Source organism: Physcomitrium patens, chromosome 10, assembly GCF_059467195.1.
Source record: "Physcomitrium patens ecotype Gransden chromosome 10, ASM5946719v1, whole genome shotgun sequence".
NCBI classification, from domain to species: domain Eukaryota; kingdom Viridiplantae; phylum Streptophyta; class Bryopsida; order Funariales; family Funariaceae; genus Physcomitrium; species Physcomitrium patens.
In genome coordinates this window covers 2,526-74,614 of record NC_143419.1, presented here as the reverse complement: position 1 = coordinate 74,614, position 72,089 = coordinate 2,526, and the positions used below count along the sequence as shown (strand labels likewise).

General features: G+C 32.2%; 4 protein-coding genes and 1 long non-coding RNA gene across 11 annotated transcripts; 3 read left to right on the top strand and 2 right to left on the bottom strand.

The window, feature by feature from the left end:
• Positions 1-9,018: 9,018 nt before the first annotated feature.
• LOC149988180 (uncharacterized) lies at positions 9,019-12,089 on the top strand. 2 transcript variants are annotated; one of them, XR_016505277.1, is made up of 3 exons: positions 9,019-9,559; positions 10,605-10,849; positions 11,739-12,089. It is a non-coding gene; the product is annotated as an uncharacterized LOC149988180 (long non-coding RNA). The 2 variants fall into 2 exon arrangements; XR_016505276.1 differs by lacking the exon at positions 11,739-12,089 and having other exon boundaries at positions 10,605-11,371.
• Positions 12,090-51,994: 39,905 nt separating this feature from the next.
• Positions 51,995-54,554, bottom strand: LOC112287986 (syntaxin-61-like). The gene is made up of 4 exons (XM_024531699.3): positions 53,110-54,554; positions 52,833-52,923; positions 52,598-52,663; positions 51,995-52,302 (listed from the first exon to the last, which is right to left on the bottom strand). Exons 1-4 carry the CDS (start codon positions 53,235-53,237, stop codon positions 52,192-52,194), a joined length of 396 nt encoding a protein of 131 aa, XP_024387467.1. The 5' UTR covers positions 53,238-54,554; the 3' UTR covers positions 51,995-52,191.
• Positions 54,555-60,200: 5,646 nt separating this feature from the next.
• Positions 60,201-65,642, top strand: LOC112287770 (uncharacterized). 6 transcript variants are annotated; one of them, XR_016505304.1, is made up of 5 exons: positions 60,201-60,466; positions 60,705-61,302; positions 61,440-61,562; positions 61,787-61,893; positions 62,152-65,642. XR_016505304.1 is itself a non-coding variant. In XM_090253955.1 (2 exons), exon 2 carries the CDS (start codon positions 63,492-63,494, stop codon positions 65,424-65,426), a length of 1,935 nt encoding a protein of 644 aa, XP_090110081.1. In that variant the 5' UTR covers positions 61,787-61,923; positions 62,152-63,491; the 3' UTR covers positions 65,427-65,642. The 6 variants fall into 6 exon arrangements, 2 of the variants coding, with proteins under 2 accessions (XP_090110081.1, XP_090110082.1); XR_016505303.1 differs by having other exon boundaries at positions 61,787-61,923; XR_016505301.1 differs by having other exon boundaries at positions 61,781-61,923.
• On the top strand, positions 62,169-63,308 carry LOC149988179 (putative disease resistance protein At4g33300). The gene has a single exon (XM_090253952.1). It carries the CDS (start codon positions 62,169-62,171, stop codon positions 63,306-63,308), a length of 1,140 nt encoding a protein of 379 aa, XP_090110078.1.
• A 3,353-nt stretch (positions 65,643-68,995) lies between the features above and the next one.
• Positions 68,996-70,342, bottom strand: LOC149988178 (uncharacterized). Its single transcript, XM_090253950.1, has 2 exons — positions 69,971-70,342; positions 68,996-69,821 (listed from the first exon to the last, which is right to left on the bottom strand). Exons 1-2 carry the CDS (start codon positions 70,325-70,327, stop codon positions 69,450-69,452), a joined length of 729 nt encoding a protein of 242 aa, XP_090110076.1. The 5' UTR covers positions 70,328-70,342; the 3' UTR covers positions 68,996-69,449.
• Between the last annotated feature and the right edge of the window lie 1,747 nt (positions 70,343-72,089).

Genomic DNA, 72,089 nt, shown 5'->3' with positions numbered 1-72,089 from the left:
CTATATCTCCTACTTTCACCAATACCTCAATAGCTGCCTTTGCCCAATGCTTTCGAGTATAATGGCTCAAGGTTTTCATTTCCTTATCACTATAATCTTCAAAATGTACTCGTTGATTATACCCATTTTTTTCATTTATTAGTTGCTTATAACCAATATCAACCTCTTCTTCATCTTTATATATTCTTGCATCAATAGCATGACTCATTCTAGTTTCGCCCATTAATTGCCTCTTTCGCTTAATGCTATCAATGATAACATCATGAAACTCCTTCTTTGCAATTCCTAAAACTTCTTTCAATGTGAATTCCACCTTAACGTTTGATATACGTTCTTCCAACACCCCTTTCAAATTTGTTGCCGCTTCAATGTCAGAAAGTAGCTTATAAGCAATTGATTTGCCCTTATCTTTTGTCTCCCTTGTTTTTTCTTCCAATGATGCTGAGGTATCTTTTATAGGCAATTCTTGTGAAGCTGCCTCCCGAGTCTTGTCTCCTCGAATTTGCCTCTTAGAAGAATTTCCTTCTCTCGTATCATCAAAATTTCCTCGTCTCTTCTCTTCCATCATAGCTTCATATTCGCTCTTAGCAATATATGCATGAACTGAAAGAGACTCAACAGGATCCTTCCAACCTATTGCACCTCGTATTGTAGCTGTAGTCCTCAATAATGCTTCTCGAGGTAATTTCCCTTCTTGCATTGTAGAAATGGCAAAAGTCCAAAACTCACTAGTTTCTGTTCTTCCACCAAGGTCATCATCTACTCTAGCACCATAACTTGCACTTTCTCGTGCTGCTGTTTCATGCTCTTTTAAGTAATCTTGAACCAATGCTCTCATTCCTCCATTGCCAAAATTGGTTTGAAGAAGATCCTCCCTATCTTTTAATGCTATCTTCCCATCTTTCCAGCAAATAATTCTTTGCCATATCATATTATTAAATTCACTGCAATCTTTTCTAGTGTGTGAAGCGTCATCACACCAAATACATCTTTCTATATATCCTTGTTTTGAAACATTCTTCGAATTGTTTGTAGAAGTATTCTCTTCAAGTCTTGCCAATTTGATTTGAAGATCTCGCATTCCTTGTATAATTTCTTCCATCCCCATATCTGCTTTCTTTGATAAGGATGTCGAAGGTTGAATTGTAGGCATTGTTGGTGGTGTTGTAAGTACTGGAGCTTTGGGTGCTTGTACTGTTTTTAGAATATTACTCCTATCCTTCCTCCTTTCTCTTTTTATAAGCAACCCTATCGCATCTTCAACGTTCTTCCACTTTGTTTTCAATCCTTCATCTTCTTCTTTGTCTTCAAGAAGGAGTTCTAATTTTCCTTGCAATTCTCTATCAGCAGCTTGGAGAAATAGATCAACTTTGTTCGGCTCCAATGTCAATTTTTCTACCTTCGATAATTGAGAGTACTGCCTCTCAAATTCCCTTAGTAGCTCTGTTGCTTACAAATTCTTATTAGGCCGTTCAATCCATTACAGAAACAGCTTCTTAGTAACGCAATCAACATCTTCCAAGAAATATTTGTCTTTCAATGCATGTGAAAAAACCTCCCATGAATTCCCATAATGATCCGTAATCGATATAATATGGTTTCTTATCTCCGGTATCATGGCAAGTCCAAATAATTCAACCATTTTCTTCTCAGAAATCCGATTTAATTCTATTTTACGAACATAACATCCTAAATACCTTGAAATATTCCTTCCATCAAATTGATCAATTTGATTGACCACTGCTTGCAATGCTTTGGTTGCCAAAGCTTCTTTTCGATCATTGCTTTGCTGTTGCTGCATTGATAATGAGAAGGCTTGAAACATACTAGCAATAGACGGATCCATATGCATATCTTGTCCTTTAAAAGAATCCCCACCAGAAACTCCTCCCAAAGATCCTTCAAAGTTTCTATTTTCATTTTTCATAAAAATAAAAATAAAATCAAATGAAATCCAATACCTTCCACCTCAAGCTTTCATGTCGGGTTCACCACTTTTGTTGTATTACGTGCTTTACTGCTCGAGAACGCGCCAGGCGTTTGGCTGTAGAAGGTAGTATGAAGATTTGCTAATATTCAAGCAGTCTATCAGTTTTTGACTGTCGAAATATAAACAACTACAAGAATATACCGTAAATCTATACGAATGTCCTTCGACTGCTCGCCAAAGTCCTTTTTGCCCCGGGCGGTAGGTCTCTAGACGTTACAGAGAATCCCAAACAACCCAAACTGCTAATCTTCGATACCGCTTTATACTCACGACCTTGTATCGATTGACTGTCTTGTTAGATTAACCCAATAATTTTCATTCACTCCGCATACTCAATCCTACAGACACCCTTTTAATTCTTCAATCATAGGCGTAACTTCGATTTCACAAAACAGTCAAGAATAATCACACCCACTTCATTAAAATCCCGATTCACCAGTACAACACTTCGACTATTCAGCAACAATTGCCTTAGTCTTCCCAAAATCCTATGAAGAAAAAAAAATCCCAATTCTCTGTCATTTTTCTCCGTCCCAAAGCATGAAGCTAGCTCTTTGACCCTCCAACAAAAACTTATTCTCCCCCCTTTCATTTCTTAACCTATCCTCTCCTTTTACTCTAATTCTCTCTTCTTTCAAACCTTAGCCTCTGGATTTCTTCAATCTTCCATCTTAGATCCGGAATTGGCTCTCGTCATCAGAGCTTTCTCCTCCGTTTTTACCTTTAAGAGATCCTTTTACCGAAAGGACGTTCTTGGAATGGCACAAAGGATGGAACAGCCTGAAACGGAATCGGAGCCCCGTAATCGGAACAACATTGAGTCCTTCGACCAATTCAGGTCTCATATTAGCTAAGAGGCCCATAGTAAGACCTGGATGTTCCCGTAATTGGTCCACATTGGGTTGCTCGACCAAGTCAGGTCTCATATTGGATAAGAGGACCCAGATTGGATGTCTTGAAATTGGATCCAATTGGCTCTTCAAACCAGGCTCACCCATCGTTGAATTAGTCCTTTCCCTTCCTACTGACTCCCGTTATTGGAATCGAATGGAGCATTTCAGTATGCCCCTACTGACTGTAACAGGGTGACTGAACTTGGCCTCTCAGTATTTGTACTGGAATTGATCGTTGCTCCCAATATTCGAGGTAACTGAATATTAATAAAAGTCCCCTTTCTTTATATTTTCATGGTATACTCGTGTTACAACATGACACCGTCCTAATTGCAAGTTGGATTACCATAGGCTTGGACTTTTTTCTATTAGTGAATAAGTCAATCTTGTTGCTTATCAATTATATCTATTAGAGTCAAGATAAGTTTTTTATTTTATATCTTAGTATATTACATTAAATTTTTGAAAAAGACATAATAATAAAAAGGTAATAATATTAGATGAGATTAATTTATTTAATTTTTTATCTCAATATATCCACCTTTTAAGTATTAACATTGTTTGAAAATTCTTTAAAATAATATAACCTGATTTTTAGAAATTTTTTTGAGATACATTAATATAATTAATATTTCTAAAATGACTTCTTTATTGAATGTAGAATAGATATATTAACATATAATCAAATAATAAAATAGAAACTACTAATTTTAAGTAAAATACATACAAGTAAATTTTTATATAAAGATTATAAGGATTTGACTTAATTTATTAGTTTATATAGTAGAAGAGATAAAAATATAATTTAAAAAGTATTCTATTTTTATAATTTTTTTAAAAAAATTCTAAAATTAACAATGATATAAATAATAATCTATCCTATATAATATTTATTTTGGTGGTTATACACATTACTTCCAATAAAAATTATTTAATAATTATTGATATAATTTTTTATATTTTCTCTAATTGGTACCAACAATACAAACAGAGGCATTTTAAAAATGTAACCTAAGAGATTCCTTAAAAAACAACATAGTCTTTAATAAGCCTTATTTTGGTGAGATTTGAGGCGAAATCATAGTATACAAAGTGTAGGGTCATTTTGTGTCTTTTGGAGAATTCTACAAGTTGCTTTAGGATACTACTAAGTATTTACAACTATATGCTTAGCGGCACAATCCTACTAGAGTTAATTACAAATTATTGGAATAAAATGATATTATTATAATTTTTTATTGGATAATAAGATTCAAAGTTTTAGTATTTAAGATTGTGTAATTTTTCAAAATATCTATGATTTTTGTAAAGTTTCAATTATATTATTTTTTTTACTTTTTTTTCTTTGGCTTTTTAAATTTAAATGTTATTATAAATTATAAAAAAATCTTGTGATATAATAAGGTTTAATAAGTTAATTATTAGCTTGTAATTTTTTATCATAATCCTACTTATTTTTAAGTTATATTGCATAATTTCAATACAAACCACTTTGAATGTAGGCCACTTTGAGCAATTGATTCTATATAGAAGGAGATTCATTAAGGCTATTAAAGATTTTGGTGAAATAGAAGAGGACAATATATAAGTTAATATGATAGAAATTATGTAATAAATAATCATTGTACTTACATGCTTGATATAATATGGAATTTATTTCTAGAATAATTTTTATTTTCTAATAAATCAAATTTATATCTAGTTCTTCTTCTCTGATTAAGTATTGGCTTAATGGCCATAATTAAATGTCTGGAGATCATGAATTCATGCATCAAAAATTATTTGACAATTATTTGAGGCTGTACAAACCAATGGAGATAGATATAAAAATTCAATTACTAAAGAAGATAGAAGCCATTAAAAATCAGCTTTTATGAACTTAAAAATGAAGATCATTAGAAGGAATAAGTAACAATAGCTAGCAAGGATTCAAAAGGAGCAAACTTAGTTATATTTTCCATTAATTCTTTTATCTTCAATCCTTAAGACTTGTTTAATTTTCTTGATAGAAAATCAGTTGATATGGATGCAAATGGTCATATACAAATGATAAATCTTTTGGGAGGCACCTTTACAATTAAGATTATTAAGTAAAAAAATACATCATCATTTGATTAGGAATTGAAAAAAATCCAAAAACTGTGGCATCACCCTAATATTGTGTATCTTTTTTATTATTCTATGAAAAAAAAGAAGTGCTTTCTTATCATAGAAATATTGGACATGAATCTCTTTCAATTTTTAAAGGATAAGAAAGACAAGGCCAAAAAACTTTCATATGTTGAAGCAATTGTATTGATGCTCAACATTGTTAAAGGCATCAGATATCTTCATAGCAAGCAAATGACACATTTTAATTTAAATCCAAGGGTTCTCCCACTGAATGTTAACGTTGATTCCTATAGCAAATTATTAAGAGCTTGTTTAATAAAGATTACTAATTTCAGTTTGATCAAAACAAAAAATATTGGTAAAACAAACAAAGATCAAATTTGGAACATTGATACTTCAAGGTTCATGGTTCCAAAGGTTGTAAGTAGAAAAGATACAACTACTAAAAAATTGAAGTTTGATGTAATGCAAGCTGATATCTATAGCTTTGGTATTCTGTATTATGAGATTTTGTTTGAGGAGAATATATTTAGAGACCTAGGTGGTATTGACTTTAAGAAGAAATTGAAGGTGAATGATAGTTGTTAAAATAAATAAATAAATGTGAAAAGAAAATAAGTTACATTGTAGAAGATATTACATTAGGTAAGTTGCTATTGATTAAAAGATTGACTCTTGGTATGTAAGAAGGTGAAGATATAAAGTAGATGAATCAAAAAATGATCTTAAGGATATACAAAATATGCTAAAGATATATTTTTATAATAGATAAAATAGTAATGAATAATCTCAGTAGAATATTGAATAGATATATTTATCAAAAGATAGAAGTTTTCCATTAAGGTAATAGCCACCACTTATAAGTAATGGATGTTGGAAGTGAGAGATATCTTATTTTATACTCTCTTTGTAAGCAACCTTATTGATGGTATATATTAGTGACTTCAAATTTCTTTTTCTTTAATAATAGTTTAGAATTCAGACCAAATCTTTGAAAGGGATCATATCCTCGACTATTAGAGTCTCTAATTTGGAGATTTTGGGCTAGAAATTTCCATGCCTTGCCAAAGTTTGACAAAATATATGAAGAATTAAGGTTCATCACAAGGCTACTTATACAAGGTGGGTTGCTTATATGCAGGTCTTTTTTATACATCACTAGAGCTAATATAATTTGATTGTATTACTTAAGATCTTGTTTTGAATATTTCATTTTTGATTGCTTGACCCTAATTTTACTTGCATTTTGTTGGTATTATTTTTGTAGGTGATCACAAAATATTAGAGAATGTAGATATTTAGGAAGAATTTGGATCCAATACCAAGAAGATAAAGATATGTAAATTTTTGAGTCATAGATGTCAACACCTTGTTTATTTTTAAATTACATATCCTTCATTTTCAACACACTTTATGGTATACAAATCCAACCAACATTTGCACATCTGAAACTTTTGTTTCACAAGTTGCCATGAAGATGAGTGATTTGTCTTTCTTCTGATTGCATTATGTAAGGTCAAATTAATCAAGTTTTTGAGTTTTTGCAACTTTGCAACTTGCTAGAGGTGGAATATATTGATACTGGTGGAGGTGCATGTGGAGAGATACTCTAATAATACCATTGTTACCACCTACTACAAGGTAACTTTCCTTTAACCCATCATTTTGTAGTATTTTCAAGTGTAAACGCTGCCATTTAGACTGCCATATGGACACACTGTTTTTTCTCTTGATTCAATATGGTTTTCTTAAATATTGCAATTACTATTTGTTTTACTATTCCAGATTGGCTTGGAGTCTGTTGAATACATAAAACAAGTCAGTGCATCAGTGGCTCCACTCGAGGTTGCAGTAAGGGATGGTAAAGTTGGCCTTATCTGTACAGTATCACTAAGTATACATACAAACCTCAAAGCTTATGGTCCATTTGGTGATGAGAGCATCCATATCCAATTCGTAAGTGGTGTTGGAGAAGTGATTGGGTTTTTTGGAGCAAGAGGTGTTCTTCTTGATAAAATATGTGTTCGGATGATTCCTACTGATCAAGAGGACGGTGATCCCAGTGATCTCATAGAGCAATCGTAGATTACTAGATCAAGCTTGGTTTCTTCGAATGAACGTGAATTTGATTCAATCACTTGGTTCTACTTGTATCATTGCAGCAAAGACAATCTGACATGAGGCTGTAATACGAAAGCCTAAAGAATGCCCTGTATGAACTTCCCAATTGCTTCACTTTTGCTTGTCACTTGTTGTTCTAAAAATTACTTTTTATAAACTAAAGTGAGAAACGATTTAGTATATTGTGTTAAATTATTTTTTAGCTTTAACAAGTTAAAATCGTTTGAGAGCACCCTGTCTGTACCAAATTTACACCTTATTCGAGATTGGAATAAATTTCTTTTTCATAAGATCGCATGAAAAAGTTTCTTTCTCTGTAGTCATTGCCGATATAGAATACATTGGATGGAACTATCGGTATTCGTGATGTCTATGACGATGTTCAAGAAGGATACGTGGAGGCAATGCATAGATTTGAGGCAACTGCCGACAATCTTCTCAGCTCCGCTGAATTGCAAGTCGACAAGGTTCGAGGGATTGTTCATCTAGCAGCTCACAATCATATTGATATATATATATATATATATGTGTGTGTGTGTGTGTATGTTCACGGCAATGTGCTCAGCGGATGAGCGGGGTTCCCAAGAGCCTAAGATGCGCAACTCATAGCGAGCTCAATTGCAAAAATATGTGCCGTTCTTCACAGTGCAGCAAGTCCTAGGAGCACATCACGAAAAGTTTATCTATCCCTCGTAACGCATCTTGTAAAAAGCGCTTGTTATGAATTTCATTGCATCAGATTACAGATCGGAAAACCAGCCACTGACCTATCCTACCATATTAAATCTCAAAGAATAATGGAAATAAATCAAATGGATTGAATGGCCATGACAATACTTGCGCTGAAAATGTGCGTGATCCAGGATTGATGCTGAGAATATTTACAGAGTTGATATATGGAGGTGTCTTGGATAGAATAATGGAGAATAATGGAGGTGGCTTGGATCTTTGTCTCATGGGCACTTTACCTCCCTGCAATTTTGCACGCGCGGTGCAGCTGTAGGATAATATTAAATAAAATACCCATATGACTGAGAATAACTAGCAAGCAGCAGGGATAAATGATTGTATCAGGAAATGTTTTGAACCCACCAGCTCGATGCAACAGGTTGATTAGAAATTTTGAGAATTGTTAAGTGACGATGCGTACTACCTGGGTGACAGCATGCACAAGCCACTTGCAGCTCTTACAATCAAATTTACTCTTTACTTGCCCTGTTAAGTCGGAATGAAAGTCGCAGGTGTAGTCAAAAGAATACTCAGCGAAGACACTGTTCTCTAAAAACTTGAGTCGCCTTGAGAGTTGCCTCGAAAAAGGGGGAAGAGGTCCTACATGTGCTGGTTTTGTTGTTTACTATTTCTTGTCCGTCGATTAGGTTCCAAGAGCAAGGACGGAAACTAGTTATTTGACACTCCTCTTCGAGGGCCGAGTCATTTGGCTCGCTCTGGATCCTTGAAAGTAAGACTCCAGACAGCTCCAAGGCTAATGTATAGTTAGCAAGGAGTGAGCAAGGAGTGTTGCATGTCATATTTACGTAGTGTGAAATTTCACTTCTTTTGGTAATACCTTGTGCTTCAAAGTCATCATTCTGCAAAGGTCTTAGTCTGTGGAATCGGTGGAATTTGGGAAAATCATCAGGTTTCTTTGAATCCGTTTGTCGTTAAAGAGCCATGGCACCTTTTATGTGATCAAAACTTGTTCAATTGTGTATGCATTGACGTTCATAGATGTCATTTGCATGGGCGGTTTAAATTACCTAAGCCGTCTTCTTTTGTTTCTAAAGAAATTAGTAGCCGAGTTGAAAGAACCTCCAAAGGTTTCTCAAGGTTAGAAAGGGACTAGTTTCAGCATCCTCAAAGATATTGTCCCCTTCATCATCCCACAAGGAGGCGATTTCATAGTTAATCTCGAAATCATGCGTCACTGAATACTCTTCTCTCCATGCCATTGAACCTTAGTTGAAATCTGCCTCATTCAACATCTCACTCTTGTCTTGCATCTCACATCACAAGAACTCTTTTGCAACTGAAACTTTCGTAGTACGGGAGGCTGAAAAGAAAGCAGAGGATGGGTGTGCGATAAGCCATGATGAGCAGCAAGCAGCATGGACAAGACAAGGATGCGAGGGTGTCCTCCATAGCAAGGGTAGTGTGGCAGTGAAGCTACGACCCCCGAGTGGCGACCAGAGGACGGAAAACCTGAGAATAAGGTCTTAATATTGTCACAACTGACTTCCACGCTCGCTCTCGCTCTCGCTCTCGCTCTCTCTTTCTCCCTCTTCTTTCCACCTCGCCGCTTCTTCCTTTCCCCGCCTTCTCCTCATCGCTTCTCTTTCTGGTCGAATCGTTTCCTTCTCGACCCGGATTTTATTTCCAGAGACTACTATTCTTTCCGAGAACGACTTTCTTTTTCGGACATGGCCTTCTTTCCGTCGATTCTAGGGTAATTAACGGGACCACAGCAAAAATCAATTTTTTTCCAAATATTTTACATGGTTCTGTTAGATTTGCAGCATTTCACCTCATTTATAATTTATTTCTATGTTTATTTCAACTAAGTATTATCCCACAGCGGTTCAATTTTGGCTAAATCTTGCTCACGATATGATATCCCACTGCTATTGCAATTGTACTACTTTTGAGTTTGTGGGAGTTTATTCTTACATAGCATTTTGGATATATATATATATATATATATATATTTTAAAAAAAAAATCAAAATTTCCTTTTGAAGTGAATTTGTTTTCTGGACGGTAATATTATTTTGAAATTAACAATATACTCAAAAAAAAATGCATCATAAATTTGAAAATTATTAGTATATTTAATAGTTGTAAAATAGCAATCTTAACTGATACAACAACAATTAAATAAATAAATGTCTATAGAAAGTTTATACCTTCATAATCTAAAATAATGAGATAAACATAAAATAATAAAAATAATTATGCAATTGTGTGCAGTATATAGTCTATTTTGTGTAAAGTTTTGTAAGGTCTACAGTTGTTCCTTTTCATCTTTGTTGCTTTGAAATTTGATCCAAATATGACAAATCCTAAGAATTTTTGATATCTTATTATTGCACATTGATAAATACAATTAACATTACTAATTTCTAATTATATATTTCTATTTTGTATCCAATCTTATGTTTTATATTTATTTAAGTCAAAATTTAGATGGTATAGACTTCTATGAAATAGATGGATTTAAACACCTTTTGTACAAATCAATAAAATTAAAAATTTAAAGTAATTTTCTAAAGTATTATTATAGAAATCCTAAAATAAATATTGGTGAAGTCAAATTTTAAAAAATAAGAATATATTGATATTTTTATTATAATAAGATCTATAAAATATATAATTTTTTTATAATATAATTTTAGATATTTCTCAGTGCCTTTGAATTGGATTCTTTTGAAATTTTGAGAGCAATAAGGTTTGTAAGCTGAGCTTCTAATGGCACAAATTTCACTGAATTTGCAGACGAATTGAATTTTTGGTGAATTTTGGAGTGAAAGAGGGTAGGCTGCCTCGGCAGTTTCAATTATTCAACTTTGAAGAAACATTCTGCGCGGCTCAAGTATGGAATTGCTACGAGGATTTTTGGAGTAGAAGCCTTGGAGTTAAGTTTTCAACCAAGCAAAATTCTTTAGATTTGGAGCTGATTCGAATCTTTGGCGAATTTGGAGTAGAAGGGGTCTGCTGCCTTCTAGCAGAGCAAGGTTGAGGTTAGTTATTTCCATCTCTTCCATCATTTACCTTGTTTTTTTTATTTTCTGATTTTTTTCCCATTTCTACTTTTGATTTCATCATAAATTAACTTTTATCTTTTAATATAATATAATTTTTTCTTTTATTTTTACTTTTACTTTTATTTTTATTTATATTTTACTTTTACTTTTATATGCATATTAACTTTTATATATTAGGATAAATAAATTAAGTAATTTTATTATAATTTACTTTAAAGGATAATAAGTTCTTATTTATTTATTTGTTTATTTAAATTATTTAGATTTTTTAACCAAAGATAACATTTTAACTACACAAAAATCAAGTAGAAATAATATGTATGGTCTTAAATGGGACATCAAGTAAAAACCATGCAAATAGCTTTGAACAATCTAATGGTAATTAAGTAAAGACCATGTGAATGGTCTTGAAAGAACAACCATAGCCAAGTAAAGACCATGCATATGATCTTGAAAGACACAGTTGAATCTCAAATTCACTAAACTTCAATGAAACAATCTTATTTGTCTTTTCTTCTTCCCTTTGAATTTGTTGTTGCACTTCCCTTGGTTTTATTATTAATTTCCACAACTATTAAACAAAATATACATATATAATAAAAAATTTTAAAAAATCAAATAAAGATCATGCAAATGATCTTGAACTACTCAAGGTAGATTAAATAAGATTAATTAATATTGGTAACCATTGCCTAGAAGGCATTAAGTTAAATTGAACTACAAACACCAATATTTAAGTTAAATTAGCAATTGCACAATTAGGAGTGTCTCCATTCTATCTCTTGAATGTGTTGTATAGCACTTGTTCCATACAATGGTGGAATTTGGGCTCACATGGGGCCCTTCTGTATCTTACTTGTTCTAGGGGAATCAACTTGAGGAAAGATCACAACTCTAAGTTCTATGAAGTCTTCTTCTACCGTGAACAACTTTTCTTCTTCCTCATACATAAGTCCTTTTTACATGTTATAGCACATAAGTACATCTAGTATTCTTACATCTATCCATAGTTCTTAGTCTACCGTAATGGTTCTTATTGTACTATTAGCTATTGTGAGTCATTGAATTGACTGACTTAAGTATTTAGTATAAAAAATGCACTTATTATGCTTAAAATTATTGATTTTGTGAATTAATAGTAGAATTTTTAGGAAAAAATAAAAAAAAATAGATTGCTCATAGCAGATATGCAGCCTATGGTAGAATTTATTAAGAAAAATTTCTATGATATATATATATATATATATATATTTGTAGTTAATATTAGATAATGGCCAATGGAAGTAGCCTTCATTGTCAAAAGGAAAAAAAGAAAATTCTATTTTATTAATAATTCTTAAAACTTATATATATATATATATATATAAATTATTAAAAAAATAAAATATAAAATAAAATAAAATAAGAAGATAAAAAAAATAGAAGGAAAAAGAAGAAGAAGAAAGAAAAAAAAAATAGAACAGAAGAGAAAGAAGGTAGAATAAAAAAAATAAAGAAGGATAGAAGAAAATTAAATTAAATTAAAAGATGATCAAGGTGGCTTTTTATTATTATTATTATTATTATTATTTGCTTCCTCTCCGTTTTTGCTGTGGAGCAACGGTCCATTTTCCATTTTTTATTTTATTTTATTTATGCGGTTGGCAGTAGAGGCGGCAACTCTGATTTTTTGTTTCATGTGTAGCTGGTTCTATTTTGGTGAAGTCAATCTAAGCTCATCATCAACCAAATCAGTGAGAATTTTTCAGGGTAGATGAGGTTGTAGGCAGTTGAGACGGTTGAGAAGATGAAAATTGGATGAGATTAGATTAGAGAGTGGGAGAAGTTATATTAGGGTTTGATGTGTTAGGATTAAAGATGGATTTTTAACATTGGTGAAGTATGTAGATGAAATGTGACTCAAGGATGAAATATTATTGAAGAATGAATTGTTATTCAAGGATGAATTTTTGTCAATAGATAAATTTTAATTTTAAGAAAAAAACTAATAAAAATAAATAATAATAATAATAATAATAATACATAAATAAATAAAATCATATTAATAAGATTTTTTTGATTACATAGAATTTATTAGGTAACTTCTTAATTATAAGTGTGAGTGATAATAAATTTGGCTTCATTAATTGAATTATTTAAAAAAATAAAATAAAAAAAAATTGATTAGAATTTAATTAATAGCTATAATTTCTAAATTCACATAATTAATTCACTCATTGTGAATTAAAATAAACTTCCAACAAGTGGAGGTTTATTTTAGCTTACACTTTCTATGATGACTTGATTATTATCTCTATTATACTTAACTTTGGCGTCTTGTAGCCATGGTCTATCAAGCAATAGAAAATATTGGGATTTCACTTCTTTGAAAGTAATGACCATAAAAGTGACATAACATGAATTCCAATGAATGCGGATCTTCAAATCCTTGATCATTTTCAAAGATTTCACCAAAACACTATTAGCCAACTTCATATTATATGCTATTGATCTAAACCTAGGAATTTCCAACTTTTTAACATCTATTTCAATGATAAGGTTGATATTTGATCTTCTATCTAAGAATATATTATCTACTAGGATTTTTACCATAGCTGATATAATTGACATATGTCCGTCTATTGCCACTTTGATCGTCAATGGATCTTTGTATAAGTTTGTCTCTATTGGGGCCATTAAACTATTAGTCTTTAAGTATTTTTTAATGTGATCATGTACTCCAAAGGTAATATATATAATTTTTACTAATATTAGTGTTAACTTCAATGAAAACAGTTGAGTATCTTTTTTTTTCCCATATAATTTTTTTATTACTAATTCTAGTAGTGACCAATTCTTCTATAATCTCTTCTTTGTTACCTAACTATTCTACTTATCGGAGGAGTGTTTTTGAGCTCCATTCAAATGTCGAGGTGGTTGATGCTAGCTAACTTCTTTTTTCACTTGAAATTGTTGTACTAACTATATCATTTCATTTTTGAGCTTTTCATCTTTCTTTCAATTGTTCTTGAGCTTTCCTATGCTAATTTCGTTATTAATATCAATTTATGATGGTAGTAGATTACTTGTCTTGCTTTTAGTACTTACTAATATGATAATCAATTCTTGAATGATTGTTTTAATGTATACGTCTTCTAATTCCACTGTACATATTGATGTTGATTTCTCCTTTTTATTCTTTTTTTTTGCAATCATCTATTTAAATTCTTTATCATGCACTATGGAGCATTGATATGCTACATGCTTTAATGATTTACACAAAAATTAGGAAAATTGAGGCTTGTGTCCTTCTTTTGACAAGTTTTGGATATACTAGTTAGATGAGCCAGCTCTCGATGTTGACACTTCTTTGGCTCTTATTATCAAGGATATTCTTTTGTACAATCAGCTTTGAGGGTTATAGTAGCAGTTTGGCCAATCATGGTTTCTTTGATCACATTAATAGGATATTGGTTAGACTTTTTTCAGTTCTATTTTCTTTTAAGTATCTTCTTTCTTCTTAAATGATGTATCCACATTTTTAATATTGATGATGCTTTCTTTACATATTTTTAATGACTCCATGTATTCTATTAGGATTCTATAGAGTATACATGCAATAGTTAATTATAGATGAGTAATAATCTTACTCTAAAATTGCTTAGCAAGAATTTTTTTTGTAAGTGGTTTTCTAAAATTCTTACATAGCTATTTCATTCTTCCATAAAAATCTTCTATTTTCTCATTTTATTTTTGTTTATGTTCTTTGAAGAATGCATAAGTCTATTTGTCATTTGAAATAGTAGTAAACCTCTTACAAAAATCCCTAAGTACTTCACTTAACATACTATATGGATGATCAGTCAAATAATCATCATACTAATCAGATGTCTTTTTTTATCAAAGTATATCTAAATAGGATTAATTTGTTTCTCTCTTGATATTTGTGATGGTTGCCTTCTTTCAAAGGTTTTAGCTAACTTTGGTCTTTCAACAATCTCCACTTGTTCATGGTGCTTACTTTAAAAATTTGTATTTCTTGGCTTGTATTTCTTGACTTGTGTCTATAGAGAAATTTTTTCATGGTTTCTTACTTCTTATTCTCATTTGAAATTGAAGTTTGCTGTGTGATGTCAATTATATACTTATTTTTTTTATAGTGGAGTGAGTAGTATACCTGTCTTTCAATTCTTTGTCATCTTGCTACTTTGATAGTCCATCACTCTCCCTCTAACCTTAGGATTGATACTGATTTGTATTTGTAAGATATTTTGCTTATTTTTCATATTGTGGTCTTGAATTGTTGATTAGAAAAAGACTCTAAAATCATGGTTGTTGATGATAAATCTTTAACCATTCACTACCATTTCTCTTAGTAGTATCTATCTTATTCAATTGCCTTCATTGTTAAATGAGTACGGATTAATAGTTGATTGTTGATTTAGTGAGTAAATGGCATATACCTTGGTTGCTCTATTGTCATACAATTTCTTAGAATTTGTTTTTTGGATGTGTCTATCAATGACACTAATCTTTGATTGCTTAGTCTTGGAAGGTTTTCTGATGTGAAAGATTTCTAGAGTATTTATTCAAAGTATTTATCTATCTAGACTTAACTATATGATTCTACCTTTAATTCTAATAGTTCTTATACTTGGTTTGTGGTAATTAGTTGACTTTAATTGTTTGATATCTTAGGTGATGGCATTTTTTAATGCAGATGGGATTTTCTTTTTATAGTTGTTTTTTTTATATTGATGCAATTGGACTTTAATTCTATGATAGTTATCATAAATTCACCTGTAAGTTATTTGTAATAATCTCTAATAAAAGATCTATTAGTCATTACTATTGAATGATTATGTTGGTGGGTTCGAGATTATTATTGGATTTTTAATTGGTGGTCATATTTTCTGATATTCTGTAATGATTTTCTTCCTTGTTGTCTATATCTAAGAATAAAATCTATTATTTTATTATCCTCAAGTTGTGACTCCTATCAATTATTGTTATATTCTAGTAGAAACTGCTATCTTTTTATCACCTTCACTTGTTCATTTATTGTTGTAATTTCTTAGTAGTAATTTTTGTTGTCTAATACATACTAAGAGCTTATTTTATACCATGCTCCCTATTAGATCCTTCAATAAGATTCCTTCATTCAAAATGCTAGATGGTTGCGAATGTTCATTCAATGAAATTAGATCTAAGTTGTTATTAATTTTATTGATTGATTAAGTTTGGAATTAAAATCAATTGATTCCAATCATTTCATATGCTAGTGACTTATCTTTAACATATACGACTATGAATGACACTACTTTGATTTACACAGAACTATCTCTACTTCAACAATCTTGTAGCAATAGCTCAAAGAAGTCTAAAACTTATTTGTGTCAATTAAGACTTACTTACCTTCTATTTTTATATATTTAATCTAATCAAGTAATCATCCTCTAAATCATTTAATACTCAAGAAGAAATAGTTGAGATCCAAAATTCTTCAAATAAACCCTCATCCTTCTTCTCTCAATTCTTAGGATAGTCTTATTATATTAAAATTGACATAAAGTGATTAGATAAGTTTTCAGCTAATTATATTGATATTGTCAATAAATATATTGATAATTGATTCTAGTCTAGACTAATCAAATTGATAAGATTTCATTGCATTAAAATGCTACCAGGTTTTAAAAAGTGCATCAATTTCTTATCTATTGACCAAATTCTAAATCCTAAATCCTAAACCTTTAATAGCTCCCCTCTTATACCAAAAGATAATAAATCGAGAATTTTATGAATACCTAGGCTCTTTCATGCATGTTTTTTTGAATGATTTTAAAGTCTATAATAACATCAGTAGTTACTTGGAGAAGCTTAGATTATACTTCTAGTAATATCAAAAATTTGGCTCTAGCCTCAATTTCGACAAGTGCACTTTTATGGTCAATTTTGGCATCATGTAAGAATATATTTTATTTAATGATGCCAAATTTTTTGATCCCAAAAAAATTAAGACCCTAGTATATATGCATATTACAAAAAGCAAAAAAGATTTATAGATTTTCAATAGCATCACTCAATTTAATACATGCTACATTTGAGATTATGCTAGTATCATGGCACCTATCATGTAGCTTACTTACAAAGGCATGTTGTTCATTTAAAATCAAGATTGTGATGATACTTTGAATGTGATAAGAAAGTATTACTTGGATGCATCCATCTTAATATTTGTTGCCTAGAATAGAAAATATGATGTTCACATAGATGCATTAGACATTGTGGTGTCATAGTGAGACTTTTTTGTTTTAAGAAATGTAAGGTCTTTATTTTATAAATAGCTAATTAAGTATAAATATTTATTTTTTTTTAAATTTTTCAAAAGACCAATCTAATTAATTATTATAATTATATTCACCAAAGTATAGCTCTAAAAGCTCGCTTATGTGCTCAAATAATTCTAAAAGAAAGGAAAATCCCTTCAACATCTTTTCATTTACTAGGGTCTTAATTCTTGTGAATTTAAGCAACCAATTTCTCTTGATTCAATTATAAAGATGTGATTTTTTTTAAAGTAAAGTTAGCTATGATTTTTAAATTTTACCACAAAAAAAATCAACTATAGATTGTCTACCAATCTCTAGATATTGCTTATTTACCAGTAAGTATTACAAAGGTCTATTTACAAAAATCTATGCATAAATTTTGCTATTTTTTACAAATCCAAGATCCAAATGGTATGAAATTTTTTGTATACCTTTTTAACAAAATAATATTCATTTTTAAAAAATTTGAATAAAATTTTTATCAAAATGAATATACCATGGTATAATTTGTACCTCTTATGGAACAAACTCACTTACAATCTTTAAATATGATGTACTGACTTTGATCTTTCCTACTACTTTTTTTTATATCTAAATATATTATTTTCTTCATATAAGATATAGTTTTTATAGCAAACTTTCTAATCCATCTTCTTGATTTCTAAAATCCCTCTTACAACTCCCTCTATCATTAATAAAGTGACAATAGGAACAATTTGAACACCTTAAATTCTAGTACCTATTTTTTCCCCATAAAAACTTTATATCATATAATTTTTATGTAAAAATTGTACTATAAAAAATAAACTTTGTAACTCTAGTCTTTAATTTTGGATGGTGGTGATAAAGTGGCCACAAACCTTGATATGGCCTTGGACACTTCTTTGAAGTACATTGGATATTTTTTCCAATCAATGGAAGTGAAGTCCTCGACTACTTTGCCTTCATCTATCCACAAAGATGGCCTAGGGACTCAAATATCATCTTTTTAATACCAAATCCTTTCTAAAATACTTCATACTAATTAATCATATAAAAATAAAAGTACATCTTGATATATATTTTTCTACCAATATCACACTTTAGGTTAGGATAAAAGTAGCCCAAATTCTCCTATGTCCTATCCACAAACTATTATGAAATCCCTTAAATAATTTTTATTGCTCTTTTTTATTATCTATCACTCGTTGTGATATTCCAATCCCTTTGTTTGGTCTCGTCCATAGAAACCCTTCTTGAAGAAAAAATCCATATGTTTTTTTTTTATTTATTTAAATTTTTTTATAGACCAATTTTCTTGTCTAGTCAAGGTATTTAAATAAAAATCAATATTTAATAACTCTCCTTTATAAAGCTTTTCAAAAAATAAGTTATCTTCCTTATTAAAATTTGATACTGAATAAAATTTTGATTCAACATCATCAATGTCTTCAACCATCTCGTATTCTCTTTCATATCTTGTTCAAGATAACATGTTTGCTACAAAATTATTCTTTTAGTAACATGCCTAAATTTTGGATTTAATGATTTGATATAAGCAATCTATCTTAATATTATAATAACTAGTATTGAATAATTAATAATCATTTCAAGCAATGACAAGCAATCTGTTTCAATTACTACCACTGCTCCAATGAAATAATCTTTTCTAGCTTTCATAGCTGAAATAACTCTCCATAATTCTCTTTTGACTTGAAGATATGCATGTTGATGAGTACTTAAAACTTTAGCTCCAAATCAAATTGCAAACCTATTTCTACTTAAATCATCTTCATCCATAGTCCATCCAATAGCAATAGGACTAGTATCTATAATAAGTATTACTAACCTATTATATTTATAATCAATTTTTCTTAAAATTAGAGATGTCAATAATAACACCTTTAGCTTTTGTATTGCTCTAGTATGATTTCTTTTTTATTTAAATAAAAAATCTTTGTGTAATAATTCATACAATAGATCTATTATATGAACATAATGAGAAATCCATATACGATAAAATATGCAAGCTTCTAAAAACCTATATATTTCTGTTAACAAATAATATGTATTCTTCATCCTTTCAATCACATCAACTTTATTTGGATCTAATTTTTTTCCATAAAATCCATAAAAAATTCCAATAATAATAATTTCTTCTTTTGCAAATCTAGATTTTGCTTCCAAAATTATAAGATGAATTTCTTCAAGTTGAGTGAAAATCTTTTCACAATCTTATATGTAATCAACAATATACTTGCAACATCCCTTCTTATCTAAAGTCCTATCTTTTTCTTCCTCTTTATAACCTTTGATAGGAACATCATCTAAAAAAGATATAGTTTTTTCAAGAATAAAGTCTCTTAATACCTTGTTCATCCTATTCATCATATGTGCAACTCAATTAGAAGTATTTTGTGGAAGAGTACATATTTTAAGTAGTCCAAGTGATATTTTCATTATTATTAAATCTCTACTTCCATATCCAATTTGAAATTGATCATAGTCCAAATATAAATCATCCATAGAATAAATCGCTCTTTTGCAAATGCTTCTATAAATTCATCTATATAAGGTTCTATATTTACATTTTTAATAGTTATTGCATTCAATAACTACATATTTTGGATAATATGCAATGATCTATTTTTACTAGGTATTTTAAACCAACGACTAGAATATGGAGCAAAAAAAGGCTCCAAAATCTTTATTTACATCTTCTCCTTCAATAATTCTACTAATTTAGATAAATGTGTCCTTAGCACGAAGATTGGCCTTAAGTACCAAGGCACATGTGGTATTGTGAAGATAATCATAGGAATAATAATATTAAAATCCACAAATCCTATGTTATGAGTTCCAAAGGCAAATGATTTACCTTATTTTACAATCATTCTTTTCAAACATTCAATTTTTATTGGTAATAAAGAACCATCACATCGAATCTTCAATTTTTTTTAAAAGTTTCTTTTGTAAATTGATGTCCAATATTCTTTGGATCTCTTAAACTTCTTTCTTTTGATGCTTCTCTTATTTGTTCTATAGAATCTTCTGATATAGGACTGACAATAGGTTTTATCTTCTTATCTATTGTTTTATATTTTGTCTCAATAATTACTTTTGGTACTTCAAAAGATTTAAGTATAGTATAAACTTGCTTTGAATAAATTTCCACAATTTTATCATCATCCCCTAATCCAATAGATGTAATTAATCTCAAAGAATCTTTGAATCCATTTTCTTCATAAACAATTAAAATCCTTTTATTATCTTCTAATGTTATTAATCTACATAATTTCTTTTTAATATTATTTTTTTCTTTCTTTTCTATTTAAATCTTCAAATTTTTTATACATAATACTTCTATTTTCAAAAATATCAATAAAACTTGTGTCAAAAATATCTACATCTTGTAAGAGTACCTCCTCTTTTATACCTCCATAATCTTGTTTTATAGTGATACTTCTCTAAAATCCTTAAATCCTTCAACAACTCTTAGCAATGGCTTTTCTTTTAATCTATCTTGATTTCATTCATAATTAGGAGGTATGGTTAGAAATTGTACCACTTTCTTTCCATCTTCAGTATGTTATTGGAGTAGAAAGAATTTTCCTTAAAAAAACATTGGACTTATGGCTATCACTAATTGCTCAATAAAGCCTAAAGATTAAAAAAATACCAAGTTTATATATAAAATTTTTCCTATAGAGACAATTACATCAATACATAAGTCCTAAATACCAATGATCACTAAAAATGTGATAAAAATATTATAAAACCTCATATATCCTTAAGGTGAATTTTTTCCAAACTTCAGCAATTCGCATATCAAGATCAAACTATCCAAACATATCAAAAATTTACAAAAAGTACTGATATTTTTTTAACAACTACAACTATAAATTTTAATTGCAAATTCATTACGGATCTTGAGATATCACCAAAATCCTAACAGTAGCTTCAAACCCTTATTTACATACATCTGTGTGTAAATTTCTTCATATCTTACAAATTAAGTACTCAAATACCATAAAATTTTGACATATAGCTTCTTAATCTAATAACACACATTTTTGAAAATTTTAGCCAAAGATTCATTTGGAAATCCAAAATATGGCTCTAACCATTACTATAAACAAAACGACTTACTTATTGCCTTCAAATTACATATTCTATCTTCAATATTTTATAACTTCTTCATATAAACTCTAAATATATAAATTCTTTTATAAAAGATATAAATCTTAAAATCATTCTTACAATCACACTTATCAATTTTCAAAATCGGTCATAAAACTCCTTGTATTTTCAAAAGAGCAACAATATGTCTTAAAAAGACACCTTAACTTCAAATGGCTATAATTTCATCACCCTAAATTCAAATCTTCTAAATTTTATACACAAATTATAATTCAAATCCTAAACCTTACAATCTTTATTTTTTATTTTCAAATTCTCCTTCTAAAGTTGCCAAAATCCTTGTTATGGTCGCAGATAGCCTCGTAAATACCTATTAAGCATGGCCTTTGACCAATAGGGATGAAGATCTTTACCTTTTACTTTCATCTATCTATACCTTGCTTTCATTCTTCTAAATAAGTTTCTTAGAGGTTTGGAACTTCATCTTTGAGTATCAATTTTTTTCTTAAATTTTATACTAAATATCTAAATCCTATATAATTTAAATACTATAATCAACATAAGCAAATTTCAAAATATATATATTTTTTTACATCAACTTTCTTTAAATTAACCTACTTACTACTCTAATATACATCAAGATTTATAAATATATTATATATTTTATTTAATTTTTATATTCTATAAATAATTACAATACAATAATGTATTCATTCATAAGCTAAACCATCATGAAGAACTTTTGTTTCTATTTGTGTTGTCATAATATAAGATTGTCCTAAAATCATTAGATATGATGTATCTTAAACAAAGAAATATTGTTCTATTGCAACATCTCTAATCTAGATTTTAATATTTGAAGAAGTTATATATAATTCACCTCATGTATTATTACTTGCTTGTATTGTCAAGGATAAGAACAAGATAAAGAAAAATAAACAAGTAAGACTTCTCTCAAATAAAGATAAAAAAATAGAAATAACTTGATATGTATATTAAGTAAGAAACTGATATGGCTATTGCCAAAAGCCAAGAAAATTAGAGACCCTTGAAACTAGACTGGAAGCAAGAAAGGAGTTGACAAGAGTGAAGAAGGCTTCACTCTTGTCTCTATATATACTATCTAACTAGGGACTACTTGATGACGTTCTATAGGACCTCCAATATGTGTTGACTTTGTAGGAAACATTCCTTGACTTACAAGGCAAGTTTTTCTATGTATGAGCCACATAGTTAGCTTGGTCTTTAAGCTAACAACATGTGTGGCACATGGCCAACGGATTGATCATGTTTCAAATCTCAAAAAATTAATTAAAGACACCTTTAAAGTCAAAACAGCATCTATGAAGCTTCTAGAAAGCTTCCATACCAAATACTATAAGTGATCTTGAATTCAAATCTTGACAAACACAGATTCTAACGGGCTTGGCAATGATTCAAAATATTTGCTGATATAAAATATTCAAGATTCTTGTGATCCATATATACTGTGACTCGGCTAGAAACACCTTCTAGATAATGGCACGATTCTCGAAATGAATCCACGATTGTAAGAAATTCTTTGTCGTGGATCTCATAGTTGATCTCGACTGTTGAAATTTTTTCGGAATGAAAAGCTATTGAGTGAAGTTTAACATCTATTCCCATTTGTGACAATATGGCATCCAAAGCAAAGTTTGATGCGTCTGTTTCCATAAAAAATAGCTTAAAAAAATCGATGCAATACAAGATTGGTGCAGAAACAAAAGCTATCTTCAAAGCTTCAAATGCTACTTTTGCTACTTGATTCCATTGAAGTTTGTCTTTGCAAGTCAAATGTCTAAGTGGAGCTACAACTTGAGAGAAGTTTTTGATGAAGATCCGATAGTAGTTGGCAAATCCTAAAAAGCATTGAACATCTCTTATCGTTTTTGAGATCTTCCAATCCATAATAGTTTGAACTTTTTTAGGATCCATCATAAGTCCGTCATTTGAAATGATGTATCCTAAGAAGTTGACTTGAGTAGTGTGAAATACATACTTTTCTATTTTGAGATAGAGTCCTGCATCTCTTAGTTTTTGTAATACTTGGCGAAGATAAAGTTCATGTTTTTTTGGGTTCTTAGAATAGATTAAGATGTCATCTAGGTAATAGACAACAAAATCATCTAAAAACTCTCGAAAGACATCAGTCATTAGATATTGGAATGCTGCTGTTGTATTTTTAAGTCCAAAAGGCATGACTTTTTATTCAAAATGTCCATACCTTATTCGAAATACAGTCTTCCATTCATCTCCTTCTTTGATGCATACCAAATTGTATTTTTTGTGTAGATTTATTTTTATATAGATCTTAGCTTGATTCAACTCATCAAGAAGTTCAGATATCAAAGGTAGCAGGTATCTATTTTTGATAGTGATTTTGTTGAGTCCTCAATAATCAATACACATCCGCAATGATCTATCTTTTTTCTTCACAAATAAAATTAGAGCTCTTGCTGGAGATTTGAAATGGCATATGAAGTTCTTGGCCAAATTCTCTTTAATATACTCCTTGAGTTCAGCTAACTCATTTTGAGATAAATTGTAGATTGGTCTAAATGGAGGTTGTGCTCCTTCTTGAAGGTCAATTGAGTAGTCATAGGAACAATGTTCTAGAAGAGTATCCGCATTCTTTTTTTTAAGTATATCTTGAAAATCTTGATATTGGCTTAGAATGCCACTTGAAGTCTTGCCACTAGTAGAAATAGGTGTGGCATAAATGACACAAGGTGATCTTTTTTTTGCAGCATGGAATAAAGTACTTGTACCAACAAATATAGGTTTAATTATACTAAACTTATGACTTTCTACTTGATTAATTGCACTCTTAGTTATACTTTCAAAAAAGTCAAGACTATGAGAAGTCCAATCTATTTTAGGGTTATATTTTTTTAGCCATGATAAACCTAAAATAACTACATTAGAAGGAGATCTAATGATATTAAATATTATAAAGCTACTATGATCATTAGTTGTTATTTTTATAGGAAGGGTTTCATGAGTAACGTCTCGTGAAGACAACGGACGACCATCTATGATTTCCACATGAACAGGTTTAGTTTTCTTTACTAAAAATATGCTATGTCTTTCAACAAATTTTTCATCTAAAAAACATGTTGAGGCTCCTAAATCTAGCAAGGCAGAGGCTTTGAGATGTTTAGGTCCTAGAATAATATTTATTGTAAAACATGTAGAGGGTTCTGAGGAGAAAATAGGACCTTCACTAGGTGTTGTACAAGGTTCCAGCCGCACAGTTCCTATTGTAGCTGGATAAATTCATTTTCTGACATGCTATCTTCTTTGATCATTGTACTCCTCATTTTATGATTACGTCACTTCTTTGGACAATGTTGAACAGTGTGCTTAGGTTCTCCATAATATAAGGACAATCTTTCTTCACGATGATGAGTCTTTTCTTGCTTAATAAGAGGTTTGAAACATACTGCATCAATTTACATATCCTCTACTTCTAAATGTATGTGCTGAAGAGGTGTTGGTGTTGCCATTGAATTATAGTAACGTTGAGGTCCACTTGTACGGTTTTCAGATCAAAATTCAAAAAGACGATTGTCGCACTTCACAGCAAAGTCAATTGCTTGACTCAATGTTTGAGGATCAGGTAAGTTGAGCATTAATTTTTTTACCTCATATTATAATCCATAGAAAAATTGGTTAATAAATGCAGTATCATTCCATTTGATATCTATTGCAAGTTGTCAAAATTGTGAAGCATACATCGTTATTGATTGATTGCCTTATCATAAAATATGGATCTTATTACTTGCAACACGAATTACATCATGTTTTCTATACATGGATCAAAACTCCACCAAAAAAGCCTCTAGATTATCCAATATTGGATCTCATTGTTCAAGAAAAGATAAAAACCATGATAATACTGAACCTGAAAGAAGCGTACCAATGAATCTAACATGCGATCTTAGAGTTGAATAGCTTTGGGGTTGAAGTTCAATCACAAGTTGCACTTGATTGATAAATCTTCTAAACTTTGATCTGGTACCATCAAACTTCTCAGGTAGGGAAATTCTTGGTTTTCTAACATCGGAAGGACGTTCCACTATAAGAGAAGGGATATGATTTGGTACAAATGTTGAAGCAACTCCAATCATTTCTATATCTTCACTTCCTACCAATCTTGTTACTCTTTGTGGTGGTAAATTGAGTTGATGCATCGCAAGCATTAACTTCCTCAATTGCTCTTGTATTTGTGCCATTGCACTCTTCATTTCAACAAGTTATGCCATAATAACACTTAGAAAAGAGAAGATGTCTAATTTTGCTTAAGATAAATAGAAGAGAGGGCTTGAGAATAAAATAAATACTAAGGACAATATTAGTTTAGAAGAGGGTAATCAGTAACTTCTAATATGCTTGTGTCTTATCAAGAAAAAAGAGTAATCGACTCTTGATCAAGATTAGACAAAGCTATGATATTGTAAGTGTAGTCTTGTCAATCTATCAAGGATAAGAACATGCTAAAGATAAATAATCAAGTGAGACTTCTCTCAAAGAAAGATTATAAAATAAAAATAACTTGATATGTATATTAAAAAAGAAATTGGAATGGCTATTGCCAAAAGTCAAGAAAACTAGAGACCCTTGAAACTAGACTGGAAGCAAGAAAGGAGTTGACAAGAGTGAAGAAGCCTTCACTCTTGTCTCTATATATACTATCTAACTAAAGGCTACTTGGCAACGTTCTATAGGACCTTCAATATGTGTTGACTTTGTAGGATATATGCCTTGACTAACAAGGTAAGTTTTTCTACGTATGGGCTACATAGTTAGCTTGGTCTTCAAGCTAACAACATGTGTGGCACATGGCCAAATTTTTTACTATTTTTTTAATCCAAAAAATCAATTAAAGATACCTATAAAGTCAAGACAACGTTTATGAAGCTTCTAGAAAGATTCTATACCAAATACTATAGAATTAACTTACTTTTATCTACTTATACATGTAATTATTGGCTTACATGTATTTGTCCGTGACATGTACTATCCATCCATACTCCATATCAATTGGCCATCTTTGCTTCTTATAAAGATCCTTAGGCATAAGATTTATCTCGAAACTGTAGTCAATTAAATCAACAATCAATTCTTCTATATCTCCCACCTTCACCAATACTTTTGTAGTTGCCAGTGCCCAATGCTTTTAAGTATAATGGCTTGAAGCTTCTATTTCTTTATTACTATAATCTTCAAAACATACTCATAAAATATAACCATTTCTTTTATTTGTTGATTCTTTGAGATCATTATTAACCTCTTCTTCATCCTTATATATTCTTGCATCAATAGCATGATTCATTCTACCTTCACCTACTAATTATTTCTTTTTTTTAATACTATTAATAATAATATCATAAAATTCTTTCTTTGTAATTCTTAAAATCTCTTTCAACATAAATTCTACCTTAGCATTTAATACTTGTTCTTCCAACACCTCTTTCAAATATGTTGCCACTACAATATCAAAAAATAATTAATAAGCTATTGATTTATTTTTATCTTTATTTTTATCTTTTGTCTCTTTTGCTTTTTCTTCTAATATTATTGAAGTATCCTTTGTAGATAATTCTTATGAAGCTGCCTCATGAGCTTTATTTTGTTTGAGCTGCCTCTTAAAAAAAATTCCTTCTCTTATATTGTTAAAATTTCTATTTCTCTTTTCTTCCATCAAGACTTTATATTGGCTATTAGCAATATGTGCATGGATTGAAAGAGCTTCTATAAGATCTTCTCAACGTGTTGTATTTCATATTATAACTATAATTCTTAATGATGCTTGTCAAGGCATCTTTCCTTTTTATATTGTAGAAATAGCAAAAGTTCAAAATCCACTTATTTCTATACTTTTGTCAAAGTCATCATCTATTCTAACATCATAACTTATACTTTCTTGAGTTTCTATTCTATTTGCTACTAAATAATCTTGAATTAATGTTCTCATATCTCACTTGCTAAAATTGATTTGAAGGAGGTATCTTATATCTTTTAATGCCATCTTCTTATCTTTCCAAAAATAACTCCTTGTTGCATCATATTATCAAATTCATTAAATTATTATTTGTATGAAAAATATCATTATACCAAATACATCTTTGTACATATCTTTATTTAAAAATAGCTTTCAAATTGATTATAGAAGTCTTTTCTTCAAGTCTTATTGATTTGATATAAAGTTCCTGCATACCACGTATAATTTCTTCAACTCTCATATCTTCTTTCTTGAATGTAGATGCTGGAGATTGAATAATAAGCATTGTTGGTTATGTTGTGTGTACTTGAATTTTAAAGTGTTTGTATTACTCTCATAATATTAATCCTATGCTTCCTCCTCTCTTGTTTTGCAAGTAAACTTATAGCACCTTCAATATTTTTTTACTTTGTTGTTAATCATTCATCTTCTTCTTTGTCTTTAAGTAGCAACTCCAATTTTTCTTGTAATTCTCTACCAGAAACTTAAAGAAATAACTCAATCTTATTTGATTCTATTTTTAATTTTTTCACTTTTGATAATTAGAAATATTGTCTTTCAAAATTTTTCAATAATTTTGTTGCTTGTAAATTTTTGTTAGGCTGTTCAATCTATTCCAAAAATAATTTCTTAGTAACATAATTAATGTTTTCTAAGAAATATTTGTCTTTTAATGCATGTAAAAATTTCTTCCATGAATTTCTATAATGATTCATAATTGATATAATATATCCTCTTACCTCCAATATTATAGCCAGTCCAAATAATTCAATCATCTCCTTCTCAAAAACTTGATTTAATTCTATTTCTTATACATAATATCTTAAGTACTTTGAAATATCCCTTCCATCAAATTGGTCAATTTTATTAACAACTGCTTGTAATGCTTTGGTTGCCAAAGCTTTCTTGCAATCATTACTTTATTATTGTTGGATAAATAATGAAAAAGCTTGAAACATACTTGCAATGATTGGATCCATGTACATACCTTGTCTTTCAGAAGAAATTCTATTAGAAGCTCTACTTGAAGCTCTACTTGAAGCTCTTTCCATAGCTCTTTCAAAAAAATTCTCTTGTTCTTCATTAATTAAAAATAAAAATAATTAAATTTTGATTTCTTGTACCTCAAGCTTTCATGTTGGATTCACCACTTATGTCATATTACGTGAAGCCTTGCTTGAAAATACACCAAACACATGATTTTAGAAGGTAGAAAGAGTATTGCAACAATAAGATTCTAATTCTAATACAATCCTAAATAACTTCAATCAAACCTTAAAAATGCTAATCAAGCTTTAATTGGATCCAAAGAAATCTCAAAAAAATTTGAAAGAAGCATAAAGAAATCCTATAAAAATTCAAATAAATTATTAAAATAAAACTTAAAATATATCTTAAATAAATTTCAACCAAATCTTAATTTAATCCTAATTAAAATCCTAGTATTCCTTACTTAAATCCTATGTCAAATTCTAAGTAGATTCTAAAAAAATCCTAAATCTTAACTAATTCCTAAATCCTAAACTAAATCTTAATCAAATTAATCTAACCATGAAGCAGTTTAAAACCTTAACATCTATCGATTATACTATTGATCTTCTTTAAGATTTTATACACCTTTTAATAATTAAATTGGTAATAAGAACATAAAATTTAAAGAAGATGGAACTTATCAAATAGAAGATCAAACCTAAATTCTACTTGGGTGTTGGCCACTCTCCTATTCCAATCTAAATGTTGAACTTCTAGTGCCAATATTTCTTTTTTGAATTATTAAAATACACTTAAATTATGCAAAATCAAGTCTAGTCTCAATATTAAAAAAATCACTTTAATCTAATTAATAGATTACTAAAGAACTTAAAAATACTCACTAATCTTTAAATTCTAATTTTTGAGATCTCAACTCACAAAAACCTTCACACACTTTGATCTAATCATATAATTGACCTCAAAGTTTTTACACATACTAAAAACTAGAACACCAACACAGTGCCCAAAATTTATCCATAGATACACCACAAAATTCAAAAAACACTTCATTTTGTAAACATAATTTTGAATAATATTTATTGAAGTGAGTTTAAAAAAATAGATGCTAAAAAACATTGATTTTTATATAAGATGAATTTATTAGAAAAAATAGAGTTAATTGTGATTATGATATGATAAAAAAGAAGATAGAAAGTTATTTGAATCTTAAAACCATAAGGAATGGTGAAGAAATAATATGAAGAATTATTCCATTTTTAAAGCCATAAAAGATGGTGAAGAAATAAGATGAAGAATTATTCTATTCTTAAAGCTACAAGAGATGGTGAAGCAAGTTGGAGAGTCATCAAATCAATGCATTATTTTGGGAGACTTGTAATTATAACTAGATTTGAGCACAAATATGTACAATCACTAGTTCTATGCACCACTATGAAAGTTTTGTAATTGCAACTAGAAGTATTCACTACTATGTATATTCACCAACTCCATGTTCTATTTTAGACGACTTCAAATTATAATTAGATGTAATGACAAGCATGTCCAATCACCAATTCTACGTACCATTTTAAGAGACTTATGATTATAATAAGATGTAATCATAAGCATATACAATTACTTCTCTTTTCTTGGTCAAATATTCTATTGCTATTCAACTCAATCTCTTGGTCGTTAGCTTTTAACACCATTGTCTTATCCAATTGAATCTTTTTCTATAGTAAAAAATATTTTTAATTGACCTTGATAAAGAGATCAAATCTTTCAAAGAGGAGAGGAAATGACCAACAACAATTGAAAGCCTAGGACTATTAATTGACTAGAATTTATGAAAGAATAGTTCAAAGTGTGGCTATAATTCATGCATACTATATAGAGAGCTTATAGATAACTTGAGGAGAAAGAGTAGCAAGTACAATAATAAAGAGAAAAAATTTATTATTTGCTTTTTGAATTGACTAGTGCAAGAAAGATGGAACAATAAAACAAAGAAGCAAAAGGCAAGGTAGAGTTAAAATTTAAACATTACAAGGCTAATGACATTGAATGTGTATTAAAAGTAGCAAGAAAAATAAAAGAAGATGAAATCCAACCAAATGAGATCTAAGAGAAGATCAAATTTTTTACAAAATGATAGAAAGAGGAAGAAGAATATAACAAGGAAGAGAATGCCAATCATCAAGAGTCTATAGAGAATTTGGTGAAAAAAAACTTGAGATTATAGACTCAACTTTAAAAAAAGGCAAAAAAGTATGACAAAGAAAAGAAAGAAGTGGTTGTAGGAAATAAGAACATATTAGAATAAATTGACTTATTAGTAATGGAAAATAACTTCTTTAAATATAAATACAAATTGATTAAGTATAAAAGTTCAACTTTGATCAAAAGATGAAATTGTACTTAAAGAAAAAAGAAGAGGTTTTAAAAGAGGCTCTATAAGCACATCCATTAGATATTAAAGACCTCTTGAGAGTTTGTTAATTATACCAAAGGAATCAGTTGTAATAAATTGAGAAGAAAAAAGAAACAATGCCAATTAATAAATCAATTGATAAAGCATCAAAAGAGTGCTTGATACTAGCTAGAAGATGACGTTCTTTACCAAATGCCACATGATTGGATAACAAAGTATTTAAATTGGTAAAAGAATTATTTTAAACCTAATAGAATTTAGGTGTAATATATTACTTCTAATATAAGTTAGGACATAATTCCTTAGAAGTTAAAGTTATAGGGATGTAACTTCAATAAAAGAACGGATGGTGTTAAAAGTCAAATAGTTCTATCAGTAGAATAGTCTGATCAATAGATAAGGAACCAGTGCACTATCCAAAACCTGATAGCATTTTCATATAATGAGACTTTGTTAGGTTGACCAATTTTTATTAAAACCAATTTATAATGTATTATTTGACAATGTTAATATGGTTAGGTGGATCTTATCTAAACTACTTAATGTTACTCTTAATATATTAGGACTCTCCCTATAGAGAAGAATATCATGTTCTTTGACAATAGACCTCCATCTCTTCTATCTTTTGGAAACAATATTTAGGACAAAGCTCTTTATCTCTCTATCACTCTAGTTAGATGTACTTAGAATTGAAGAAAAGTAAGTAATTATCAATATTAATAAGTCTTAGGTTGTCCTTACATTTAGCAACTATTAATAGTATAATAGATATAGTTGTATGTGATGTTACTAAAGAATGTTAAGAAGATAAAAATGGAATAGAACCACTTATAATAATATATGCAAGGAGCAAGATATTAATATACTAGAGGTACCAGTTATCTTCAAATACAAAGTTCAACCAATTTTAAAAACTAATTATATCACTGAACTAATACTAGAGGTTTTAACATCCAACATACTTCTTCTAAGACATTCTTCATTATATCTTACTTCTTGTTTGTATCTAATAGTGAAGTCTCTTGTATGATATCAACTACATGCTTTGTTTTTATAATAAAATGAATAGTCTATTTGTCTGTCAAATATTCATCTTCCGACTAATTTGATATTCTATTGCTTTCCTTCTGACCTTGATATTGATGCAAATGGTGTGGCGGGAGGTTCTGCATTGTTTGCTTTAGGCTCTACTTCAAGCTTCCAATCTTAATCTTGTCATTGTGTGGTTCCTGGTTTTGATGATCCAACCACCATCGTGATTTTTTTCATTCTTCTACTACTTCCATTATGTCTGTGGCCATCATCTTTGCGCCCTTGCTGTTATTTGCTACTACCTTCCACAAGGAATAAATCAAAGAAGTGTGATAATTCTATCTTTCATCGGGTTACTGTTCAGCCCAGCTAGTTTCGTCTTCGACAGTGTGCTTACGTTGTAGCACCAGCGACAATTTTCCTCCCATTTGTTGTTCAAGGTGGCTGATTGAAGCTGGATCTTACGTCGACAATATTCCCTTATGCAATTCACTTCTATTTTGTGCTTGTGGTTTCTCTTTCTTGCGGTTTTATAATTGGAGCGGTTAGACTTTACTGTGTGAGAGGGTGGCGAGGCTGTGGAGACTTGAAGCGGATCTAGGCTGGAGACTGAGCGTCGAAGAAGCCTTCGTTGGTTGAAGTCTAGGAACATCAAACTAGCAAAACTAACGAATGGACTTTTGAGGTCCAAATTCCCAGTGAAGGTGGGGGTCTGGTCAAGGGGAAGCAGTCATCCTGGAATGGAACAACCGGTGCAGCACTGGTTGTCGATGGCAGCAGGGAAGAGGACATCCAAGCATTCATGCGTATATGTATGCATTGGATGATTGTGCAACTGTACACCAAATTTCAAGATCGAAGAATTATTCTCTGTCGAGGCGTATTCATCTTTCCGGTGAAGCTCAAGGTGCACAAGTGGACTGCAGGGCGCTTCCTTATAGCAACTTGATTGTTAGACATTAGAAGTGTAGATACTATCGACAACAGTCGTCTTGCTCGAGGTTATTGCTCTTCATTTTGAAGCTAAGATTTAGGAGAAGGGCTGGAATTAGGAAGGCATGCTCATCATGTATAGTCCACCAATTTAGAGCCACTATCTGCTCCCACATGATCCCCGAAGTTTCATTGTGGTGCTCCAGAGCATCCTTCTGAAGGCTTCATCACCATGCATTGACATCAAGTGGAAATTCAGCAGAGGGTCACCAGGAGGAGTTCAAGATTATCAACAAGGGCATTGCAATTCACAGGTTGTACATCTCAATTGTGTTAGTTTATTTTTAAAAAAAAGAAAATCCCACGTGTTAATTAGACTCCATTTATTGAATTAAAGTGTGGCCAAAAATTGTGAATGATAAAATATTAAAGAAATGGATGAAGCTAGGTCAAATTGAATGAATTTTAATGGATGAAAATTAACTAAGTAGATGAATTCTTATTTGTGTATTTGAAATCTTTCTTGGATGAAAACTCATTTATGGATGAGAATTTATTCTTAGATGAGAATTTAAATTAGATAAGAATTAATACTAGAAAAAAAATCAAATGAAAATATTTTAAAACATTAAAATACAATCATAAAAAAATATTTCTTTTAAGTTTGTGGTTCTTTAAATTATTAAAGTTTCTTGTGTTATGGATTAAGGTTATTTAAATGTGAATTTCATTAGTAAGAGAGGTTAATTTCTCCTAATAAGAAGTAGGAAGAATTTTTAATTAACCACTTCATAAGTTAGATAGTAGTATGAATTAGAATAAATTACCTACTAGAAGATTTTTTTTTTAGCTTAGACTTAGAATGTTATAGGACTTCTTGAATACCAATCAAATGCTAATAGAAACTCATTACAATTTCTAAATAAATAAAAATTTTGTGAATTAGAAGAGACTTCTAGTTAATATGGATTTATTTTACAATACAACTACTTCTAAACTGTGGTAGCCTCTTTGTTATTATGAGGTCTAAGCAACTCTCAATTCCTCAACTTCTTTTTTGTTTTAATTTTTGTATAAAGAATTTATCTTTGACTATGATATATATATATATATATATATATATATATATATATTTTTCCTTTGTATTTTTTTAAGAATGTATGGCTGCAGATTGTAATTCATTCCATTAAAGTACTATAAAAATATATCTTTTTTTGTTTTCCTATGATCAGTGTGATGAACTCCTGATTAAGCAAAAAATTGGTATGGTGCTTTGTAGAAGATATTGTCATTGATATCTGATCAGTAGCTTGGTATCAAGGACATGAATCTCGAAGAAAGAAAATCCTTAATACATTCATGTATCACTGAAAGGAGCTAAAAAAATCACTCAAAGATGATATAATATTAAATTAGAATGACTATTATCAAAAATAAGAAGACTAAAAAGTCTTGGAATAAGACTAAAGACTAGAAAGGCATTGACAAGAGTGAAGAAGGCTTCGTGGTGATATTCTGTAGGACTTCCAATATGTGAAGGAATACCAAGCCACGTTGTGACATTCTATAGGACTTCTAAGATGTATTGACTTTGCTAGCTATATATCTTAATTTGCAAGGCAAGTTATCTATATATGCGCTAATAGTTAGCTTGTTTCATAAGCTATTATATAAAATTAATTTGTTCCACAAGCTACCAATACTTGATTAACTTGTTGGCAAAATTTCTAACCTACACATACATCTAAAGTCAAAACCGTGTCTATAAAGCTTCTAGGAAGCTTCTCTAGAAGTCTTTATGAAATTAATCTATATTTACCTACTTCTACTTAATCATATAAGTAACTATTGGATAAATGTATATGTCCATGATATTACCTCCTCTTCTAAGGACGAGTTTGATGAGGAACGGTCATCATCTTTCATGGATCTTTGCAATTCTTTATCTTAATTTTAATGGATGTCGTTGATGAAAGGCTTCAATCTTCTTTATTATATTTGTAAGATTCTTTGCTGACTCCCATGTATATTTATTAATATCATATTTATGCCAATGAATAAGATATTCCAACCTATTTTGGCATCGCCTTGAGTCTAAAACTTCTTCCACCTCAAATTCTTGATTATTATCCACATCTGTAAGAAGACATGATATTTGTCTTCTTTTCAACATATTTACTATCTTATATAGCTCAAGAAGAGACACATGAAATATAAGGTAGATATTCACAAACTTGGGTATTGTGATGTAAACACATTCATGTACGAAAACCTTATTTGACTTACTTTTCTTTGAACTTTTATTGAGTTATTTTTTCTTCTTATCAATCTAGTTTTTTTATAGATTTGGAAAAAAAATTCCACTTTTTTTTTTTTTTTCTAAAATTTTGGCTAAATTTTATTTTATCTTCAATCTTAACTTTATCTTTGTTTTAGCCTTAAAAACTTCTTTTATTCCTTTTAATTTCTTTCTAAACTTTGGTTTTGGTAGATTTAGAATTATATTTGTAGATGTAAGAAGAACTTTGATTTTGAGATTGTATTTAGATTTTTATTAAGGATAAATAGGAGTTTGGATAGCATTAGTTGGCTGCCATTAATAATGTTGACTTCAAGGATTAAATTTGATATTTATTTAACTTTAAACTATTAGTTTTTGACTTGGACTTTGAAGACTTTGGCTATGACTTCTTTGGCAAGCTCAAAAGCAAAGAAGAGGGATTTTTTTTGTAAGTTGAGAAGAGATATTCAAAAAGAAGAACTTCTTGGTATAAGTTTAGGTAGAAAAAATGCATGAATTAGAGCTCAGATGAGAGAGAGATATGCTTGTTTAAACTTAGGCTATTAATTTGATACCTACTATCACGATTCTATGTATATTAAGAGTTTTAAGATATTAACAAGAAATCAAAGATCTGGATTAGAAACTAGACTTCAAATTAAATATTTTATGTCTAAAGATTGATAGAATTGAGTCCAAAATAAGTAAGATATGGCTAGTTAAAACTAGTAAATTAAAACTAGGATTTTGAAGAAATTAGAAAAATAGAGGGATTTGGTTTTAAGCTAGAACTTGAGCTTCAAGACAAATTTGAAGTTATTTTTTTTGTATATATATTACTTATGATATAAAAAGCCTATATCTAAAATCTCATGTCAATTGAAACTTTGACTTAGGAGAAATAGAAAAATTTGTTCTCAAGTGTCTACGATTTTAATTTTTAAAAGTATCTCATAAAGTTTTAGTGATATCAATCGATTGGCAATGAATTTGCAAGTGCAAATTTGTGTAATGATGTTCAAAGGTATAAGTTCCATATTTCCAAGTTTTGAGCTTATTTGAACAATTGGATCTTAGAATATGAATTTTCAAGTTTCTAATTTGGTTTTGACTTTCAAAAGTATTTGTTAAGGATTTAGTGATATTAGAAGATTAGTAATGAATTTGTAGCTAAAAATTTGTAAGATAGTGATCAAAGATGTAAGTTTTTCATTTTCAAATTTTAAACTTATTTGAATAGCTAGATCTTGAGATATGAATTTTTAAACTTCAAGTTTGTTGATTTATTATAAACATAGTTTTGTAAATATTCAAAGGAGAATTTAAGAAGGTTTTGTGCATATTGGATGCAATTTAAATGCAAAGAGGGACCATGTATCTATTAAAAGTGGATTCTTACTACAACACCAATAGATATAATCAATAAGCAACATGATTGATTTGTTCACAAATAAAATAAGGTCCCAGCCTACAATAGTCCAACTTATCACAAGGACAAGTAGTCTTGATATTACAACGAAGTAACCATACCTTGTCACCTACAATGAATTGTGGTTACTCCTTGTAATAGGCATTTGTGTTAGTCTTTTGTTATTCTTGAACTTCCTTTAATTGTATCTTTATTGTTGCATATAACCTTGACAAACGATTTGCTAAATCTTCTACTATAGGATTATCAACTTTTGAAAAGTCAAAAATATTAAATCATGGATGATAACCATAATTGGTAAAAAAAGGTATTTTTTGAGTAGAAGAATGTATCAAATTATTGTATGCAAACTTTGTTAATGGCAAAAAAATTATCAAATCAACTTGATGATAGTTGATGTTATATCTCAAATACTGCTCTGGAACTTGATTCATTCATTCTGTTTGTCTATTAGTTTGAGGATCAAAAGCCAAAGAGAGCTTTATATCCACCTTTAAAATCTTGAATAGGGTTCTCTAGAATCTTGATATAAATTGAATCCCCCTAACTAATATAATATCTTTTGGCAATCTTTAATAGTGATAGATATTGTCAATGAAAAGCTTAGTTATTTCTTCACCTAAAATAGATTTTGTACATGATACAAAATATGCCATTTTGATGAACTGATCTATAATTATAAATATAGAGTCATATGAACTTGAACTTGAAAGATCTATAATAAAATCCATAGAAATAGAAGACCATGGTTGTTCGAGTATAGGCAATAGTTGGAGAAGTCCATAAGATCAATGATAAGGAATTTTTGATCTTTAATAAACTTCACATGATTGGACAAAGTCTTTTATTGCTTTCCACATTTGTTGCCATTAAAAATCTTTGGATGTAAGTTCTAAAGTCTTGTTGTATCCAAAATGTCCTATTGCTAGAAAGTCATGATATTCTTAAAGAACACGTAAACATGTTTCTCCTTTTGGAACATATAGGTATCTTTTCAAATAGAGTAGATTTTTCTTAAATTCAAACTTTCAAAAATCATGAGACTTAGAAGAAGGATTCTTAATATCATGAATAAAAAGATCATATGACATACTTGATTGAATTTATTTGACAAAGGACAAATCCATAGTCAATTTTGATTTCATTGCTTAAAGATGAAAATGCTCTGGTTTTAAGAGGATTATTCTTTGTTGATCAAAAGATACATCTCTTTTTTTTGATGCAAGATAAAAGTGTCTAGAAAGAGCATGTAATAAACTTTGTTATTTTTTAGGTCGATATGTGATCTTGAAATCAAATCTTGATAATAGCATGCTCCAACAAGCTTGGCGACAATTCAAAATACATGCCAAGATGAAATATTTGAGATTCTTGTGATCTATATATATTATGACTAGACTTAAAGCGCCTTATAGATAATGACACCATTCTTGAAATGAATCCATAATTGTAAGAAGTTCTTTGTCTTTTATAAAAAGCTACTGGATAAAATTTGTCATTTTTTTCCATTTGTGATAATAGCGCACTGAAGGCAAAGTCTGGTGCATTTATTTCCATAAAGAATGCTTTAAAAAAGTCGATGCAATATAAACTTAGTGCAGAAGTAAATTCTTTCTTGAACACAACAAATGATGTTTTAGCTTCTTTATTCCATTGAAGTTTGTCTTTACAAGTCAAATGTGTCAGTCGAGCTACAACTTGAAAAAAGTTCTTAATAAAGATTTGGTAATAATTAATAAAGCCCAAAAAATGTTACATTTCTCTTATTATTCTTGGGATATTTCAATCTATGATAGTTTGGACCTTCTTTGGATCCATTATAAGACCTTCATTGAAAATGATATATCTCAAAAAGTCAACTTGAGTAGTGTGGAATATACACTTTTCTATCTTTATATATAATCCTATATCTCTTAGTTTTTGTAATATACAACAAGCAAGAACTTCATGCTTTCTTATGTTTCTTAGAATGGATTAAAATATCATCCAAATAATAGACAACAAAATCATCAAGAAATCCATGAAAGATATTATTCATTAGATGTTGAAAAGCAATTGGTGCATTCGTGAGTCCAAAAGGTATGACATTATATTCAAAATGTCTATACTTAGTTCAGACTACAGTCTTCTATTCATCTCTTTCTTTGATGTGGATCAAGTTATATGCTTCTTGTAGATCTATTTTTGTATAATTTTTTGCTTAATTTAGTTGATCAAAAAGTCCTAAAAGTAAAGATAGAGGATATCTATTTTTGATGGTCATCTTATTAAGTCCTTGATAATCCATGCCCATCTACAAAGATCCATCTTTTTTTTTCACAACTAAGAAATAGGAGCATTAGCTAGAGATTTAGAATGGTATATATAGTTTTTAGCCAAGTTCTCATCAATGTACTCTTTGAGTGCAATAAACTCATTTTGTAATAGGCTATAGATTAGTCCAAATGGTGGTTGAGTTCTTTCTTGAAGATTAATGGTACAATCATAAGAGCTATACTCCAAAAGAATATCTATATTTTTTTAAAAAAACATCTTGAAAATCTTGATATTGGCTAAGAATACCACTTAATATCTTCTCACCATCAACAATGAACGTGGCATATATAACAAAAGATGGCCCTTTATTTGAGGCATGCATGAAAGCTCTCACACTTATCAATAAGAATTTGGATATATTAGACTTATGGATTTTTACTTGCCTAATAGGACCTTCAGCTAAACTATGGTAAAAATCAAGATTGCTAGAAATATACTCTATCTAAAGGTTATATCTTTTTAACCATGATAATCCTAAAATGATTGAATTAGAAAGAAATTTAATCACATTAAATATTACTAAACTATTGTAACCACTCGTTGTTACTTCTACATAAATAGTTTTATGTATAACATCTCTAGAAGACAATGAACGTCCATATATTACTTCTCCATGCACGTGTTTGATTTTCTTAACTAAGGATATATCTTATTTTTTGACAAAGTCTTCATCTATAAAACAAGCTGAAACTCTTGAATCCAATAAGGCTAAGACTTTGTGATTTTTCAGTTGTAAACAAACTTCTATTGTAAAATAAGGTGAGAGATCACATCAGAGAATAAGACCTTTACTAGATGTTGCACATGATTCTAGCCACATGGTTCGTATTATAACTGGAGCAACTTATTTTTTGATATATTATCTTTTTTGGCAATTATACTTCTCATTTTATAATTATATTATTTCTTTAGATAATATTAAGTACTATATTTAGCTTTTCTATAATATAAGCATAAATCTTCTTGATATCGTCGACTTTTTTTTAGCTTTGTGAGAGATTCAAAATGTATCCTATCAATTTGTATTTGTTTTGGCTTTAATAAATAAGTTTCTAAAAACTTAGGAGCTGCCATCATTATTTGATTTGTTCATTTCTAGTCATATCTTTGTTCTTGATATCTTTCAAATAATTAATTGTCACATACAATGGCTTGAGCAATAAATTGTTTTAAAGGTTTTGCCATTAGCATTGTCAGTAATAAGTCTTTGATATTATCCTTCAATCCATATTAAAATTGATTAATAAGGGCTTTGTCATTCTAATCCACATTGCAAGCGAGATTTTAGAATTCAGTAGCATATATAGTGGCTCACCATCATCCTTGCCATAAAAATAAGAGCTTGGTCTCTACTACTTTTTCTTGATCACTTTTTCCAAATGTGGCCATAAATACTTCTACGAATGAATTCAAATCATAAAAGAGTTGCAAATCTTTTTTCATTAAAGGTGCAAACCAAGAGAGAGCACTTCTTAATAGAAGTGCACTTATGAATCCAACTTGAATAAATCCATCAAGATATTAGAAAAAATGCAAACTTAAATAGAGCTTGACTTATTGCATAAATCCTTGAAATTTTGATCTTGTTCTATCAAACTTCTCACGCATACTAATCTTTGTTTCCATCATACTTGTAGAAGCAAAATTTCTTGGATTTGGTTGTGAGGTTGACCTATTTGCTTCTTTCAACTACACAACTTCTTACTACAAACTTTGAACTTCTTCCATAGGCATACACATACTACTTCTATGATTCATGTTGAAAATACATGAGATTTTTACTCTTAGAGTGTTGACAAGTTCATGAAGATGTGTAATATTTACAAATCTATTCTCACTTCTGCTAAGAGTAGCATCCATAATCTTTCTTTCTATAGATAATTCAAACAAATTCAAAAGATTAAATTAGAGGAGGATAATTTGTAATCTCTAATAAAAAATTCACAAAGAGAGACAATCCACTTTCTTTTAGAAAAAAAATTATATTAGAAAATAAGATTTTTTTTTTTTAAAGGTAGATAGTTTGCAACCTTCAAAAAAAAAAAAAACAAAACAAAACAAAACAAAAAAAAAAAAAAAACAATAGAAGTGGAGTAATCCACTTACTTCAAGAGAGAAATAATATGTTAGCACTGTTGTCAAATTATCAAGGACATGAATCTCGAGGAAAGAAAATTCTTAATATACTCATATATTACTGAAAAGAGTTAGAAAGTCACTCAAAGATGATACAATATTGAACTAGAATAGCTATTGCCAAAAATAAAAAGACTAGAAAATCTTGGAACAAGACTAAAGACTAGAAAGGTGTTGATAAGAATGAAAAATGCTTCACTTTTACTTCCATGATATTTTTTGGCTCTATAATGATAAGTTCAATATTGGAGTAATCAAATGCAAGTTCAACTTTTTATTGACGTCTTCTTTGAGCTAATAGAATTGCAATTACAAAAGAATTTGGCATATTGTGGTTAACAATAAATCACATTGCTAAGGTTGAGGTTGCAACATAGTCAGTTATATGTAATATTATTTAATAGAGTTGCAACATGAATAGTTGTGTGATAAAGATAATATTGGTTGTGGCACTTAAGAAGTGGCTTTGAAAAAAGTACAATTGACTAAATCAACAACATGTTCTATAGCAGTTGTTGCCTTTGTCTAAATCTTGCTTTCAATCTCGGTGGCCTGATTCGTTGGTCTATGGCTAGAACAGCTTAAGAAATGTTCTCTATAACAACAAACTGGTATAATGGTAGAGTGGCAAAGGTATTACAATGTGTTGTGGTCTAATAGCAAAGAGGTACTAAGTGGGTGGAAAGCAGCATTCTAGATTGACAGTGATGATTGTGTGTGTTGACATTGGAACATAGAGCTATTTGAGTGCTAGTCTTGAAGTCACGATTACTTTTCTATTTTTTCTTTATGTAGTTTGTGAATCACTGAATTGACTTATTTGGGTATTTAGGATAAAAAAAAGGTACTTATTGTGCTTTAAATTATAATTTTTGTAAATTAGTAGAGGAATTCTTAGGTAAATAGAGAAAAATATTGCTAGTAGTAGATATGCAACCAAGGATAGAATTTATTGAGACAAATTTCTATGATGAATATTTTTTTGTTACCTAATATTAAATGATGGTCAATAGAAGTAGTCCTCATTGTTAAAAGAAAAAAAAATTAGTTATTAGTAATTTTAATAATAGAATAAATAAATAAAATTATAAGTTGGAAGAAAATCAAGGGAAAAAAATTTTATACATATATATATATATAGTAGAAGAAAAATAAATCAAAGGAAGGAGAAGAAGAGGGGGGAAAAAATGAAAAAGATAAAGAGATAAAGCAAAAGAAAAGAGAAGGTAATAAGGAGGATGAAAGGCTGCCCAGGAACTGCGGCAGCCTCTTTGTCAATAAGGGTCTGGCCGCCTGGATCCCTGACACTCTTGTAATTTATGGTTTTTTTCAAGAGGTGTTGCAGACACTCCAATTGTGAGAAACATCTTCTGGTGTGTTCGACGGAGGCTCGGCTCGCCCCCATTTTTTTTTGTTTGTTTCGCTAAGGTGCCCTGGTGCAGCATCTAATTTATTTATTTATTTTTGTGATTAGTCTATGCATAGCTGTACGGTGCTCTACGAAAGAAGTCATTCTCCTTGTGATCAGCAGAAGCATTGACAACGATAGCGCTTTGTGTGCGAGGTTGGCGATGGTGTTGAAGGCCCCTTCCCGTTTTCAAGTATGTATAGAGCTCCGATTTTTTAGGAGAGTGGATGCAGATGACTTATTATTTTTTTTGTGTCTGCTTTTTCTTTTGTGTCTGTACTAGTGCATCAACTGCGCGGTGCTTTGTGGAGGAGGTGGTGCATGGGTGCTCTCAAGTGGCGGTTCTTTTTTTGGTTTTATTCAAATTAGGCATTGCTGATGGCAGCAGTTGGAATTCCAACGGCACTAGCACATCTTGGCCTTGAAGCGACCAGTTCATTTGAAAATCAAGACCACAAATTCCAGCGTTCAGTTCAACTCAAGCTTGCGAGTGAAATTGCAGCTTGAGAGACATCTTAGCCAAATTGGGATTTTATGATTTAGAGCAAAGGCGACGAGGTTTCAAAAAAAAAAACAAAACAAAACAGTTGAACCAGATTCCCTTTCTTTCTTTTTCCGCCTTGATTTGGATAGACAAGTCACCTTCTGTGGTGGGCAATGACAGCCAAGTTGAGTAGGTGTTGAAGATGGCGTGGTCGCTGCATTCGGTGTTCTGGATTGTCAACGACATTGGCAACTGGACTTATTGCGGCGCTTACAGATTCAGCTTGATGCAATGGGGGTGCACAAGACAACGAGACTATGAATAATTAGATCCATGATGTGTTACTCGCATTCTTTATAGCTTTGGAGCTAAAGTTGCAGTTGAGGTTCATACAAATTTGGCTGTAAGGAGGAGAGAGCATTCTGTAGTTGTGAAGTTACCGACAAGCATCCAAGCAATAAGAGAAATCGGTATAAGGAGACAATAAGAAGTTTATTATTGGGTTAAATTGGTAGTGTGGATTTTTGCCATCACCCTACTTGTTTCTTTGTTCAAATTCTTTAACAATAGATTTGATTTAGACATCTCGATCATCAAACAAGCTCCTTTCTTTTCCAGATCGGATAGAGCAATACCTCAATTATGTGACTCTTTGAAGAGGTCTTGCATTAGGAATGGTTGCTTACATATAAGAATAATCAGCCTTTGAAAGTTGGTTAGTGGTAAAAAAACGATCTTCAAGGAGGTTGGTGTAGATCAGCTTTGAGAATAGGGCACATTAGGTACAGTATGAGGACCTTACGCCTCGCCTTCTTCTGGTTCCTCATACATTATATCTGGAGATCCAAGAGCTACAGATTGCTAGTTGATTCAGTGAAGTTTTTCTTTTTTGGAATTCATTGGCTTGTCTTCAACAGCAAGTAACGACTTGCAGAACCAAGTTGGTTGGAAAGCGTAATAATCTAGTGAGATAGTAACCCTTTGGTAGATTGATTTATGCACTTGCAGTGCAAAGAACACATCTTTGTGTATTCACAAGGGAAAAAGAGAATTTGCCGTAGGTGCTCTTGTCATTACTGCTCCATGCCACCAATTGCAAGATCATCACCATATTCAATTGGGTGATAAACTCCACAAGATCAACGACTTAACCTAGAGCAGTAGCTGCTCTGCAATCACCACCTTCATCTGTAATCATCACCAAAAAAATCATTGAGAATTTCTAGAGTGGATGAAGTTGTAGGCAGTTGAGAAAATCAAAATTGGATGAGGTTAGAGTAGAGAGTAGGTGAACTTAATTTAGGATTCAATTGAATTAGGTTTAGATAAAAATTATTGGATGAATTTTAATTTAAGGATGAATTTTAAATATATATGAAATTTATGGATGAATTATCATTTAAAGATGAATTTTGATTAGAATAAAATAATAATATTAATATTAATGTTAATAATATGTATGAGCATCTATGAAGCTTTTAAGAAGCTTTGCTATAAGATAATATCAAATTTATTTATATTTATCTTCTATCTAACACTTCTTATTTAAGTAAATATGTATATCTATGATACTATCTCCTCTTTTAGTAATGATTTCTATGAAGAGTAGTCATCATATATTGAAGTCCAAATATAGCAAATAGTATTTGTCACATATTCTACTCTTTATTTTCATTGAAGATGGTTGAAAGGTCTTCTCAATCATTGATAATATCCTATATTAGGACAAGAAGACTACCATGTTATTTGATCATTGCTAAGACCTTTGTAACTCCCTTCAAATAAAACATTTGGAACATCATCAAGAATTGTTTCTACCTCCAACAAAATCACTAAATATTGGGAGTCTCTTCTTAAATCATGATATCAAACACAATGTATCTTGCCATTTATTCAAGGAAAAAACTTGTTTTTCTTAAAGGTCTTTATATCTATTATGTCATCTTGAAGCTTGTGACAATTACAATGTCTTGTTCAATAAGTCACCAAATGATAGCTCTTAAATTGAATCTACTAATTGTTGGTTTTTCATCCCTTCAATGCTATTTTATTGTAACATAGCCATAAGGTGAAAGAAGAAAGAAAAGATTAAATTATAGAGGAACTAAATAAAAATATTTTAATAAAATATCTTTAAAATATAATTAATAGATAAGAAGGGAGTAAAAATTAATAAGTATTAATTTGCCTTCTTATAAAATATATATCTACTTATTTTGTAAGGCCATAAATAAAGTAAAAAATATTAATTGAAAAAATAAATAATGTAAATATTTTTAGAAGAAAATAAAAAATATATTTTAGTAAAATTTATCTCAAAATACTAAGAATTGATACTCCAAAAGAACCAGTTGTAAACCAAGGTTGAAATTAGACCTTAAGACACAAAATTGTACATCTATAGTAATTCTAAGATTCTTTGGAAGATCAAAGAATGGAATTTGAGAGCAAACTAATGGAAGATTCTTTGAAAGTTAGTTTCATATGATTTTGAGTCATATTGAATTTTTGAAGGCTTATCCAAATAAAAAATATATTTAGTGGTTTTAGATTTTGAAAAATTAAAAGGAATTTTTAATTTTGAGTATTATGTGAGTATCATAGTATATTTGCTAGTGAAATTTTGTGAATTTATTATTGTACTTGGCTTTAGTGTATTTGAAAAATTTGATAACAATCAAATAGTTAGATTGAAGGATATGAAAGTTTTATTGGATTAAGGTCTTGGATTTTTAAAATTTATGATCCATAAGAATTTTTATGATCCTAAAAAATCCACTAATTCAATTGAAGCAAAAATTTGTGAGAGTAATCTAAATTTAAAAGCATACATACTAGCCAATTTTGGAAGAAATTAAAGATTTAATAAGAAAAAATCATTGCTGAAAGATCAACATCCAAGTTAGAGAAAGAAGATGGCCAAAATCTAAGAAATTTAGGAGTTTTTTTCTTTTTATTGATAATTTAATTTTTTCTCAAATTTTTTATGCTTTTAAATTGCTTATAAATTAAAATATAAGTGAAATTTGAATTAAGATTAATGGTTTGATTAGTATTTATTAAAAATTTAAAATAGCTATAGAGATTGGTTAGGATTTACTTTAAATTTTGTTAGATTTATTCAAAATTTGTTTAGGATTTATTTAGGATTTATTTAGGATTTGATTAATATTTGATTAAGATTTAGGATTTGTTTAGGATTGATTTAAAATTACATTAGAATTGATTTAGGATTATATTAGAATTTGATTAGGATTGGTTTAAGATTATAGTAGGTTTTTATTAGGATTTTTTAGGATTTTATTAGGATTTTATTAAGATTGATTTACGATTTAATTAGAATCTCTTTAGAATTTAATTAAGATTTGATTAGGATTTGGTTAAGATTTAAGATTTGTTTAGGATTGATTTAGAATTATGTTAGGCTTTAACTAAGATAAATTTAAAATTTCATTATAATTTGATTAGGATTTATTTAAGATTTGATTAAAATATCTTTATGATTTAATTAAAATCTGAATAAAACATCTTTATGATTTAATTAAGATTTAATTAAGACTTGGTTAGAATTTAGAATTTGCTTAAGATTGATTTAAAATCATATTAGAATTTGGCTAGATTTGGTTTAAAATTTTATTAGGATTTTTTTATGATTTGTTTAGAGTTACATTAGGATTTGGCTAGGATTGATTTAGGATTTCATAAAGATTTGATTAAGATTTGATTAGAATTGATTTAAATTAATTTAGAATTTTATTATAATTTAATTAGGATTCATTTAAGATTTCTATTTTTAATATTTTAATAAAATTAATTTTTTTTAGAATTTCTTTTATTATAAGTATTGGTCTAACTATGATGAGTGCTCTCATGTGTTGATAGGACAAAGTGAAGTATCTGTAAGCATTGCTGTGATACATGTACCCTCTAGCTCTTGCTGAGTAGAGATAAATATTTCTAAATAAACACTCTTATGAAAATGGCTATATTTTATTAGCCTTCCTATTAGGCATTAAATTGTATCATTACTTTGTAAATTGATCCATCAAATGGTGTTAGTAACAAACTCTAATCTTTGTTTTGCATGAAAGTAGTTGATGGATCTCTTTGACCATTGATAATGTTTCATATTAAGATAAGAAAACCACCCAATTATATGATGATTCTTGTGAGTTACTGAATTGACTCATTTGGATATTTAGTAGAAAAAATGTACTTATTGTGCTTTAAATCACAAATTTTGTGAGTTAGTAGTAGAATTTTTTGAAAAAATAGAAAATAGATTTCTCGTAATAGATATATAGCCTAGAGTAGAATTTTATTAAGACAAATTTCAATGAGGAATAGGTTTTTTAGTTAACATTAAATAATAGCCAAGGGAAGTAGCACTCATTGTCAAAAGAAAAAAAGAAAATTATGTTTTATTAATAGTTCTTAAAAATCATATATATATATATATATATATATATATATAATAAACTAAAATAAAAAGTTCACAAGAACGAAAAAGAAAAGAAAAAGAAAAAGAAAGAAGAACAAGAAAGAGGAGAAGAGAAAGAAAGCAAGACAGAAGGAAAGAAAAAAATAGAAAAAGAAAAAAATAAAGAAATAAAGAAATGAAGGTGTTCGAAAAGGTTAGAGGCTGCCCTTGAATGGCGGCAGCCTCTTTATTTCAACCTGGCCCGGAGTTCGGGCCGCCTCGGATTCCGGTTTATTCTTCCATTCTTTTCTTTTCTTTTTTTGTTCCGGGAGGAGTCGAGCTGCGGGGGTTGGATTTTCACACTTCCAGTTTCTTTAGAATAGTGTATTCCTTCAACACCATAAATAAATAAATAAACAGATCAGAGCTGCGGTTGAATTTTTTGTCCGTGGTATTTTTTTTATTATTATTATTATATATATATATATTTTTTTTATGGCTGCGGGTTTTTGGCGACTGTTGTGCCGCTAAGGCCGAGGTGGCCGACGTGATTTGTTGCGGTTCTTGGTTTTTTCATCTCTCGCTACGACTTGAATCTTGAGCTGCAGTTATTGGAAGAGCAGTTGGAGTTTTGGGCTGTTGGAGAGCTTCGTCTAGGGGATCAAGGCGGGGTCTACATTAACTTAGAGCTGCATTCCGCACCCCCTTTCTTATTCTCTTCCTTGTGATTGGGCATCGCGGATGCTCTGACAAGAAGAAACATCTGCCGATGTGTGATCTTTTTGGTGTGTGCGACTAGACTAGTCTCCGACGAAGGCAGCGAGAAGTGGATTTTCCTTCCCTTCTGTTCCGTGTCCAAGTGGTAGTGACAATCGTGGCTGTGCGCGCTTAAGAAGAACTCAAGATTTTCTGTGGGAGCTGCGATTGGTTGAGAGAAGTAGCAAGTTGATGCATGATGGACACTCGTTGATCCACGAGGGTTGGGTTCTGTTTGTTCTTTTTTGTGGTTTAGTACTCGTGTCTCTCTTGCGGTTCTATTCTAGAACGTCCCGATCTCTTATTTTGTGCGAAGAAGTTGTCGTCATTCTGTTTGGGTACTGTGGATGGAGCAGTTGACATTTCGGTGGTCGAATCGAGCTGCGGAGACGTGAGGTGATCTGATTATTGAGCTCTTGCGGCATGGCGAAGGTCAATTGAGTACTTCATATGAGTGTTGTGGACTGATGAACGTATGGTGAACAAGCTCCGAAGCAACAGAAAGGATGTCGACGTCGTAAGAAAAGAATTAGTGGCACATGACTAGCTTGGATGTGGAACCAATGACGGAGACGACCAAGGTTGAAGTATCCCAATTCGGAGAAGTCATCTTAGGGCATCGCAGCAACTCCAGTTCCAATCAGAAGTGGCGTTGACGAGCTCATGTGCGAATTGTTCCTAGTTCTTCTTTCTTGCCAGCAAATCTGTCGAGGTGTGGCCTTGCCTTTGGTGTTTGGTGGGTGGAGCGACGCTCTTCTGTGACTTTCGCATTCTTGATTGAGGCAGCATGCGGTGGTGTGCTAGAGCAGTCAGTTGATCCATACACTAGCAATTTTGAGAAAGATTGATGGATAAACAAGAATCGCTGCTTCGGAGTTGCTGAACCGGAGTCGCTGCTACGGTAGTGGAGCCTGAGTCGCTGCGGTGCAGGCTGGAGTTAATTGAAAGTTACATCTCCTTCTCCGTAAGAGTTTCAAAAGGGATAATTTTAGGAAAATTGAAAAAATTGAATGAGAATTGGGCTAGTACGAAGTTAGGTTTAGGGTTGAATTAGGTTAAATTGGATGAACAATGGAAGTTGAATGATCAAATTTAAATTGAATGAAAATTATTGAATGAATTTTTATAATAGGATGAATAGTCATTCAAGGACAAATTCTTATTGATGGATGAATGTTAATTCGAGATTAAAATAATTAAATAAAATGAAATGAATAAATAAATAAATAAAATATTAAAATTTTTATTAATTAAAATAGTAGTAATGATAATTTTTATATTTCTTAAAATTTTGGATTGACTTATTTTCATATGTGTGAGTTGATAGTAGGGATCACTTCATTACTTGGATGAATTAAGGAGTTTTTATTTATTTTTATTTAGTTATTTTTTGTTTATTGTGCAATTCAATTGAATTAAATAAGAGCTACAATTTATCAAAATTACATAGTTAATTCAATTGTTGTGAGCTAGAAATAATTCCAATTAATAGAGGTTAATTCTACCTTATGTGTGGGTGATTTAAGGGGATTAAGAGTGATTTAATTAAGATTTAAATAAGAGTTATTTTTTTTAATAATCACTTAATTGATTCACTTGTTGAGACCTAGTATTAACTTCTAACTAGTGGAGATTTATTTTAGCTCACAATTATTGAGGCCTTTATAGCAATCTTCAAACAACATATTTTACATTTTCAAGTATAGTATCTACTTTAAATAATATTAGTAAGCATCAAGAGTCTCTTCTAAGATTGTAATGCAAAATTTATTATATTTTGTCATCTATTCAAGAAAGGACATGTAGCTATTGAGGATCTTCATCACAATGTTGTGTTATGTAAAAATTAGCATGGGAATATACTAAGCATTTAGATTTAGAAGGATTTGATCTTATCATGAAGTTGGATTAAAACTGAAGGAAATAATGCATAAGGTGTTAAGAAAAAAATTATTATTAGTTTTATTACCTCTTTAATTATTATCTAAATTTTTAATATAATTTTTTATTATATTTTAAAATAATTTTTTTATAATATAATATTTTTTTCTCTCTTTCATCCAATAGCTATATTACAACACAAAATTGTAGATTCTTTAATTTGCTTGGGGTTGACTTTGACATTCATACTTTAAGTTTTTAAAGTTCTTCACTACTACTCCAAGGTCCCGCTTATTATTGGAACTAAGTCTTCTAATTGTTGACAATGTTTAATCCTATTCATATATGTTTTTGCTATACTTTGTAATTCTAATATAGAGTCTTGTGTTTTCAACAATTCCTTTAATTGTTGACTCTTTACTCCAACATTTTGTTGAATTTCAAAACTCCTATTGCCTCTTTTAGTAGCCTCTACTACAATTCTAGGGCCTTTGAGAGTTGTTGCAGCAAAGTTCTAAGCTTAAGTCTTGCTCTCAAAGGTAAAGAATCAATTACATATTTCTCTATGATGAGCTATTGCAAATTTTTATACTTTGCATTTTGAAGTTTCTCTCAAATTAATTCACAAAAAATAAAACTTTGTTAAGATAATCAAAAGTCCATATCTCAAAAAGAACCTCACACAATCCATCTAATCAGTAAACAATAGTATAGTGTACAAAGTTTTGATATCATGTGAGAAAATATAAGAAAGTATATTGCTAAGATAGAAACTTAATGATGCAAATACAAAATGAACTCACTACCTTATCTAAAGAGGAATTAAGAAAATTAACCACATGAAGTGAGGCTTGGCTCTAGGCTCTTATTGCACAAGTTTGTAGTCCAATGATAAGAATTTTAGAGTACAAACATACTAACAATAACTTACTACTAGATCTATTTAACTTAGAAATAATTATCTTATTAGGCCATTTATAGGTTTATGATAGTACCACCAACTTATGGCGATTATAAGTTATCAAAAAATAGTAATTTAATGTGAATTATCCATATATTAGTCAAATATATAATATCTATTAATAGTTATATATATATATATTCAAAAAAAACAAAATAATACTATAATTTTATCAAAACTATAGATTTGGTTTGTAACAAATAATCATTAGTTTTGTAGTAGGTTTTGTAATAATTTTCTCAATCAATCAAAACATCTAAGAATTATTTATTTATATATATATATTCAAAAAATAAAAAATAAAATTCTTACAATTTAATGCTAATAAAAATATAAATACTAACATAAAATACTTACTTTTTAAATATTATTTTTAGGTCTTAGCAAGTCTATAATTTAATGATAAAAAATCTTCAAATACATGTATTTTTATATAAAAAGATCATCTTAGATGCTTTAGATGTCTTTCCCAATCTTTCTTATAAAAAAATAAATAAAGAAAAAAATATTAAATAAGCAATCTACAAGTTTTTAGTTGTTTAACATATTTAAAAACCAAAAAACAAAAAAATAATAAAAAAAATAAAAAATAAAATTAAAAACCACATATATGTATATATATATATATATATTCACACACACACACACTTTCTATGAGTAATATCATTATAGGATTGAAGTGATTGGATGAATGACTGATAAACTTGTAAGAACATATTAATCTCTAATAATAAAGAAATGTCAAATTTCAAATCCCACTAACGTGACAAATCTTTGAAGTGAATCCACAGTAACAGATTATATTTTTGTCAGTATTTTTAAAGAAGCTACTCAGCATTTGATTGGAAATTAAAGAAAAAAAGATATATTACTGATTTATGTACATACCATAAATAATTTAAATTCATGTGGTCTTTACATTTAATTTTTTTAATAATGATTGATAACAATAAATATAATTATATTAAAATTCATTATATAACCTCGGAAAACTTATATATAAATTATACATTATAACAGAGCTAATTTTATGCTTGTACTTTTTCACTTCTGTAAAATGAAGTTACAAATTATTACATTGACACTTCATGGTTCAAAATTAAACATTTATTTCTGTAACAGGCAATACTAAAATCAATTTTAACTTTAACGTAGAATATTCAATATATGTGCCGAAATCATAGTCTTGATTTTTAAATCATGATTGTAAGTTTTGATAAATAAAAGGCAACGTTTAATTAACTATTTTAATTGCTGTATATGTTTTTAAACAAGGTACTCAATGTTTTTTTTTTTTTTTTTTTTTTTTTATTACTGTTTGTAATATTTTTTTTAAACTAGTGCAACAAGAATGCTGAAATCAATGCATTTACAATGTTGTAATGTGTTGAAATTTTCTATTTTTGGGTATACAGAAAACATAATCTTATGTGTAGAATATAAGTACTACAAGCACAATTAATAACACAATCAAGAAGACAATCATGAATATCTGTCCATTACTTCCTGCTTTTACAATCATTATCTCCATCTTTTTCTGCATGATTACACAATTTTCAAAACAAAACTGTTTATATTTTTAAATAGTATATTATATGATCATTACTAAAATTCTAAGTATCCATTCTTTATCATTAGTAGTTTTATCAAATTATGTATAATCAAATTGAATTTTAAGATTAATTATCTGTTATTTTAAAATTAAAATTAAAATTTAACAATCACACAAAAAACCCTCTATTATAATCTTTCACATAAACCCTCTATCATTTTGTTTTTGGCTTTGATGGTATTGATTATTAATAAAATTGTTATTTCGGAGTGTGTTTTACTTGTACAAAGTGAAGACGAGTAGTGGTTGTATCAATATTATGCTCCACATCACCGATGAGCCTTTCCTGTATTGAACAAACATTTTATACCAATGTTTTTTGTTATCGAAGGTTCAATAAAACTTATTTAATTCTGAGCTAACGTCAAACAACAGAATAGAGATGTTTTTGAAAACCAATCAGATTATTAGTTTAAATTGCACAATGATTAGGTTTGATGAAATTAATGTATTACTTGGATTGAAATTTCTTCATTTATTGATTTGCCCATATTCCCTAATCGCTCTACACTTTCTCTTAATCCTTCCAAATCTTCATCTTGTTCTCTATTTTATTACAATCGTTTCACAGATCATAATCTTTCACTTTACAATACAATATTTAGAACTGAATATGAATAAAATATTAGAATTGCTAATATATGTACATAAGACTTAGACTCACTATACCATAGAAAAAACTAAAACGTATGATTGATTTGAAAAGGAACATTGAAAATTTAAACAACTCACTTGAACAGAAGAGCATAGTTTTCAATTTCGAAACCCTGAGAGTTGCTGTGCCCATTGCTAACAGAGTAAGAAGGAGATGAATGAGGTCGTATTGATTTGTCTTCTTGGCATAATTCTTTACCATTCATTTTTTTGAGAGTATTGCAAGTGTTAAAAAGAAATAGTGCTTCATAATTGAAATTGCCTCAATTATTACCAAAATATTCAACGAAATAATATGTCAAAGTTTATTCCAATTCATATTATTATTGTAAATGCAACACAATTATTCAATGTGTCTATAAGATGGACATAAATATAAATCTAAAAATATCGAAGATTACATAATGCAGATATTATTATCAACGTCCCTTTTTTAAAAAACCTTTCATTTTTTGTTTTTATTTTTTTACGTGCAGAATCACAAGTCTGCATACTATAATCACAGTGATTTATTCTTAAAAAAATTCTATCATATAATCAAAATTAAATTCAACACAAACAAATTAAAGTAACCGATGTAATTTTCATATCAGCCAAATATTGCATAATAGATTTCAAATACGTACAATCCAAAAATAATTGATCACATCATCAAAATATCTTAAAAATTTTAATATTTTTAAATTATAAACATATTTTTTATAATATTTTTTAGATTATAGTAAAAACAATATGCTAAAATTCATATATATATTTGCTATTTATTTTTTTATACTTTAGTAAAGAGATGATCACATAAATTTAGTTTAGGAAATAAACTAGTTTTTATAATATTCATACATGTATATGAATAATTCACAATTGTTGAAATAATAAAGTTTAAGCAGGGATTTGTTTCTTAACCATATTTTATTGTTGGATAAGGGTTCTTGTTCTTTTGATTGAAATTGTTAGTTTTATATTTATTTTTATTTATTATTTTTTTTAATAAATCAAAGAAATTACAAATCTTAATTCAGGGAACTATTTAAGTTGCATACAATAATATCTATTACCTTTGATACATATTTACACAACACTAAAAAAATCGGAATATATAATCAATGATCATTTTAATAACTAAAAAAAATATTATTATATTATGTGAATTTTTAGATATTACAAAGAAATTATTCAAACATAGGATCATTAACAAAACTCATTGCATTATGCAATTGTGGGCAGTGGAGTATGGACTAGGACAATAAAATATCACCATCAAAAAAATGAATTTAAGGCAAAGTGTCTAGTTTGCAATCTTTCCTGATTGGGTGTTATGTATAAGCAATGTGTAAATTATTTAAAGTGGAACTTAATGGAATGATAGCATGTTGCAAACTTAATTTAGAAGTTGGCAACGTTGTGTTTGCAACTTGGGGTGTATGAGAGGCGGATTCAACATGGATGTACGAACACAAAACATGGTGGTGGATGTGTTGACCAAGGCGCTTGCAAAGGAATGGCAACAAGCTCTAACAAGAAGTATGAGATTGAGAGACTTTAATTACTCAATAACTGCCCTCCAACTCTTGCTCTTTATTTTGTATCAAGTGTACTAGTTGGAGGGGAGTTAATTAAGTTATTAAAGTCTCTATTCTCTCTTCACACCAAAATAACCAACCCTTCCCAAATAAGCTCTCCTCCTTCAACTAGTTTGACCAAGAATCTTCCAAGAAGATGGCTTTTGCAAAAATTTAAAAAAACTCCAAAAAAATTGTTGTGGCCCATCTAATATCCAAAGTCTACAATATCAATATAATACTTAAGTTGAACAAATATTCATCTTTATCCTTCCAAGTCAGCTTATTATTGGTAACTAACAATAGCTATCTATGCAATATTTATCATCATTAAAAAAAATAATTTTAGTCAAAAAAATGAAAACTCCTTCAATATTTGTAAATCTAATCATAAATCTATTGCCTCCAAAGATTTGGAGAAAAGGAAGGGAAAAAAAAATAATGGAGATTAGGAAAAATTTAGGGATGGATCGAAACTAAAGTTGAGATTAAAGATAGAATAGAAGTTGATTGAAAGAAAAATTTCAAATATAAGTGAAAGTAACAAAATAAAAGTTAAAAAAAAGTACAAGTCAAAAGATGAAATAAAATTAGTAATAAATTAGATATAAAAGAATAAACTTAGGTCCAAAGAATTAAGTGAAGCTAAAGATAGAATAAAATGAAGGTTAAAGTTCAGGTAAAAAAAGGTAAAGATATTAAAAAAGTAGATTAAAAATTAGCCAATAATAGGTAAATTTAAAGTTAAAATAAACTAAAAATGATAGGAAAAGAAGTCAAAATAATTCCAGCTAGAAATCAATAGTAAATTTTAGATTTTTGAAATAAAGTTCTAAATAAAAAATAATAGGAAATTTAGCTAAAAATTAGAAGGAAAAAAAATGAAAAAAAAGTCTAAGAAAAAAAACTAGAAAATTTAAAATGGCAAGAAGAAAAGTAAATTCTATAAAAATTAGCAAAAAGTGAAAGTTTAATAATTTTAGAATTCGTAATTTGGATCAAAAAAGAAAGAATAGAAGATAGACTTAAATAAGTGACCTAGGACATGGCTTTATGTCGCTCTACTTGGAATCCAACTTCTTCCATTGCTAGCTCTTCAACAGAAGTAAGATTGTTGTCATTCTTTATAGGCTATATGGAAGAGATGACACAAAAATCACATTTCCAAGTCTTTTTATTGGTCCCTTTCATTTAGTTATTGATGTTGTTGAAACAAATGCAACATTTCATCTACATCTACTTTTTAAGATAGTATTTAGACTTTATATTAGAGAAGACTAAAGTTGCGGTGAATGTAATAAGTCAATACATATTAAAATTCTATTTTATGCATTAGGGAGTAGTGAAGAAGATTATGTAATATTTGAAATGTATGTTGAATTTCATAATATATTATAGCAACAAAAATATAATATTTAAGGGATACTGTATTATAGATTGAGCCAAAGACTCTACTTACTATAGATCTATAACAAAATATGTATTCCAACATCTGGAACTCATTGCAGCCGTATATGTCTATCACTGCCCACGCCTCCTCGTCCTCGTTGTTCGATGACAGAAAATTGTTGAACGACGCATCGAAAAATATCTGTAATCCTAGCGACCAGGTCCCTCAGCCCCCAGCAGTGACGCCGATCTCAACTTCAATCCTTGCATGTCCGTTCGACTTGCTCCCTTCATGCCTCCTCATAAAAGCCCCTTTCACCGCTCCCCGCCTCGATCCGCGACTCCTCGTTTGCCATCGAAAACCCCGAAAACTCACCCTTGGACATCGACGACCTCGGCGGACTCCAAAAGAAATTGTTGAATGCGTGCAACCCTAAACCCTACCCCCAAAAGCTGTGGCTCCTCTGGTACACCCCACCCAACGCGTCATCTCGAGGCGCCTCTGCATCGTGCATCGCCGCGGGTAAGAACGAGGTCCACCGCCGAATTGCATGCTACGCTTACACATCCTGCGACATAGGCATGTAGTTACCCATGGATTCATACAACGATAGTGACTACCAACTCCCCCATCTAGCGATGCCAGTCTCCCCGCTCCGCCGCTCATAAACGGTGACTTTTTTCCTCTCCCCACGAAACCCTAAACCTGCTGCCTCTCCAAAACTGCCATTGTCTCTCTCACAAGCCCCTGTTCTTCTTCACTCCACGTCTTTCTCCACCCCCTTCCCTCGGTTGCATCTCATTGGCCACACTTCCGTCTCTCCTAACCTCGAATTGTCCTCCGACCGCTCATTCTCCCCGTGCATTGCAAGCAAACGTGAACGATGTGTTCATTGAGACATGCGCCGTACTATCTTGCTCTTCTATGAAGCCTGAGGCAGCCTTCGATCGGAAGACTAGGCGACTAGGTTTTGGACGAGCGCGTAGAAGGGGGAAGGGTAATGAGAGTGGCATCTAGGGAACGGTAGGAGTATGGGATGGACGGCGCCCTTCATGTGCCTTTCTCCTGTGCATGCGCATGTGCCCGATTTTGGGTGTAAACCTGATCGCGACTGGGACCTCGCAGGTGATATTCAGTTCTATGAACCCGCATCAATGAATTCATAATTTTCACAGCATGGTTACAAGCTCGTGTGTTCGGGTCACAGTTTTGTGCTTCGCCTCATGTTTGAGTTGAGATAATTGTCAACTATCTACTTATAATGGTTCGGGTCCTTACGGAAACGGTAGTAGATGAGGGTGTTGGTTTGGGTGAAGGAAGACGAAGAGGTCGCCTCTTGATTATGACTCATGGCACCCAAGGTGGAAACTCTCTCTCAATCAACACACATAGATTCTTTGTGCGGAAATGGTACTTTTTTAAATGGAGGTGTAGTGATGGCATTATTGAACTGGTATTGTTCTTCTGCAGCTGGAACTAAAGTGTATCTCTAAGCATTTTCAGTCTTGATATTGGAAGTGCAAATGGCATCCAGCAAGTGGGTTATTGCTACACAAGGGTGATATGGCAAGGGAGTTGTGTTTCACAACTGTACTCATCTCATTTTCTTCCTGTTCACAACTGTCAAAACGGCCGGCTTTACTCAGTCTACGACTACTCCTGTGGCCAGTTTCGATGACCCAAGACAAGCCTTTTGCAGCAGCCATCCCTTGTCATGACTTGAACCTCCACCATGACAACGATGAGCGAGATGAACTGCGGAAAAGGAGGACTGCTCTCAACTGGGTGTCACACCCATGGTCGACCACTTCTCTCAAACTTCACTTGTGTCTTTTGCTTTTGACACTACAGTTCCGAGCTCCTTCATTAAACCTAATTTTAGCCATATGACCTCATATATTTCTACGTATTCCAAGCTCCTTCATTAAACCTGATTTTAGCCATATGACCTCATATATTTCTACGTTGTCGTATTACGTGCTTTTCTGCTCGAGAACGCGCCGGGCGTCTGGCTGTAGAAGGTAGTATGGAGATTCGCCGATAGTCAAGCAATCTATCAGTTTTGACTGCTGGAATATAAACGACTGCAGGAATCCACCGTAAATCTATACGGATGCCCTTCGACTGCATGTCGAAGTCCTTTTTGCCCCAACCGGTAGGTCTCTAGACGTTACAGAGAACCCCGAACAACCCAATCTGCTAATCTCCGATACCGCTTTGTACTTACGATCTTATATCCACTGACTGTCTCGTTAGATTAACCCAACAATTTTCATTCACTCTACATACTCAATCCTATAGACACCCTTTTAATCCTTCATCACAGACGTAACTCGATTTCACAAAACAGTTAAGAGTAATCAAACCTACTTCATTAAAAATCCCGATTCACCATTACAACACTGACTTCAGCAACGATTGCCTCCGTCTTCCCAGAACTCTATGAAGAAGAAAAGCCCAATTCTCTGTCTTTCCTTCCCCGACCCGAAGCATGAAGCTCCTCTCCAATCCTTGATCTCCCCAAAAAAAACCTCCAATGAATCTAAAGTAGTAACCTTGCAAAAAACTTGAAGCTAGCTCCCCTCCCATTCCCCAAAAAAAAACCTCCCTCCTTCTAAAACTTATTCTCTCCCTAACCTTATCCTTTGAATTTCTTCAATCTTCCATCTTGGATCCGAAATTGGCTCCCGTCGTCAAAGCTTAGATCCGAAATTGGCTCACGTCATCAAGGCTTTCTCCTCCGTTTTTACCTTAAAGAGATCCATTTACCGCAAATAACGTTCCCTGAAACGGCACAGAGAACAGGACAGCCTGAAACAAAATTGAAACCCCTTACTCGGGTCCACATTGAGTCGCCCGACCAATACAGGTCTCATATTGGATAAGAGGCCCAGTAGCATGAAGAAGGTCATGTGATTGAGTCAATTATTGGATAATATTAGATGTGTAATGAAGAAGACAACTTTAACAATATGTGTGATAATCAAAGGTATATTTTACTTGCAAAGAATCCAACTTATCATATACATACAAATCATATTGATGTACAATATAACTTCATATAAGAGAATGTGGATAAAGAGGACATACAATTCAAGTATTGTACTACAAAAATGTTGGTTACAAATGTCCTAATAAAAGCATTTGCAAAAGATAGACATCAAAGATTGACAAATACAATGGACATTATAGACTTTGAATATTTGCAAAATGAGAGTCTTAAAAGATAGTAAATAATAGTTTTATAATTATAGATTATATTAAAGAGAATCAATGATAGTAGGTAAGAGGTAATAAAGGTAAAAAAAACAAATTTGGCAGATGGTTATTCATACTAAAGCCAAAGAAAGACGGCTATTATACTTATGTTGACAAAACTAGGTTGAAAAGGAGGTTAGAAACATTAAGTGAGCTTGTTAGGCTATTTAAATGGCTATGAGGCATGTGTGGATTTGATTTGACTAAATACATATTAAAAAGAACACTAGAAAAGACATTCTGAAGACCTTCAAATGAAGGTAGTATTTCATTTCAAACACTGTTTCTACATTCTCTTCTTTCAATAATATCCACTCCTTGCTTCTTGGATCCTTTCGAGTGCTTTGAAGAACCTCCTCTCCAATTTAACTTATCATACTTCATTGATTGGTCTTATTTTCTTGTAAAGTAATTCGAATTTTTGCTAAATAGGAAAGGAAATAAATAATAGACTACCAATTATTGAGACTTGATTCCGTATAAGATGGACGAAGAGGTTTGTCGAATCACTACAGTAAAACTCTCTATCACCACCACCATAAAAAAAAATAGCTAGTTTTGATGTTGCTGTTTTGGAAATAAGCTGCCGTGAGGGTTCAAATTACTCACGATTTCACACTAACGATTCCAATGATTACGAGTTTAACAAATGAAAAGTGCATGACGGAGCAGACTTAAGAATTGGTCAATTACGCGTTCCAGCTTGACTTGTCGGCCCTCGTTTGACGTCCACGGCGTGCTCGTCTTCTACTTTGTCCTCTCTCCCCAATTTTCCATGCGCAGAGTGCGCACTGCAGACTGCGGATCTCCCAAATCACTGTCTAGAAGATTTTTGGGCCACTTCCAGGCTGGAGCATCTGAGGTGAATGAAAGTGACTCCATTCTCGCCGAGGGGTGCAGAGAATCGTGCATGGAGCAGTGCGAAATGGGAACAGAAAATTGCACTGCTTGTAAGCTTTCATCGCCCTCACGCGGACCTCTCTTCGGTGGCGTGCCGGGGCTCCCCGACTCTCTGCTTCACTGCCTCAGACTTCGTCTTAGTCGTCTCCGGCTACTCTACCGGGTGCTGAGAAATGTGAGAGGTGTTGCGTGCTGTTAACCCACTGAGCGCATGTATGCTTTTTTTGTACGAGTGAAGCGAACGTTTGCGAAGGTTGTACTGTGCGCTGCTGGTAGCGAGAGGATCCGACAGCACCGTGGAGGGAGGCTCGGACCCTCTGTTTTTCAGGTGAGTGACGGTGCCTTGCCCTCTGATCGGATGGTATGCACCATCTTCATGCTTGATAAGTTGTGGATGCTTAGACGTCGGAGGCGGCTTGTGAGCTTTCGTGGTCGCGAGCTGATCTCTGGTGCGGTTATGACCCAACTGAGAAAGCCGCTTCGAGTTTGCGCAACGGGAGCTTATCACGTGGATGTAGCGCTAATTGTTGGAGTTGTGCTCACTGTTTCTGGGGTTTCGTGTGCAGTTTGGAGCAGAGTAAGGAGTAAGAAGGAATAGCCGGTGCTTGAACGCTGATGTTAAATCTGTCCTCTTGAGATTGGATAGTGTCTCTCCTTCTAAGGTGGGTGCGGGAGATGCTGGGGTTTCATTACTGCGTCAACGTCAGAAACTTTTTGCCGTCACAGCAGATTTTACGGGGACAGCAGACGGACTTGGGGACGCTTTTCAGCGTCGGTGGCTGCTTGCACCGTCGGCTGTGTGAGCTGTCTGGGCGTTCGACGTGTGGCTTACTGCTCGTCTTGCCTGGGCCGTTGGGTGTGTTGTGTCTTGTGTTCCAGGCTCTAAGTCCCGAGGTCTATCTCTGTTGCAATCGGAGCTTGGCCTCGAAACAGGCGTCAGGGCGGGGATATGGAGCCTTCTACCGTAACTCTGGTCCCATGGTTTATCTTAAGTCTCCTGGACTGCTTCAAGGCCTGCAAACTGGAGTAGCTGTGCTATGTGGACGGGGATGGGGCCCCCAGAGCCGGTCTAAGAACACGTGTGCCGTGCCCGAAGCAAACATTCAGCATGGAATAGTAGTCTGGATGGTGGGAAGGGAGCTCGTGGTGTGGGGAACTTGGGAGGTGAGGTTTGAAGTATTCGTCAGTGGTGCCTTTAGGTCCTAACTAGTGACACGATCGAAGACATCGTATTGCATTTGGAGTTGTTAGAATCCCGTTTAGATTTGCTTCTGAATGAAGCGCCTTTGGTGGAATACCAGAATGAGGTCCTCTGCTTGACGTTGCGGTGGTCATGGGTCTCTAGTGCTGGCTCTGCTGACATCGCCGTCGGAGCGAAGTGCTCAAGTTTGTTTTCTAGTGCAAGAAGCACAGTGTTTCTGCAGGTACGGAATGTTGGATTTTGACCTTATGGCTGGATCAGTGTTGTGTTGACATTAGTACCCATGTTGTGTGAACAGATTAATGTTGTTCATGTGGGTTTACCTTTCACGTGTGAATCGAGTTTGTGAATCCTGTGGTTGATGTTTTACTGGAGTGAATTGCAGCTTTGTTGTGATTTGCAGACGACTCTCTTAAGACTGATATAGCATGATCTATTTAGTTACAGGGCGCATGGATATCGTTGTTGGTGGAGGTGAATACGACATGAATATTTTTGTTTAGCTACGAATTGTTGCTTCGGAAGTTTTTCTCTAAGTCATCAACAGCAGCGTGGTACATCTTCTTGTCAGATACTTACTACGAGTATGTGCTATGCTAATACTTTAAATGTCATGGTTGATACACTTGTTTGCTTAGCCTCAACACTACTGTCCTGACACCATTATCCTCATACGGGTTATGTGCATTTTTGTTGCGTTTTGTTTGTGATGGGATCGGATTGCATTGGAAGGTTGAGTTGTGCTCTTTTATGACAGTGCCTTAGCTCAACACCAATTTTTATGATTGAAAGGATGCTATTTTTTTTGGCAGGTTTTTTAAATTTCAACATGGGAGATCCACTTGTTGCTCCTGCTCTAGTGGGATTTGGTGTGAATCTACTCCTTACGGAAGTAATCAAAGCAGGTAGAATGGCTTACAGGTGCAAAGATGAGTGCAATGAGTTGGTGGCTAAATTGGAGAGTGTGAGACCACTTGTTGAACAAGTTAATGATAATTCAAGCAAGGGAAATGAGGCGTGCACTCTATGGTTGAGTGGTTTCCAAAGCCTTTTAGAACGTGCCAAGGTTGTCACGAATGAGTGTAAGTTGGAATCACGATGGAGCAGAAGAAAGAGGATGGTGAAGTTTTGGCGATGGAAGAAATTGCCATCACTAGTGATGAAAATCAGCAGTGACATTGAAGAGGCAAGATCAAATACAAGCTTGGTAACTCTTGGTATTGTGTTATCAATGCATATTCCAAAGCAAGTAGAAGCATTTAGTTTTGTGAAACAAGGCACTCCATCACTAATAGTAGGAGTGGACGAACATTTCAAGAAACTGAAGATGTCCATATTGCAAAGTCATGGAGGTGACAAAGCAAGCCATTTTGGATTGCAAGGGAGAGGTGGAGCAGGGAAGACCTTGCTTGTGCAAATGTTGAATAATGATGATGATATTCAAATGAAGTATGGAAAGGATTCTGTCATCTGGATGACTGTGGGACTTGACGCAAAGGTTTCTGATCTGTATGAAAAGTTAGGAAGGTGTTGCATTTTGGACAATAGAGTATCAGAGAAGTTCAAATTGATCAAGAACCAAGAAGAGCAACGCACGTTTTTGAAGAATGCATATGCCAAGAAGAAGGTATTTTTGATTTTGGATGATGTTTGGGAGAAGCCAAAGTATGATCATCATGACATGCTGTTTTGGGTAGATATCGCGCGAGGTCAAGGATCCGCAACATTGATAACAAGCCGAAGTAAGTCAGTGCTTTGCAAAGTGCAGGCAAAAGTGGAAGTGGTGCTATCTCTTCCGAAAGAGGAGAGTTGGAAATTGTTTTGTTGTCATGCATTTGAGAGTGGTGGTGCTCTTCTGACTACTTTGGAGGAGTTAGCTTGGGATGTTTGCGAAGAATGTAAAGGCCTCCCATTAGCCTTGAAGGTAATCGGTAGTGCAATGGCGGATAAAGCGACTGTGGCAGAATAGAGGTGTGCCTTACATGATTTGAGGCGGTCGAAACCCATTGTTGATTCTAATGTGGATGATGAGCTCTTTGGTCGTCTTGAACTGAGCTACAAGGAATTGAAGGATGATGCAACGAGGATTTGTTTCTTGTACTTTGCAGCATTTCCCGAAGACTATGAGATTGAAGCGGACGAACTTTTGAGGATGTGGGTTGCAGAGAAATTGTTTGGTTTGGATCTTAGTACAGAGGAAGCAAAGGATAAGGCGAGGGCACATTTGGAAATCCTTGTAAGGCGGTCTCTAATCGATAGGTATCAAGGAAGTAATTATTTCCACATACATGATGTTCTTCGAGATCTTGCACTACACATAATTGGCAAGGCTGAACGTGGTGAATGTGGGTATGAATGCTTTTTCCAATCGAGAAAAGAGTATGCCATTATTCCAAAAATAGAGTTGCTCAAAGATCTGAAGAGGATGTCATTTATGGGCTGTAACATTTGTAAGTGGCCAGAGGATCTCCAAGCGCCTCATCTTAAAGTTTGCATACTTCGGGAAATATCTGATATACAGAGCGAATTGATGACAAGCTTATTTAAAATGATGCCAGATTTGAAATTTTTGGATCTCTCAGGCAATCATCTTTCAGATGGAAAGGTTCCCTGTTTTGAGAGCTTGGTATCTCTCACGCACTTAGAATTGGGAAGGAATTTTTTTCACGAATTTCCAATGAGTGTTGTCCATCTGCACAAATTAGTATCCTTACATGTCGCTGATTGTAGATCCTTGAAGGCACTTCCAAAGAGCATGGGCAATTTGAACTCTCTTGTGAAGTTAGATTTGTATGGATGTAGATCCTTGAAGGCACTTCCAGAGAGCATGGGCAATTTGAACTCTCTTGTGGAGTTGGATTTAGGAGGTTGTGAATCCTTGGAGGCATTTCCAAAGAGCATGGGCAAGTTGAACTCTCTTGTGAAGTTGAATTTAGGAGGTTGTGAATCCTTGGAGGCACTTCCAGAGAGCATGGGCAAGTTGAACTCTCTAGTGCAGTTGAATTTGTATGGATGTGGATCCTTGGAGGCACTTCCAGAGAGCATGGGCAATTTGAACTCTCTTGTGGAGTTGAATTTAGGAAGTTGTGAATCCTTGGAGGCATTTCCAGAGAGCATGGGCAAGTTGAACTCTCTTGTGCAGTTGAATTTGTATGGATGTGGATCCTTGGAGGCACTTCCAGAGAGTATGGGCAATTTGAACTCTCTTGTGGAGTTGAATTTAAGAAGTTGTGAATCCTTGGAGGCACTTCCAGAGAGCATGGGCAAGTTGAACTCTCTTGTGAAGTTGGATTTGTATGGATGTGAATCCTTGGAGGCACTTCCAGAGAGCATGGGCAATTTGAACTCTCTTGTGAAGTTGGATTTGTATGGATGTGAATCCTTGGAGGCACTTCCAGAGAGCATGGGCAATTTGAACTCTCTTGTGAAGTTGTATTTGTATGGATGTAGATCCTTGAAGGCACTTCCAGAGAGCATGGGCAATTTGAACTCTCTTGTGGAGTTGGATTTAGGAGGTTGTGAATCTTTGGATGCACTTCCAGAGAGCATGGACAATTTGAACTCTCTTGTGGAGTTGAATTTAGGAGGTTGTGAATCCTTGGAGGCACTTCCAGAGAGCATGGGCAATTTGAACTCTCTTGTGAAGTTGGATTTGTATGGATGTGAATCCTTGGAGGCACTTCCAGAGAGCATGGGCAATTTGAACTCTCTTGTGAAGTTGTATTTGCATGGATGTAGATCCTTGAAGGCACTTCCAGAGAGCATGGGCAATTTGAACTCTCTTGTGGAGTTGGATTTGCGTGGTTGTGAATCCTTGGAGGCACTTCCAGAGAGCATGGGCAATTTGAACTCTCTTGTGGAGTTGGATTTGTATGGATGTGGATCCTTGAAGGCACTTCCAGAGAGCATGGGCAATTTGAACTCTCTTGTGGAGTTGAATTTGTATGGATGTGGATCCTTGGAGGCACTTCCAGAGAGCATGGGCAATTTGAACTCTCTTGTGAAGTTGGATTTGAGAGGTTGTAAAACTTTGGAGGCACTTCCAGAGAGCATTGGCAATTTGAAGAATCTTAAAGTTTTCAAATGATTCAAGTAATAGTGTATTTTGAAATCATATGAAGGCATGAAATTAGGATGTAGTTATTTATTAAATTTCTGAAGATTGAAGTGTGGATTTTTCTAACAATTTTTAAACAAATTGTAGAAAATTTTATGGTTTTATGTAGTTGAATTTTTTTTCTCAAATTTTGTTGTTGGAGTAAACAAGTTCATTTTAGTTCTGCTTTTCAGCAACAATCATATCCTTATCCAATGTGATTTGTCACTTTTTAATATTCTCTTATCATCTCTTAAATATTATGATTATTATTTTATAAATTTGGTCTTAAATGGTTTGATCAAGAGTAATTTATTATGTTGAAATATCATATAATTCCTTTAGAACTAACTATATTTTTTATAATGATAATTGTATTTTATAAATCCAATTTAATTTTAAATGTATTTTGATAGTATTGAATATTATAATACTAGCAATTTAAAAGAAGAGTCATGTAAGGCAATCTTTTGAAAAGATAGTCATTGTCATGGATGTATTTTATAGAGAATAGAAGAAGAAGCTAGACATAGAGAGTATTATGAGAAAGTTAATATGAACTTGATTAAACTTGATGAGTATAAGAATAATACCAAGAGGTGTGAGCTAGAGTTCTAAAAGATGTATTGTTGAAACTATAGAGCTCTTCAACCTCAACTTCCATTTATACTTCTACATAAGAAGTTTCTCAATCAACTTCCTTTAGCTAAGAAGATTCTAGGAGGTTTTGAAGACTTCCAAAGAGTACGTCCTTGTCGGTCACTTGATTTTTTATTACATGTATTCAATTTTGAGAGGATTTTTATAGCTAAATGTGAATAATTTTTTTGAAATTTAAATTATTTCCAAAATAACATATTGATTAAGTTTATGAAATGATGATGCAAAAATAAAGTCTCTTATAATATGGCAGTTAAAAAGTCTAATTGGATTTTTGTTAGTTTGAATATAGGTTTTTTTTATCTATTTTAATTGATTCACTAGCCATTAGTATATTAATTTATTCAAGTGATTTTGATTTGATGACACAAATTATGTTAGATTTCCTTGTATATTTTATTGTTTGGTTTTTAATGATATATGTAGATGGATTGACTATATGTTAAATTTTTTACTATAAGAATTTGATAATTCATGTATTATAATAAAACAAAATTATTATTTTTATTATACTTGGTTGTTTTGGCTATTATCAAAGAATTTCAATATATATGTTTTTATTAGAAAAAATCTCTAGTTATTTTTATATTATTTGATGATGTAGGATTTCAAAATCAAATATTTTATTAGCATTAATTATATTAAATTAGACATCACTTCATTTTAAAATATTTTTTGTTGTTTGAATTTTTTGAATAAATAGAACCAATGAAATATATATATAAAAAAAAAAACAATAAAGATGCTTGTACATTATTTTTAGAATGAATTAAATTTAAAAATTTATTTTATTTGTTTTGGCTTCATTTTAATTCATTCTATACTTCAATAGGTTGGATTTATATACATTTCACATTACATTTAATAAAGACTATTTTGTATATGTTGCACACCTCTTTTAAAAATGCATATAACACCAAAAGATATAAGAAGACTCCACATTGATGTCCAAGACTTGTGATATGGATAGTGATGGAATCTAAGTGGACCTAATATGGAAAAAATCTTGGATGTTGGAAATGTTTCTCTTCCAAGAGGATTAGAAGTCATGAAGATAAATTAAAGATCATTAAGTAGCTCATGACATCTCGATTTTAGAATGCTAAGAATTGACTCAATTGGAGCTATGGTTGAAAAGTTATGATACTTGAAAGTGGATATGGGAGAGAAAGAGCATTAAATTAGGATAGTGCTAGATTGGGCTTTTAAAAGTTTTGAACTTTTGGAGTATCATATCTCCCTCAATACTAGTCCAAATGAAATAAATAAAGAATCTATTGACATCTATGTAAATTGTATTAATATTTTATAATAAAATCATGTCTTAATTTTTGGTAATAAAATTGTATATAATATATAAAGAATATAAAATTCTATGGATTTAGGATTTAGGATTGAAAGTCAAAGATAATTTGAGCTTTTTAAATAATAAAGAATATCTTAATTGGATATAATAGAACAAAATTTTGATCCATCAAAATTAAATAGAAATTAAAGATTGCTTTCTTCTAAAACCAATTTGTAATTTGTCATATTAGAATCAATTTTTGCACATGAACTTATGTATGATCAAAAATTAGAAATTCATATAGATTCTACTTTGCTATTTCTAAAATCATAAAACACTTATCAATTAAACATTGTATGCAAAAGTTACAATGAGATGGAATTCTATGAATTTTTAGTCAAAACTTATTACTTTTGGTGAAAATTAGTAATTATTCAGTGAATCAAAATCAAATATCTTAGAGGATATGCAAGAGATATCACTAGGATATCAATCAATAACAAGAATATTGTTTAGATATTAACCATGTATATAGCTATAATAAAGATATCAATCATGCACATAAATATCAGAGAGATATCAACGATATAAGAGGGCATTGTAGGGGTATTAATTATGCAGCTAGGTAACACATGGATATGAATTATGATAGAGCATATTATAGAGGTATCAACTTTGATAGAGAATATCACAAGGATATCAGCCATAGAGATGGATATCACCAAAGTATGAATAATATAGAAGGTCATAATATGAATATCAACCATGTAGGCGGATATCATAAAATATTGAGACCTCATGGAAGATATCACAAGGGTATTAATCATGTAGAAAGTATGATTGAGATATTAAAACTGATATTGAACTAATTCTGGACAATTTACTCAATTGTAGACAAAACCAAGGATGTATAGTACATCTATATTACTGTAATGACACAACTGTCCACCAGTGCCCAGTAGAAAATCATATATTAGGGTCCACATGCAGTACCTGCACCGCACCTTTACGAGGTTCACGGCCATCATTACTGTAAATCCCTACATTTAAGTGAGAAGTCTCAAGAATCTTGCATGATGATGCCAGGGTATATTTTCTGCCAAAGATCTTGACGGTACTAATGTCAGGGTTTAGATGTTCACGCTTCTGATGTCAACGACAAGTGAGTGATCAATTCCGAGCATCCACATACCGTTTTGGCGGAGTCCTGAGTTTGGTTTAGGGGATAGGAAATGCTCGGTGTCAATATACTAGACAAAACTTCAGAAATACATTTGAAGACAGTGGTTCACATACTAAATGGAACAGTCAGATTATGCAAGGTTTTATGGAATACAGTGCGAAGAGCGGCATTCACAAGAGACGATTTTACAGAGCATAGTAGCAGCATAAATTCATTTCGTATTGCACTGGTCGGTAGGCGGATTTCATGAGGAAGCTTTGAATATGCAGTGGCCATTACTACTACGTTGAGCCGACGACTAGAAGAATGACACGGAAATTTTTTCGTCAGGTCGTAAATATGTTAATGACGTATGGTTACCTCTCACCTCCTATCGCAGGCATCGGCGGGTCGTCGATAGAGTTGCCCGATGAGGCCAGATTAGCCAAAGCCATTTCCTCTAATGCTTTTGGAATCAAATGTGTCTTGGGGGGACCTTTTTCCTTGTGTGAAGGCATTCTATGAGAGTACATGACGGTGGTAACACTGATTTTGTGAGGATGCGTAAGTTCCGGTGTCGATCGCCTAGTCCAGCACTTCCTTGCCACGAGTTCCAGTTTCGAATACATAGGTGTCCACCACTCCACCATAAAAGTCCCGTAATTCTGACTAGACTTCAAATCAACAGCCGACAAGGTGCGTCCCATCCACACTGGGAGGCGATGTCCGTAAGAGCACAAAGTATCCAAGGAGAACATCTCTATAGGGATTGAAGCGAGGCTTCGGCCGCTCCCTTGCGAGTCAACAGTACGGGTAAGGCTCGGGATCGTCCTCGGGAATTGTGTCAGTAGTAACTTCAGGCCCAACGTCCGAGGATGTACTACGAGCGTGGTCCCTCTGCCAGTCAGTCATAGGCCAGAATCCCTCCTGAAGCAGTGATGGGGTACTGGGGAGCAGACCTGTGATCTCCGAGTAGATGCACTCCCAATAAGAAACGTAACTCGACATTTCGTTGGCATACTGTGCATCTCTTTCCATCATTGACTTCCAGAGCTCGATATACTTCGCAATGCCCTGCTGGATAAAACTCTGTTTTGTCATACATTCGCCTGCCCGCATGAGCTTCTTGATTCTTCTTGGCGGGATCAACAGCGACATTGGCCCATAATGGTCGAAGAGGAACACCCGTTGGTAACTTAGGAGTGCCGTCGTCGTTTGCTCTCCACATCTTAACTGCTGGGCCGAGTGGTAGCCATGATTGATCTATAGCTCGCTTCTGGAAACCAGAAGAGTCATAGACATTCAGGACAAAGGTTTGTCGGCGGGCCGCCTACTCAGAGAATGTAGAAAGGGAATCATGGTCCACAAAGGAGTATGGATTTAACAGAAAAAAGCAATACACATGACCAGGATTTAGAAACAAACCTTGTAACGCATAACCGGCCAGCCCTTATCTTCGCCCTCCTCCTCAACGTAGAACTTAAAAAGATGCATATCTCCCAGTCCAATGAGCCTGTTTGCACCGTCGTGTTGATATCCCACAAGGAACTTCTTGAAATCTGCAACCTCTTGTACTAGCTCGGGAATGAATGCTGTCGTTTTTTGGGAGTCCATAAATGCCTTCATTAGATCCGCAAGGACATAGATGTTCTTCGTCTTCAAAAGCTGAGAGAGGTAGCTGAAGTGCGCATCAATGTCCTCGTGTGTGTGGCCTACTATTAGGAATCCAACCGTCACTTCCTGGAAGATCTTTTTTGCTGTGAGCAATGAGCAGAAAGCCATGACATACAGGTTCTTGTTATCTTTGGCCGAATTGTCAAGCTGACCAGGTTTAGGGTTTAGGGTTACATGGCTGTCCTAGAGGTTTTTCATCCTCAATATCTCTTAATATATCATAGCTTTTTCTGTTGTAAGATTTTGCCAAGGCTTAGAATCACCCAAAGACCTCTAGAAACGTTTTTGTTTTTCAAAAAAATGTGTTTCGTTTTCTGTAATTTAGGATTTGAAAACCCTAATTAGGGTCTCCACACCCTGATTACAGTTCTCACTTGCATATTTTTTCTCATGAAAGAACTGTGTATGGAATCTAAATGCGTACAGAACACTGCTTACTCAAAGCAATCTCCCATAGATAAGTAGTTCACCTAGTCTAGGTCTAGAGAGTCCTTCAGGCTTCTCGCCCCTATGTCTTTGCCCGCTCTCCACCTGCTGCACCACCGGCTCTCCTTCCATCAAGATCATCGTTGACGGACTTACTATCAGTTCCATCTTCGACTTCTGCAAGACTCTCGCAGGCAACCAAGGTGCCTATCCTTGATGCATCCGTGAGTGCAACCTTCGAGACTATGCCGCTTACTGCAGTGTCGCCTATAGTTACATTACAAATTCTGTAAAATCAGACATCCACACGCTCGTTAATCACCCCGCACTCACGTCCATTTTTCAACCGACCCCAACAACAGAGGGCTCAGCGGCAGCGGGTACTGTGCGAGCCCGACCAGCATCGATCTAGGCAATGAATTCTACAATGTCGCACACCTTGCACTCTAGTGGGCCGACTTCGAATGCTCCAACGATTGGCTCAGATCGTCACGTCCCGATGGTTCGTCGTAAGATAAGTCCTCGTACCTCGACGCTCGATTGTAGCTTCTCGGTGCACCGGCTCACGGCAACCCTTCGTGACGCCTTGTGCTCCGATCTCTTGTCGTCGCTTCCTGTGCCTCCTGTGCCGCCGCAGGCATCCACCGCAGCTGCTCCGACGTATGCACCCTATAACCATACTCGACGATGGTAATTCTGCCCATCCTTGCACGGCTGCATTCAAGTACCTAGCCAAATGCAGCCAATAATCAAATACTTAAATGCACCCAAACTTGTACGCATCGCCTCTCCGACAGCTCTCTTTTTCGAAACTCCCTATACGTTGTCCCTGAGTCTTCGTACCGCCGTGGATTGCAACGCCTAGCTTTCTCGTCCGGTGGGGCAAATGGGCCCTCTGTCCAATCATGGCTCCTCCCTCTCATACATCGCCTCATCTAGAATTTCAACATCCGAAACTCATTGCACCCATATATGTCTATCACTGCCCACGCCTCCTCGCCCTCGTTGTTCGATGACACAAAATTGTTGAACGATGCATCAAAAAATATTTGTAATCCTAGCGACCAAGTCCCTCAGCCCCCAGTAGTGACGCCAATCCCAACTTCAACCCTTGCATGTCCGTTCGACTTGCTCCTTTCATGCCTCCTCATAAAAGCTCCCTTCACCGCTCCCCGCCTCGATCCGCGACTCCTCGTTTGTCATCGAAAACCCCGAAAACTCACCCTTGGACATCGATGACCTCGGCGGGCTCCAAAAAAAATTGTTGAATGCGTGCAACCCTAAACCCTACCCCCAAAAGCTATGGCTCCTCTGGTACACTCAATCCAACGCGTCATCTCGAGGCGCATGTAGTCACCCATGGATTCATACAACGATGGCGACCAAGTTTAGGGTTTAGGGTTTAGGGGTTACATGGGTGTCCTAGAGGTTTTTCATCCTCAAT

Bases quoted from the DNA above. Each gene is read 5' to 3' on its own strand.
- LOC149988179 (XM_090253952.1), top strand. From the start codon at position 62,169: ATGGGAGATCCACTTGTTGCTCCTGCTCTAGTGGGATTTGGTGTGAAT.
- LOC112287770 (XM_090253955.1), top strand. From the start codon at position 63,492: ATGTGGGTTGCAGAGAAATTGTTTGGTTTGGATCTTAGTACAGAGGAA.
- LOC112287986 (XM_024531699.3), bottom strand. From the start codon at position 53,237: ATGAATGGTAAAGAATTATGCCAAGAAGACAAATCAATACGACCTCAT. The intron at 52,924-53,109 runs GTGAGTTGTTTA...GTAATAAAATAG, and splicing joins AACTATGCTCTTCTGTTCAA to AGAACAAGATGAAGATTTGG. The intron at 52,664-52,832 runs GTAATACATTAA...TGTTCAATACAG, and splicing joins ATGAAGAAATTTCAATCCAA to GAAAGGCTCATCGGTGATGT.
- LOC149988178 (XM_090253950.1), bottom strand. From the start codon at position 70,327: ATGGCTTTCTGCTCATTGCTCACAGCAAAAAAGATCTTCCAGGAAGTG. The intron at 69,822-69,970 runs GTTTGTTTCTAA...TCTGGTTTCCAG, and splicing joins GGCCGGTTATGCGTTACAAG to AAGCGAGCTATAGATCAATC.